Here is a 72,089-nt window from a genome sequence, read left to right on the forward strand (position 1 = left end):
TTTAGTCTTATTGATGTCCCAGCATTTGACCAATACCACAATGTGAAAAGCTTCATCACAAGTACAAATATTGCATTTTATATCGTACTTAATTATGTAAAGGTGAATATTGAGCTATAAAAAGCAAATTTTAAAAGCGATATTGAGCTATAAAAAGCAATTTCTTTAGAGGTCCATACTACTTCCAATAACTACTTCCAATATGCAAGTCACAGCCAAAATCTGGGGTCAGATGTTTAAAAAAAAATTCTCATCTAATGCAGGTGCACTGGATGCTGCTGCTGCATGCATACAGCAATTGGAAGAAACAGTCGAGGAGCTGACGAGAGCTGTCACAGCTGAAAGTGGGTCAAGTGCCTTTTCACAGATTTTGTGTCTCAGACAAGGACATCCTTTTTTACACCAGATTCACATCAAGAGATGTTTTTTGTGACTTCTGGGAGGCTATTCAACCATCTGCCTCCATGTTGGTTTATTGGTCGAAAACTCAGAAAAGAAAAAAACATTTGAACCCATTTCTCCAAGTCCAACGCCTAGACTGCAACTGGTTGATGAGTTTTTTCTCTTCTGCTGCTGGGTTGCAAGAGAAGGTGCTGGCTGACATGTTTCAGGTCAGTGTGTCCACTGTCTCCCGTGTTGTTATAACGTGGACCAACTACCTTTACCTGCTCCTTGGCTCCCTCCCCATCTGGATGAGTAAACAGCAAGTCAAGAACACCATGCCAAGCAAATTTGTGCAGTATAGTCCAGATGTTCGGGTAATCATCAACTGCACCGAGGTGCGATGACAGAATCCATCATCCCTCACCCTCCAATCTAAGGTTTTCTCATCTTACAAGAACAAGACAACCCTTAAGGTGCGAACACACCAAGCGCGTACCTCGCGTACCATGTACGTGCGTAATGCAGCTAAAATGTTGCTTGACCATTTTGTGTCAAAAATGGTCAGATACGCGCGTACGCATACGCGCGTAGATGAGACCGCCCAAAACTCCCCCCCCCCCCCCAGCCTGTGGCTGTGCTGGATTTAGGAGTCCGAGGAAGGAAACCCAAACGCCGCCGTGTTTGGGTGGATGATAGAGCTTGGATCGGGTTAGATTAAATAATCTCGGATATAAATAACAATAATCGGGTTAAATAACTTCACATGGTGTGTCTGGTGTGTTTCCAGCATTCATAGTGTTGATCAGCAGAGAAATAGTCCGCCAAGACGTTGAGGTTGCTTAGCAATCAGAGACTCTGTCCATGCAAGTGAACGGAGCGTTCACTCTTCGTCATAACTATCAAACCAAACATCCTTCACATTCACCGAGCGAACATTATGAGAGTAAAATGCACATTTCTCGCTAGAAATGTTTCCATAAACGCATTTAATGGCGTAACTATGTTACTATTTCCACCCAGAATAAAGAAAGTTGCCGGCCGTGGCTGCCATGGACATGGCTGCGCTGGAGTCCGAGGTAGGAAACCCAAACGCCGCCGTGTTTGGGTGATAGAGTTTAGATCGGGTTAGATTAAATAATCTCGGATATAAATAACAATAATCGGGTTAAATAACTTCACATGGTGTGTCTGGTGTGTTTCCAGCATTCGTAGTGTTGATCAGCAGATATATAGTCCGCCAAGACGTTGAGGTTGCTTAGTAACCAGAGACTCTGTCCATGCAAGTGAACGGAGCGTTCCCTCTTCGTCATAACTATCAAACCAAACATCCTTCACATTCACCGAGCGAACATTATGAAAGTAAAATGCACATTTCTCGCTAAAAATGTTTCCATAAAAGCATTTAATGGCGTAACTATGTTACTATTTCCACACAGAATAAAGAAAGATGTCGGCCGTATGCTTCTGTCCAAGCTCACTACTCTCTGCCAGTGACGTCGGGTCAAGCTCAACGCTGATTGGCTATTGCGGCGCGTATGAGCGTAAAAAGTTCAATTTTTTGAACTCCTCGCGTACATGTACGCGCGTACATGTACGCGCCTTATACGCCCCTACAGCGAGTAAAATGTTGCTTGGTACGCATGATACGCGTGTACGCACCTCATACGCGCGTAAACCAATGCTTCCCTATGGAAAAATTGCCGATTTTATACGCGTGGTACGCAGGTAACGCGTTTGGTGTGGCCGTACCTTTATAGTACAGCGGTTAAGCCCTCAAATCAAGGGGAATTGTGCACTTTTTGAAAGAAACATGAAACTTCTACCATAGTTAGGTTATACCATTAGGTTCATTTTCAGATTTTGGAGGGAAGTCAGATTTGACCTCTGAGGCCCGGTAGAGGTCAAATCAAAAATGGCCGCCATTAATATTCAAAAGTGCCTCACGTTGGAACCAAACACAGTAGAAAAACACTTAAGGTGTCATTTCCCACTAACTTTTGGGTGCCCATTCTGTATCTGATACATTTGAAACCACCAGAATTCAAGAAAATGCATTTATGTAAAGGTCAATGTAAAAAATTCATTTTCATTTTCTATGTACCCCAATTAATTTCTTTTTTGTCTCTGTATTATTCAGTTATTAGTTGTTATTTCATGAGATGTGTGGCTAATTTAATTCCTTCACAGCACAGAATTATCCACAGGTGACCCCCTAGACCATTTTCACAGACCACCTGCAATACCACCGCCTACCACTGGTTGAAAAACCCCTGCTTTAGAGCGTTGTTGCTAGGCAACATGGAAGGCCACAGTACTAGAGAGCACTTCAACCGACATATTCTAACAGGTAAAAAGATTGACTATGAACAAACAATATTATTACATTATAAATTACATAATATTATTCATATTGCAAATGAATTTAACCATAGCCAGGAAGGGTTTTTTCTTGGTAGTTAGCTATCTAGCTAGCTTTTGAGGTAAAAATCATGGACATTGATCAAAATAATTATCCTAGCTTAACTAGAAGATAGTCTGCAACATTTATGTGAGCTGAAGCTAGTTTAATGATTGAACAGAGTATATTGTAGATATGAACAGAGTATATTGTAGATATTGAACAGAGTATATTGTAGATGTCAGCTTGGTAATGTGAAATTTGTTATGGCTGAAATAGGTAATGTTTATAACAGACCAGCCTACATGGTTGCCACAAATAGCCGGTCAACCAGGCTTGAACACATTTGTAGCTAGCATGTTAATATAAGGCTGTGTCTTTAATTATTACTTAATTATTATGTTCTATAAAGTTTCATTGTAATAATCATAGTACTGAAAGAGAATTACTGTGACTGATGGTTTTGATAGATAATGCTGTTATGCAGTGTTGGGATAGTTCACTTTCTACGTGAACTAGTTCAAAGTTCAGTTCACAAATTTTAAAATGAACTAGTTCAGTTCAACGTTCATAATTCAAAGATTTGAACTAAGTTCACAGTTCCAAAAAAGGAACTAGTTCATAGTTCTTTTTTTCAATATGTTGCTGTGAGCTATTCTTTTTTTCCGGTATTTTGAACATCGAGCCCACTTCGTGATTTGTCTAGAATGAAATAGAGTGGTTGAATCAAGCATCGTAGCGAAATACAGTTTCTATCGTGTTTTATTGTACATTTAGCGCATGAGTGGTGGTGCATTCAGCAAGCAAAGGCCAGTGTTCACTTTGACTACTGGCATAAGACCCTGTCATTGCAGCTTCTCGTTCTGCGGTACATCTGGTCCATTCGTGAAGGCAACTTCCAGCTGTACGTTGAATCCCTGACACAGATCATGCCCTGGATGTTCGCCCTAGATCACACACACTACAGCAGATGGCTTTCTGTACACATCCGTGATATGATGACTCTTGCAGACAGACACCCAGCAGTCCTAGCAGAATTCATGTCCGGACATTTCGTGGTGCACAAAACCAGCAACCAGTTCTCTGCCATGGCACTTGACCAGTGCCATGAACAGAACAATGCCATGGTCAAAGGTTCTGGTGGGGCTATCGGACTGACTGGAAATCCAGGAGCATTCAGACGCTGGATGGTGGCAGGACCAGGTGTGATGAAAACAAAACAGAGTTGTTTTCCTTCCTGGCCCGGGAATCCATTAATCTGCCTGTAGCACAGGGCAAGGAACTGTATGCAACAGATGGAACTGGAGTCCTCTGCTCTCCTGCTGACTTATGTGTGGCCCGCCTTGCCCCATGTTCGCAAGAAGAGGCTGACACTCGGCTACTTCTGCATGTGGCAGATGCTGTGCAGAAAGGTTGTAAGAAGGTGACCATACGTACCATTGATACGGATGTGGTGGTGTTGGCAGTGGCTTCTTTTAGCAAAATAGCTCCTGATGAACTATGGATTTCCTTTGGTGTTGGGTCAAGTTTCCGGTTTATCGCTATTCACGAAATGGTTGCCACAATGACTCCTATCAAGTGCCTGACTCTCCCTGTCTTTCATGCTTTCACTGGATGTGACACTGTGTCTGCATTTGCTGGCCGTGGAAAGAAGACTGCCTGGGAGACATGGAAGTCTTTCCCAGAGGTCAGTGATGCTTTCCAGGAACTCCTATGCATGCCAAGTGAGGTCAGTGTAGAGTCCATGTTACTGCTGGAACGATTTGTGGTGCTCATGTATGACCGAACCAGCGAGAGCATGGAAGTGAATGATGCCAGGAAACAGCTTTTCTCCCAGAAGTCCAGTCCAGAGATGCCAGAGGCATCTGACTGGGGCTGGACAAAGGAAACCACTGGTTGGCAGCCACTCTGGACCACTCTCCCTGAAGCAGCAAAGTCTTGCCATGAGCTGATCCGCTGTAACTGCCAGAAAGGGTGCACTGGACGGTGCTCCTGTCTCAAAGCTGCACTTAAATGTACAGATCTCTGTTTTTGTTCTGGAGACTGTTAAGATAAAAAAAAATGAATTATTTAAAAGTTAAATAATAAATCAGTTAATTATAATAATAAATAAATACTATTATTGGCATTATTATTGGCATCATCATTATTGGCATCACAATTACCGTTGTTATTTTGGAAATAAACAACCATTTTGCACCGTTCACCTCCCTATGTCTGCATGATTTGACCTCCATATTGATTTAAATGCATTTTCTTGAATTCTGGTGGTTTCAAATGTATCAGATACAGAATGGGCACCCAAAAGTTAGTGGGAAATTACACCTTAAGTGTTTTTCTACTGTGTTTGGTTCCAACGTGAGGCACTTTTGAATATTATTGGCGGCCATTTTGGATTTGACCTCTACCGGGCCTCAGAGGTCAAATCTGACTTCCCTCCGAATCTGAAAATGAACCTCATGGTATAACCTAACTATGGTAGAAGTTGGTACAATTGGTACAAACTATGGTACAATTTTCATGGTTATCCGCTGTACTATTAAGGCCTTGATTGGGATTGCCCCTTGTAGTGCTGTGACTTTTGTGTCAAGTCTCTTCACCGGCTCCATCTCTGACCGAGAGCTGACTGAACGAAGTGGACTGCTGGATTTACTGGAGCCAGGAGATGGCTGCATGGCAGACAAGGGTTTCACCATCGAGGAGCCACTAGCTGACCGTGGGGCAACACTGATTATACCACCCTTCAAGATGACAGGTAGGCATGAAAGGAATGAACATTTCAAATTAAAACTGTGACCCAAATGTGACCATTAAGATATGTAGACAAATGTTTAAGATGTACTGAAGCACTCACAATAATAATACTAATTAACTTATAACCACTGCGCAGTTCACCGAAGAGGAAGCTCTGAAAACACAAGCAATCGCCCGACTTCGAATCCTCGTGGAAAGAGCAATACGCAGAGTCAAGGAATACCGCATCTGGGAACGCACTGTCCTCTCACCTTGTCTGGGACAGTCAACCAGCTGTGGACCGTCTGCTGTGTGATGACCAACTTCCAGGGACCACTTGATTTAAAAGGCGACATCCCTGTTGAATAGTGTTTCTACTCAAACATATACCTATAAATATTAAACATAATATATAAATACGAGAGACACTGAACATTTGGAGTGGTCCCTTCATTTTTTACGGAGCTGTAATTCTGTATACTGAAAACATTGTATATATTGAATGACATGTATATAATTGAATCAGAAGTCTTTCATCTATAATAAATTTTAAAGTACAGTCAGTCCATCCTGAAAGTATTCAAAATAATGTTAATATGTAATGTAGTAAATGATGTACTCAGAAAAAGGAAATGAATTAAATCCTTTGATTCTTTCAGTTCCTTTATTCATTCAGTTAATTTCACTTTCAGACTGAATGCGCGCTGGCTGGATGCGCTCCAGTTTTTTTTGTGGATAGCCAGCGCCTTGAATATTTTGCTACAGCGTTTCTACAGCTCAATGCGTTTTCGCGATGAGTCCGTCTTTACGGAGATATTTCTGAACAGATTGTGGCGGGGCTCAGTGTAAAAGTCAACATGAACGGGGGGAGGGGGGAAATAACTAAAGAGGGGCCGACAACGCCACCTGGGGAATTACACCCCAGGAAATATAGAACAAAGAAAATTAAACTATGATATTACAGAAATAATAAGGACACAGGTTCGAGAACTAAAGAGACAATAAATATACTGTTAATTTTATTACAATAATAATACTAACTAAACAAAGAAAACTGGAGCAAAACCAAACCAAACAGCAAAACAGGGGTTATGTAACCCAGCAACCCAATGGTCAACCAATGAAATAGAAAATGGGGAAATAACACAAAAGCAAACTGAACAAAAATCAAAATAGCAAAACAGAACCAAAACCAAAACCAAAACAAAACAGCACAGCTAAAACAGATCAACTAAAACCGTACAAAACAGCAGCAGGGGATCCTAAAAAACAAGAGACACTATTTCATAAAAGTTAAAATGGGAACTCAAAACTGTTAAAAAACGGGGACCCTACTCACCACCCTAGGAGGTAACCAACAGAGGCTGAATTCTAGTGTTGGCTCGTTCGTTCGCGAACCGGTTCGAATGAACGAGTCTTTACGACGAAAAAACCGAACCGGTTCGTTTCTCTCGTTCGTCTCGTTCACCATTCGATTCACCGGAAACTCGACTGAACGAACAAACAAGTTTCCGGTAGCACTAACTCCACTGAGTCTGACTGACTCAGCTGAGAACCGTGCAATGGCGTGCATTCCATGATGCGATTCACCGCTACCGGAAACTAGGCTACTCACTTATGTGGGAGGGGGAGAAGGAATGGCTCTAGGCCAGGGGGTAGACTGGTGCTACGATATTACCATACTACTATGTCGAGCCCACTTCAGTACACTGCACACCCTGCCCTCACTGGACACACTGCAAGCCTGTAAAATGATGCACACAGCACACACTGAACACTGCACACAGCCCCCTGAACACACGTGAGGGGGGACCAACCTCAAGAATACGAAAATCAGGGTTATGAACCAACCTAGTCATGCATAAACATCACCACCACACTTGATTTGGGAAAAAACCAGGGGCTCGCTGAACCAATAGGCCTAGTAACACGCAGTGCTTGCCATACTACTACCCCCCCCCCCCCTCCTATATGATAGGAATCCAGTATACACAGACCCTTCAGTACTTTATACACTGTTGAGCTCCAGATGTCTTGAATTTTGTGACGGCCCCTTACGCTGGTGTCTTTGAGGACGACCAGCTGACCTTCTTGCAGTGGGACATCACGAACATGCCTGTCATAGTGTTCCTTCCGCTGGGCAGCTGCAGCTTCCAGATGCCTGGTTGTGCTCTCAAAAGCATGACGTAGCCGTGTCTGGTGTTCCACGATCCAATCATGGGGATGGCCAGGTACAGGTTCCTGTACTCTGCCCAACAGAAAATCAACAGGTAATTGTGGGTCTTGGCCAAACATCAGGAAAAACGGAGACTCACCAGTCGACTGATGTGCTGTTGTATTGTATGCAAAGGTCACTTGGGGCAGGTTGCTGGACCAGTCTCTCTACTTGGTGATGGGCAGAGTGCGAAGAAGGCTGTGTAAGGTGCGGTTGAACCTCTCACATTGGCCATTTCCAGCTGGATGGTAGGGTGTGGTGCGGCTCTTCTCATTGCTGTTCATCTGGCAGAGCTGCTGGATGAGGTTGCTTGCAAAGTTCCTGTCCTGGTCAGAGTGGAGGCGACCAGGCACACCGAACCTGCAGAACCACTCATTAACCAATACTCTGGCCACTGTGGATGCCCGCTGGTCGTGGGTTGGGATGGCTTGTGTATACTTCGAAAAGACATCGGTCATGACCAGGATGTTCTCTGCCCCACTCTTCGAAGGCTCCAGGATGGTGAAATCGATGGCCAGGATCTGGTTTGGACGTGAAGCAAGCAAGTGACCCATGTAAGCACAGGCAGTAGGTTGAGTGTGTTTGGATACCTGGCAGCGTTCACATTCCAGACACCATTGCTTGATGTCGTGGTGCATCCCTGGCCAATAACACCTCAGACGGACCAGCTCTGTTGTTCGCTCAGTACCTTGGTGCCCATGTTCATTGTGCAACTGCTGAAGTACCTGTGTCTTGAGCGATGTAGGGAGCACTAACTGGAGCACTTCATCTCCTCTAGGGATGGTGACACGGCGATAGAGCACCCCTCCTTGCTCCACCAGCCGGTCCCACTGTTTGATCAGCACCAGGACTTCTTTGGAAGCCTGCCGTCGCTCAGCTGCATCCGGGGCCCTCTTTCTGGTCCAAAACGTCAGGAATTCGGATTACTGGATCAGCTTCCTGTAAGCCATGCAAGTCAGGGGGGGGGGGAGTAGCTGGATAATGGTGCCCAGGCCACACCACTGCCTGTAGTCAAAAACTACAGGCATAGTCCAAAAAAAATAAACGTTGTAGTCAACACTAGCTGGGTATGTCCTGATCACTTCAAACAGGCTGTGCGTGCTAGGACATCTACCTTAGGAAAATGTTCTGGGAATTGTTTTGCTGATATCTCAAACATCACGTAGGCCTATCTGTGAATCCGTCAATGTCTCGGCATGTTGAGAAGCCACTGTAAAGCCATAACAAAACCCCATGCCAGTGCGTCTATTGCTCAACCAAAACTCACAACCGGGCCTCCCTAAGGGTCTGGCTAAAGATACAGTACATATGTACGACTATTGTCATGACATTAATCTTCAGCTGATTTGTGAATAATTTTTTTCCTTTTCTGAAATCGCTTATTTGGTCGATAAGGGACCAGGACTGGTATTGTGGATGCTTTAGGCTGAGCGAGTAAAATCGAGTCATCAGTTAGTTACAGACCGACCAGTCTAAATAAAAACTTTGAACACAAGATTGTTACAATTGAAAACACCAAATCAAACCAGCTATCACAGAAACGATCACAGAGCATCTTTAAGCCGATAGACACAGTAAGGAAACATTCACTTAGGGTGCAGGTTGGTTCAGTTGCTCCCCCCCCTCCACACACACACACACACCATAAGGGTACTGTCGGTGGTGGAAACGCAAGCCGTAACTGAGCAGCGCCAAACCGTACCTTTCCTACTCCACCAAGCCGCATCGAACCGACCCGCACCCACTGGTGGAAATGCGCCATTGGCGGCACCTAACGGTACCCTGGGCTGTACGGTGTATAAATCCATCCCAAGGCCCCCATAAAGGCTGTCTTAACAGGGGAGTGACATGGTGCCCCGATGTCCCAGTGGTTCAGTGCGTTTTGGCCCAGATCACAACAGTGCAGCTCATTTGTGTGCGTGTTACGACATGATACGATACAATTTCCCATATCCTTCATAATGCATGTAGCATGTGTTTATATAATCCCTGATACAAGTACCTGGATATTTTTTTCCCAAAACACATCTTACCCCTCAGGTACAAAATAAATTAACTGTTGTTTACAAGGCAGGACTTTTCTGTATTTTATTAGGTCCATAAAAGATAAAGACTCCATCCGGGATTAACTCGGTTTTTTTCCCATCGTTCCATACTTGAACCACAGCTATGCCGACCCACACACTCTAGACTAGCCAGTATCCGGTCCGTATCCAGTTCATCAGTCCTGCTGAAACACGCTGCCACAGGTGAGCTCTGTTTACCCGCCCCTCCTATCCTATCCCACTTTCCAGAACCCAGCTAGAAGCTGTCCTTAACATTCCTGGGCATGCACAGGCAACACACACACACACACACACCCAAACACACACACACACACACACACACACACACACACACACACACACACACACACGCACACACACACACGTACGCATACGCTCGCACACACACACAAAAACACACACACAAACACATACACGTTCCCACACGCACACACAAACACACACGCACACACAGGCACACGCCAACAGGATCTCAGTTAAGTTGAATTTCAAGTAAAAGATTAACAACATATTAGTATATCTTATAGTCAACACAGCATTACTAATGCATTGTGTGTTGCATCACTTCAATGGAAGGGAAGCTAATAAGGCCGCAGCACTGGAAGTTAAAAATACAACATCCTGTAAACTTCCTTTGATGAGCACACACACACACACACACACACACACACACACACACACACACACACACACACACACACACACACACACACACACACACACACACACACACACACACACACACACACACACACACCAGTTCACATGTTTATTTATACTTCACATTGACTCATTGTCATTTTTAAGTCTATGCAAGAGAAAAAGTCAAGTTCAACATGATTTCATCGTGATTAATATCTAAATATATACATATATATTTATACATATATACAGTACATGTATATGTATATATATATATATATATAAATGCAATGAATGATAACAATAGTATTTATTATTTTATACATTTTGTGATGGCAAAGATGTGAATGCAAACCCTTTATGCATGGACTCTGTGACCCTTAGTGCTTGGACTCCGTTACCCTAAGCTCTTGCGATCTGTTAACCTTAGCGCTTAGAAAAAGTTACACTTAGCATTTAAACTCTGTTATCCTTCGCGCTTTGACTCTGTTACGCATAGCGCTTGGATTCTGTTACTCTTAGTGCTAACACGCTGTTACCCTTAGCGCTTGAACTCTCGACTATCCACTGTCAAGTTGTGGAGGGGCCCGTAACTGTTCACACCTTTAGTATCAATGTCTTCAAGTGTCAGGATAAACACGCATGGCGGTTCTTTGTCCACCAGCAGCGATAAGAAGATCTTACTTTCAAACTAAACTTAAGAGACCTGAGAACACTTTCTTTTCAATGCTTTCAGCTCAAGAAATGATTGCATGAAAGTGGTACATTTGTAACTGCGCTACACAAAACCAACCTCTCGTTGTGAGCTCGACATACCGCTAGCGTCAAGTGTCACTAAACCCATAATGTAAAATCAAGGTGATCTTGGCAGGAGCAGGCTAGGACCCGAACGATGTGCCCCAGTTGCCATACAACGGCTGAGCCGGTAACCATCGAGGGGTGATTTATTTTTTGATGTCCGGCTGACTTTGTGCTCAGAGATCATTGATGATTATCTGCAGGTATTAACTGATAATACAAATATAAATAGGGCTTGTTCACATGATGCTGCATACAAGGGCGTCTTATCCTGGTTAGTGCACACGCATACACACACTGCACGAACACACGTAAGCATGAACGCACACACAGACAGAAACACACTCACACCCAAACCTTTTCAAAAGTTCAGAAAGATGTGTTTCATGCTGACCTAGAAACAGGGTGATATCACAACAAAGGTTACAAATACTAGGCGTTTCCTGCTTGTACTGGAAGGGTCTTCTCTGTCCAAAGTGCAACAGTGACTATCTGACTGGTGCACTTGGGGATAGTCTATTTAAATCTCCTTTATCTGGTGTGATTTATCAAGTCTGACTCACTGTTTTTCCATACAAGTTTGAACCGTCCATGACAAGTTGAAAGCGACAGTCTTGCTTTACTTTAGAAAACGGTTCATATATTTTTTCTAATCATGGATACACAGAATTCTCATATTATTAAACAATGACGAATAATACGTTTGGTTTCAAAAGTCTCTTTACTCTAAAGCTCTTTACTTTACTGGTGACTTCTATCAGAAAACATCCATCTCACTTTGCAGGAATGCTGGCTCAATCTTTGGACCTTATCAGCCATCGGCACAAAGCCGGGCGATAAGCTTTGTTCTCTTTAGAAATCTACTGTGACCGCCATCCAACCCTGCATGGCTGCTAGAACCTTGTCATGCTGTAAGCCTGCGGGACTGCTTTGACCCTGCATGACTGCTTAAATCTTGTAAGGCTGTAACCCTGCAAGGCTGCTGTTTCCCTGCATGACTGTTTTAACCCTGCATGGCTGCTGTTTCCCTGCATGGCTGTTTTAACCCAGCATGGCTGCTGTTTCCCTGCATGACTGTTTAACCCTGCATGGCTGCTGTTTCCCTGCATGGCTGTTTTAACCCAGCATGGCTGCTGTTTCCCTGCATGGCTGTTTTAACCCAGCATGGCTGCTGTTTCCCTGCATGGCTGTTTTAACCCAGCATGGCTGCTGTTTCCCTGCATGACTGTTTTAACCCTGCATGACTGTTTTAACCCTGCATGGCTGCTGTTTCCCTGCATGACTGTTTTAACCCTGCATGACTGTTTTAACCCTGCATGGCTGCTGTTTCCCTGCATGGCACACATATCTCAGGGGTAATTCTGATTATATGGACCAAAATAAGGAAGTCTGCAACGCTCGTTCACCAGTATTTTCCAAATGTGTTTGTGTGTGTGTGTGTGTGTGTGTGTGTGTGTGTGTGTGTGTGTGTGTGTGTGTGTGTGTGTGTGTGTGTGTGTGTGTGTGTGTGTGTGTGTGTGTGTGTGTGTGTATGTGTGTGTGTGCGTGTGTTGACAATAGTTATAGTCATTCATTTTCAAGACCATGGCATTATTATGCCGTTATGTTACCATAATGCTTCTATAAAGTTTCATTGAAAGATAAAAATAAAGGTAAGGATCCTAGCGCATAATCAAATACGACTGACATGTCTATGCACATGTCCACATAGTTTCCAACCAACTAAGCAGATAGTTACGTGGGAAAATGCGGCTTCTACCCATGAATCAGTCCATTGAATAATCTCAGATCTTCCTGTGCGTACTTGTTTGTACAAATATAAAGCTGCTTATTAAATCTCAGCCAACGCCTAAATCTACCAAGAATCTACAACGCATCTTAATGGTTGAATGAAAAATTATCTGGAGAGAGATACCACTGCAGGAGGTAACATTATTGGCTAAATGTTTCTAATATTACCCCTCTTATCCTTGTTTCTAGGAAAATAATGAGAAGTAAGCTTGATCCAATCAGGGAGTGTATGTGCCCATTCCTTAGCACATACACCACTGGGTCAGGGCACTAGCCTACACCTAATTGACCGGCCACATGCCTGATTGAAGGACATTCCTAATTTCTAATTCTTTCAGAAATATATATTATAATATATTATATATAATATATTTCCTTTTTTTATTAAAGTGTTAACTTTTAAGTCTTCCAAGAAAACATGAAAGATAGCTGGCCCAAAACAGACTCCAAGAATTCGCATTTCAAAGAATTGACCCATTTTGCGAGTGTTTTCCATCATTACGGTTACGATTATAATTGCTCGATATACACCGGCATATCATTTTATCAAGTACCCAAGAGCTTTTTTCCAAGTGTGGGTAATGTTTAATCACTTTGTTTAAACGGGAAGAAAAAGGCTCTGCATCTCCTGCCCCACCCAGATAGGAATTATGCGTGGCTGTTTCTGCATTGTACACACCTACAGTGTATACACCCACAGTGTGGCATTCTTGTCCATTTCTATTTTAATAAATGACTTGCCAAATCAGCCGCTCTGCACTGTTGGCCTGCGCAAACACTTCTTAAGGTGATGAATACTTGTGTGCCATGTTGCGTAACCTCAACACAGCCCGCTTTGAACACAGAATAATGTGGAAGCAGGATCCTGGGTTAGTAGCCCTCTGCCTCCCTGATGGCTGCAGGTATCAGGTAGCTGTCAGAGCTTGGACCCCTTGGACCTCTGGAGATAACTTAGGGAACACTGGCTAGTAACAAGGCTGAGGTTCAGAGGGTGGAGTTCTGCATCAGCTTGTGTTTCCTTGGTTATCTTAACATCTCTCCAAAAATGGTATTTCAATCATGGGTTCCTGAACTTGATGGCCTAGAAAAGTGGTATTTAAATGGAATGAATAATGCTATTAATAATAATTTAAACATCCGTGATGGCGGAGAGGTGAATATGAAACCTTTGAGCTTCGACTCTTACCCTTAGCGTTGAGAATCTGTTACCCTTAGCGTTAAACTATGTTACCCTTAGCCCTTAGTGTTTTGACTCTGTTACCCTTAGCGCTTAATCTCTGTTACCCTTAGCCCTTAGTGCTTAGACTCTATTACTCTTAGCGCTTAGACTCTTACCCTTAGCGCTTGGACTCTGTTACCCTTAGCTTAGACTCTGTTACCCTTAGCACTTAGACTCTGTTATCCTTAGCACTTAGACTCTGTTACCCTTTGCACTTAGACTCTGTTACCTTAGCTTAGACTCTGTTACCATTAACACTATCTGACTCTGTTATCCTTAGCACTTAGACTCTGTTACCCTTAGACTCTGTTAGTCCTTAGCTTAGACGACTCTGTTACCTTAGCTTATACTCTGTTATCCTTAGCACTTAGACTCTGTTATCCTTAGCTTAGACTCTGTTACCCTTAGCTTAGACTCTGTTACCCTTAGCTTAGACTCTGTTACCTTAGCTTAGACTTTGTTACCCTTAGCTTAGTCTCTGTTATCCTCAGCTTAGACTCTGTTACCCTTAGCTTAGACTCTGTTATCCTTTGCGTTTGGTGATTGCAGTGAGCTGCTCTTCAGGTTCTGGCCCAAGGTTCTGGCTCCGCTGGGCGGAGGTTTGAGTTGTGGGAAGGGCACATAACTGTCCACACAAAGGAGCAGGGACCTTATATCACTGACTAACAAGTGTCAGGATGAACACACAAGGTTGTTCATGGTCCACCAGCAGTGTTAAAAATATGGTCTTATCTTCAAACTCAACTCAAGAGTTGACAGAATATTCTGTTAACAGGTCCCAGAGAGCCCGGTCACAACAAGAGGTTGGGTCTGTGTAGTGTACAGTTACACTACACAAACCCAACCTCTTGTCATGACCTCCATATGCCCCGGCATCATGTGTCGCTAAACACAGAATGTTGCATTGAAGTGATGAAGGGCAGAGCCGAAAACCAATCAGGGGGTGATTTCTTTGTATGGAATGACTTTGTGACTTTTTATTGTGTCATACTGCCGAGAAAAGAAGGAACTGTGACCAAACAGAAACTTCCACTCCTGGCCTCCAAATATCTCTAAACCACAACGCTTACTCATTCAAAACACTAATTCAGTGGTTGTCCTGTGTGTAAGACGGGGAGATTGTTATCTACATTGAATCCAAGTCCAGCCTGTATGGAGCCCAGAGATGTTTCCCTCGATAAGATGATGATATGAACTGATAATATCATGCACACAAGGCTCTTTTCCTGGATATATGTTACACAAACAATGGAGGAAATACACACACACACACACACACACACACACACACACACACACACACACACACACACACACACACACACACACACACACACACACACACACAGACACACACACACACACACACACACACACACACACACACTGACACAAACACACACACACACACACACACACACCCACACACACACACACACACACACACTGACACAAACACACACACACTGACACAAACACACACACACACACACACACACACACACACACAATTTCAAAAGTGGAGGAAGACATGTTTCGTGTTGTCTTAAAAACAGAGTGAATCAAAGCTGAAGGTTATAAATGTGAGGTGTTTCTTGTTTTTACTGGGTCTTAACTGTCCAAGGTGAAACAGGGGAAAAGATATGACTTGTGTTCTAATGGGAACTAAAACTCCCTATTATCACTGTGGTGTGATTTATCACAACGTTTCACACTACCAGACTTTCATTGTATTTTCTAAGAAAGAAAAGCTTTTTCCATGACTAGTTGAAGCGGATTGTCTGGGGGGATGCTGTCCGAACATCTATCATCGTGCTTGTATGGCTGCTGTTATCCTGCATGGCGCCTTTTGGTCTTTCAGTAGAAACGTTGAATCTCGAGTGACCCACGTTGGCATGTTTCTTCATCGTCTCCGGGACGGACTCGGGCAACGTGCTCTTGTGGGGAAAACAGGAAGTTTATGTCTGCTTTGCTTCCGTGGAAAAATCCATTCCAAAGGTTCATTATATACACATTCTGTTGTACAAGATAATCATGACAAATGAATCCCACTTTAAAGCTTTTTTATAGTGTTAATGAATTAATAAAGTTAAAGGAAGACAAATGCTGTTGTTTTTTAAGAAATGTATAGACCTTGTTGATAGCATGACCTTCAGGAGGTGTTGAAACACACCATTCACGGTGAGATAGATAGAGACTTCTGTTCTCTTTTATATGAACCAGGGCGTTAAGGTTTCTATAATAGACACACTATACATCCAGCCTCTTTTATAGGAGAGAGGGCCATCTTTGTGCACCGACTGCTGTCCACACACTTATGCAATCCGATCAGAGTGCCGGCCTGACCACCTGGAGATGTGGTCTAGCTCTTTGGTCGGATCACAATGTGAGAGAGGACCGTCCGGAGGCTTTCCAGGACAGTTAGTGCTTCGGAACAGAATGTGAGGACGCATGATCAGGAAGTTCTCCAGGCTGTGTACAGTGGCACACTTTTTTCCGCCATAGGTGGCGCCAAAGAGAACCAAACTGCACTACCCTTGTGACCGCTTTAAGCTTGTTTGACTCTATGGTCAAATCTAAATCAAAGCATATCTCGTTATTTATGTTTTACAAAAATGTGCTATCATTGGCATAAAAGATTGATGCCAATTGCAAGCCACAAAGCAAATTCTTTTTACCCTTTTACCAGAAAAAATAAGGTATGGTGAATATTTTATAAGAGAAAAACAGCAATTACAAGATCTAAATTACTGGCAGAATTCATTAAAAAATGGACTGAAAAATCACTAAATCACAACACACAGAGAGGTAGACGTTGGCCTAGACTTTCCTTTTCTAAAATAGCAGTACAGTTTAAGAATCAGAATGACAATTGACTTTATTGCCAAATAAGGTTTACACTTACAATCGTGGTGACCAGTGCATAACCATGAGAATAAGGAGAACAATGCACATAGTAATAGGAAACAACAGGTACTGCATGTCAAGAATCATCCATAAAATATAAATATTTTCCATCAGACCCTAATGAAGGAGCTGTGCGTTTCTTATCAAATATGAAATGAATAACCCTCTGCTGGCCCTGCTAGGCCACTGAGACTGATTACAGTATGAGCTCCTGGCTCTCCCGACCTCCCATGTGCTCCATGGGGTTCCACTTCGTCTGTCATGGATTTTTTTTTGGGTCAGAAGGAGTTCTCAGAAACCTCATCCATAGTGGAACAAACAGTGAGGTGATAATGGGGAGCAGAATCAACAGAGGATAGGGGAGGTTGAAGTGCCTTGGCGTTGACTCATTTACAAACTACTGTAGTGGGCAGCTTTATGGATACAAACTGTAACCGTTTCCAAGGACTTCAAAGGTAAACTTTCAAGTACAAACACCCACATATCTGCTGTGAGGCAGGAAGGAAGAAATGTTGCGAAGGGACGTGACAGAGGAGAACCTGGTTGACCAGAAGTGCCATAATATAATTTACATTTAGGGGATTATGCTGAAGCTTTTATCCAAATCGACATTTATTCACACACCGACGGCGGAGTAGGGGGGGACAAAAGGACAAAAGGAGCAGGAAATGTAAAGGGTTGAAAGGTTGAGCATCTACGTCTGCTGGTTCTGTAAGGTGCTGCTAGTGAACGACAGAGTAACTATGCCATAAGGAATGGTCTTCTTCAGCAGAGCTCCTCTGCTGGTTGGACCCCAGGGAACAAGCTGACCCTAGGGGGTACGTGAGTGAGTTCCAGGGGTTAAATCATTCATTTGAGCATCCAATAAGAAATATGATGTATGGATAGGTGTTGGATTGTTCAATATTACATTTTGATTGTTGAGAGCAGAGATAGAAGCCTCTGCATGTTCCATTTGAAACACCATTGTCACTCCAATATATTATTACAATATAATAATAGTATAATTGGAGTGGTTTGGGTTCTCTGTACAAACAGGCCATGGGGGATAGATGTACAGAAGACCAGAAAGGCTGGGAAACATAGTGTGCAACAAACAGTATACAGTAAATGCGGAGCAGATGAAATGTGGTCCCAGCTCTAAGATCTTGTTTGGGCTTCTAACTCTTTCTACTTCCTGGGGGACTGGCCTGGGAAAGTAATCAGTGCTAATGGAGTGGAATAGCTCTCACTCCGGGAGAGAAGGGTTGTAAAGGATCAGTGTTGCTTCTATTCGGAAGGAACACTGGGATAGGTGGAAGGAAGGAGGCCAAGCGACGGCACCCTATTTGTACAGCGGACTACTGACCACTCAGGAGCTCTGCCCGCAAACCAACTGCATCCATAGTCATCCTGCTAGTGGGGGAATTACTGTGTGTGTGTGTGAATCACTGGTTTAATTGGAAACAAGATTGCATTAGTCTGGCTATTGCTGGGCCCAAGCTCAATCGTAGATTGCACGTTGGTCTGGGGAAGTTGCTGTCATTTTCTTCAGCACAAGAGACGTGATCAACGGGCCTAGTTCAACTGACTCTGTAGCGCACCAAGGGGAAAAACCAGCTTGGGGATTGGCTCCCGCAAAAAAAACGCATTGGAAGCAGAAAGACCCTTGTGCAGGGCGAACTCAAATCACTGGCAGAATGGGCGGGGCTACCCAGTCTAAGATTGCATGCTTAATGGGGTTTGATGTGGGTGTGTGTGTGTGTGTGTGTGTGTGTGTGTGTGTGTGTGTGTGTGTGTGTGTGTGTGTGTGTGTGTGTGTGTGTGTGTGTGTGTGTGTGTGTGTGTGTGTGTGTGTGTGTGTGTGTGTGTGTGTGTGTGTGTGTGTTTGCGTACGTTTATTTGTGTGTGTGTATGTGTTTTATGTGTGTGTGTGTTTTATGTGTGTGTGTGTGTGTGTCAACCATTATCAACCACTTTATATACCATTATACCAACAAATATTTGGGTCTAACTTTTACAATGTTTGTAATGAGAGCATTTATATATTCTAATTATTTTATTAGGAATAACCCCTTGAGATGAACCCATCTCATTTTCAAGGGGGTCCTTACAAGTGGAGGTTTTTGAGCAAGGCTCAGACTGGATAAGAGGGACATACTTTAATGAATGAACCGTCCTGTCTACTTGTCTCCTGACCGTGCTAGACGACAGGCCTGAGAACAAAGCTGTAAACATTGGCATGGCTCGGTGCTCCATCCCTCAAAGACCATGGTCCATAGTCATCCTGCTAGTGGGGGAATTACTGTGTGTGTGTGTGAATCACTGGTTTAATTGGAAACAAGATTGCATTAGTCTGGCTATTGCTGGGCCCAAGCTCAATCGTAGATTGCACATTGGTCTGGGGAAGTTGCTGTCATTTTCTTCAGCACAAGAGACGTGATCAACGGGCCTAGTTCAACTGACTCTGTAGCGCACCAAGGGGAAAAACCAGCTTGGGGATTGGCTCCCGCAAAAAAAACGCATTGGAAGCAGAAAGACCCTTGTGCAGGGCGAACTCAAATCACTGGCAGAATGGGCGGGGCTACCCAGTCTAAGATTGCATGCTTAATGGGGTTTGATGTGGGTGTGTGTGTGTGTGTGTGTGTGTGTGTGTGTGTGTGTGTGTGTGTGTGTGTGTGTGTGTGTGTGTGTGTGTGTGTGTGTGTGTGTGTGTGTGTGTGTGTGTTTGCGTACGTTTATTTGTGTGTGTGTATGTGTTTTATGTGTGTGTGTGTTTTATGTGTGTGTGTGTGTGTGTCAACCATTATCAACCACTTTATATACCATTATACCAACAAATATTTGGGTCTAACTTTTACAATGTTTGTAATGAGAGCATTTATATATTCTAATTATTTTATTAGGAATAACCCCTTGAGATGAACCCATCTCATTTTCAAGGGGGTCCTTACAAGTGGAGGTTTTTGAGCAAGGCTCAGACTGGATAAGAGGGACATACTTTAATGAATGAACCGTCCTGTCTACTTGTCTCCTGACCGTGCTAGACGACAGGCCTGAGAACAAAGCTGTAAACATTGGCATGGCTCGGTGCTCCATCCCTCAAAGACCATGGTCAATTGGGCCAAAGAACCAATGAAGGTATTCCCTGTGGTGGAATATATCTCTATTGAAAATTTGTTGTTATTAATTGTTCAAATCAAGTCACGCGTATCCCAATCCAGACTCGACTGCACAACTTTTTCCATTGACGAGAATTTTTTCCTGAAAGCGTCCTGTCTGTCTGTCTGTTTGCCTCCCTTTGTGCGCAGGCTGGGCTAGGGTTCCATGTGCCTGGGATTAGCATTCAGCTTTTCCCATCAGTGGGCTACTTAACATTCAAAGCCAGGGCTGAGCGGGCTACTGTCTGGCGGCACTAGAATACGGCTGAGGGGGCGTGGGGGGGTTAAGGGGGGACCCTGCTGGAACGGGGTCAACGTTGCCGAGCCACTATAGGAAAAAAGACACGTCACTCTCGGTCTGGAGTCGGGAGCCAGCCACACATAATGTTACTGTGGTTACCACGTAAAAAAACATCCCATTATGCCTGGACTTATGCAACGTGTTAACCGTTTACCATTTAAAGTGAAGTTTCTGTATGGAAATCTGTCATGCCTGCTACTATATAACGTTTATTTTAGAAGCTTTTACGGAAGCTTCTTTTAGGCTTATAGGTTGTGAGATCAATGCGACTTCCAGGAGAGAGAAGTGTTCAGTGAAGTCCCTGCATGAGTCAGGCTGCACCGTGGTGAGCTCAGCATATTACATCACCGTGGTGTCCATGTGGTTCAACATACCAGTCTGCTCATTCATACTACTACCGGTCCCCAGCCAAGAGGCTGACACCGCCATAAGTCTCTGTATGGACACTGAACCAAAACCTCTATGTTAGAGTATTAAATATGATAGATGATCTCCATATTTTCAATGAAATTATTCAAAATAAATTGACACATGTTCACAGAAGATATTAAATGATGTTCTGTGTTGAAGCTTGTCATTACTTAGGCCTAGCTAAATAGGAGCTCTCATAGTTCTGTGATGTGTAGTCAACCTAAGCAATATTCCATATTCAGGAGTCTTTCTGAAAAAATATTTTGTTGATTGTTTCCCAGCATATCTTATTCCAAAAATGGCACGGTTTCTGTTGCGTTGTTTATTGGACAGTTTAAATCTGTCGGAGCTTGGCATGCCAGAATCGAGTTATAGAATAGTGAAAACTGTTTAATTATTATCCACTCTGTGACCTTCGTCCTTAAAACGGTCTGGATATGACGTAAGGATGTCCTAAACAGGGACGTGCGCCATATGTGCCCTGCATATATGAACCGTCCGAGGCATTGTCGACAGAATGTGTTCCATCCCCTTCTGACGCCGGAACACCCAGACACTCCTTATATGGTAGGCGCTCTTCGTAATAAGCCTTGCCCACGTCCAAACAAGTCGATACGGGACCGTGGAGAGAGGTATTTAATACGCGCCGAAAGACGTTTCAACTCATTCGCAGAAGCTCAGCGCAGTGGTTCATTTAGTGAGGTGTCAGGTTCATTTAGTCTTTTCCGAGAGATCAACAGACTATTTTATTTTTGTAAAATCGAGGCTGCACCCACCTTGAAGTATATAGACCCACGGAACGGTACTTGGATTTTATCAATTTCCCGGATAATTTTTTTAAAAACAATGTGGAAAATTGGGGCAAAAGAAGCACTTTTGGCGCTTTCTATAGACATTTTAATCTTCACATGCTTGGTGTCAGGTAAGATTTATGATCATGTATTTGGAATATAATGAATTCACATGTGCACCACTGTTAGTGAAGTATACTGTGCGTGTATGTTTATATATATATATATATATATATATGCACACACACACACACACACACACACACACACACACACACACACACACACACACACTTAGCCTCCCCCCACAGATAGACACACAAACACAATATACAATCAATATTATCAATATTATTGTATTATTAAGGCTATATATAATATACATATAAATCTACCGTTTTTGAAGTCATTCATTTCATTAAGCAGGAGAGTTTCCACAAGCACAAAATGTCACCTGGACATCAACTAACTTCAAAACCCTGCTGACATGGGGACCCAAACCATCTGAAAACTATTCCTACACCGTGGAATATTCTGTGTAAGTAGAGTCATAATATACATACAAAGATTACATTTCCTCAGTGTTTTTAATAACTTATCAATATTCAGATCTTATTAAGTCATAACCCATAACAATCCTCCAATAAGACTTAAGCAGACAGAAACCTCCCAGAAGCATTGTATTCAGGAATAGACTGAACAATGACCTTGGGAGACAGCATCGGGGAGATAAGACATAGATCCACTAAAAGGTTTAGAGGAATAATTGATTTAGACCCTGGATCTTCAGATAGTTGCCGCCTCCTTCCTAAATTAAATATGTATTCCACAAAGAGCTGGTTTTAAATGGATTGTTCTTATTTTGACATGTATTCTTATTGTGTAGCCTCTTAGCCTAGCTATCCTTGTTGTAAACAGGGAAGGGGTTAACCGATTGCTAGTGCTTTGCACTTGTTTCTATGAACAGCCTTACTGTACCGACAGAGATATATTGTCGTTTCTCTTTCTCTCTCCGACAAATGTACTTATTGTAAATCACTTTGGATAAAAGTAATCATGATAATAATAAATGCTCTACATGTCAATTTAAAAGTGTCTGCTAAATGCCCTAAATGTGAGTGTTAAATGTGTTCTGTTGTGTTCCAGGGTGGGCGAGAACCGTGAGAGTAACCCGCACTGTATCCGGAGCAGAGAGACCATGTGTGACCTGTCGGCCTCCCTGAGCCGGCTGAGGGAGAGCTACATCGCCGAGGTCCTGTCAGAGCCACTGCGGGGAGTCGCCTCCGACCTGGTCGAGCCCCCCTACACCCGATCCCAGGCCTTCTGCCCCTACCTAGACAGTAGGTGTCCGTCCGTCCGTCCGTCCGTCCGTCCGTCCGTCCGTCCCCACACACACACACACACACACACACACACACACACACACACACACACACACACACACACACACACACACACACACACACACACACACACACACACACACACACACACACACACACACACACAAACTTCTTTAGAGAATCAGAGACAGAGGGGCTCTGGTGTAATTCTCATAAATAGAAAAAGTAGTTGCGAGGTCTGGACTTTAGTACTAGGAATTGTTCTCGCATGTGAGTGTCTGCCTTGGCCTTTACAACTGCATTGAATTGCTGTGTTGCAAATTTCCCAAAGTTCTTAAACCTCTAAAGATGTTGTTCAACTTGGGACTTTGATGCGCATTTGTCTAATCAACTCTAGATCCTGGAGGATTCTAGGTGATATAGAAGGCAGTCAGGCAGGTAGGGGGTTATGCAGGTAGACAGGTTTACAAGCAGCCAGGAAGGAAATAAATTTATCCGAAATTTGAGAATTGAAAAAGGCTCTTACAGGCTGTGTAAATACATTTGACGTAACTTGAAACACATGAGAACGATCCAGTATGAAGGCTTAGTTTGTCCTATCATACATCCTCAATAAGACAATCAGGCTGTGTTGAAGGAGCAGTGATGAGGAAAGAGCTGTCATATCACATAACCCAGTGGACCGGTTGGTTTGCCCGCCCTTGCCAATGCTCAAAACGCAATACTGCAAACCGTCACTCTAACGTTTTCTCCTCTTTCTTCTTCTTTGCTCTCCAGCTGACATCGACAGACCGGACTTTACGATTGTGGTGGGGAAGGACAAGCGGTCGGTCACGCTGAACGTTACGGACCCGCTGACCGCGCTGTTCAAGGGGAACCAGCAGCAGTCCATCAGGGACGTGTTCGCTGATGAGCTCCAGTACAGGGTCACCTACAGGAGACACTCCAGCACCGGCAAGGTACGGCCATGGACCCTGGTGTTTAGCACCAGACAGTTAGGAGCTAACAGCAAGGTAGGGCCATGGACCCTGGTGTTAAGAACACAGACAGTTAGGAGCAAGGTACAGCCCGAGTGTACTGCGCGAGTTGTGTCTGGCGTGTTGGCAGAGACCCCGATCACACGTCCTAGCTCGGTCACATGGCCCACATTAGGCCCTTAACCCTAAGCCCCCATAAGAACTAAGTCAGGACGAGGCAAGAGCCAACAAAAAAAAAGCTTTCTAGATTCTAAAGATTACAGAAAAAATATTAATTAGAATCTGATTAATAATACATTTATTTATAATACATAAAACTGAAAACAGTTAAGCAATAACCTGGGATATTTTCCCCCGGCTTTCCCTACCCCTAGACCTTGATCTTGTGAAAATGTTACTTTCACATACAAGGTGAAAGATCAGTCCCCTCTAGCAGGAACAGGATGTCGGCACAAAGAGAAAGAATACATCCAGACATTTAACCCCCCGACCTGTTGGCTCCTCTCCCCCAGAAAGAATACACCTCGGCGGGCAGTGTGATCGAGCTGAAGAAGCTGGACCGGGGGGAGAGCTACTGCTTCGAGGTGCAGGCCTACATCCCCAGTCGCAAGCCTGGGAAGCAGCTGGGGGCGCAGAGCCAAACCCAGTGCTCCAAAGGGGAGAAGTCCTTCACTGATGGTGAGAGAGAAACTTATCACAGCATGTTGGTACCCTGGATGACTCCTCCACTGTTTAATGAGATTTGACATGATCAAATAACGCCCTTGTCCGTGATATGATTCAATAAGATATGGAATATGAATCAATCCCATAGATTGCGTAGAGTGAGAAGGAATAAGGGTAGAAGAATGTATGCTCTGAATCTTTCCACATTCTTTGCAGACTTGTAATAGAATGGAGTAGAATGGAATAATGCTTTGCTGCATCTTGGCTAACAACAAGTGGATTGATGTGAAGGCGATAGAATAGAATAAGCGCTGAAGGGAATAGATCATTTAATATAAAGGAATATGTACGATGTCTGGAATATCTTCTGATTCTAAAGGCAACGTGGCTCTAAGGTGGATTTAAAAGTTTAGATGAGGGGGTGAAGAGTTTACAGAGGGGTTTCACAGAGGGGAGTAGATTCCTTCACCAGCGGTATGGAGAACTAGGTAAAAAGGAAGGAAGTGCGGGGGGGATGCGGTGCTTCACAATACATACATCCGTGCAATCAGTGGTTGGCGCTATGAATAGTTTTTAGGGTGAAAGTACTACAGAGCCGCCACTTTGATCTCGAAGCATCTAATCTACGAAGCCATCCTAGGGATCTGCATAGCTCTGTCGATATTGATATAGTACTTTAAGTAAGGGAATGAATTGTGTTTGTGTGTTTAGAATAAGACACAGTGCTACTCAGCCATGGCCAACTGCTTGGAGCAGGGAGGTTCATGTGAACACTAGCGATGGATTCAATGAATCTTTTCCTTAATTCAGCTCGCGTCAGTAAGTTCGCATCGGTCAGTTCGCCAAGAAGATTTGTTCAGAATCGTTCGTTCCTTCGTTCGTTCAGTCGAGTTTCCGGTAGCGGTGAATGGAATGATGGAGTGCACGGTTCTCAGCTGAGTCAGTCAGACTCAGCTCCTCCCTCGTTCTCATTCTCAAACGATCGTGGAAGTCGGTCATCAATCAACATTACAACTTTAACCAAATGCAGCGGGATGGGGGGGGTGTAGTTGATTATTGGATGCTTAACATGTCAGCAAGATAATAGACTTGATTTAGCAATGATGGTGGTGGGGGGCCCGGGTTGAGAACGAACCATGAAAGAACGAGATAGATTGACGAGACATTCAAATATTTGATTAATCTGGCGTGACACAGAGAGTACAAAGACAGCATGCATTTACCATTTCACTGATATTGAATCGTATTATCGTAGGCTCGCTCACTAAGCCTCTCCCTCTTCGACACTCAGTCAGCGAACGAACAGTGAGTCAGCGACTAGAGTGTCTGGGAGGAATCGAATCTGAGAACGAACAAGACGAACGAGAGAGAAGAATCAGTTCGGTCCGTTCTTGTTAAAGATTTGTTCATTCGAACTGATTCGGTCGCAAACGACCCAACACTAGTGAACACCGATGCTCTCGACCGGGCTGCTCTGGAATGATATCAACATCAACCACTAGGATTTCAAATCCCAAGTGTATAAGCTATAAAGATTCAACATTTTCTATAAATGCCCTACGACATGTTTCTGTCATTGCAAGTAACTTTTTGTATGCATGCTTTAAAATGACAGTTGCATTATGTCATGGCTATGACAAGGAGGAAAATAAAGTATATTTAAAGGCCACTGCTGGTGATTAAACCACTGCACCAGTCGCCCCTGGCCTCACTAAAATAGTTGGTAAATTAGAGTAGAGCATTAAGCTTGAGCATGCTCATGCCACCAATGTAAACTAAAGTGATGCAACAATCTGTCTTTTGGAATCACAGTGCGTCTGGTCAGCACGGAGTTGGTGGAAGTGTGTGGACAAATAAACTGAATGGCCATATGAGTTCTTACAAAATGTCGTATCACAAATTCTTTGTAACAAGACATTAGTAATTTACAGAATGTTTTATCACAAAGAACAAAGAATAGCACTTTGTTCTTTGTTACAGGACATTAGTACTTTACACAATGTTTAATGTCCAAGACCACATTGCTATTGTTTGTGACGTGCTGTAGCGTGCTGACGATAAATGCTGTTGTTAAAATCAATCAGCATCATTTTGACAAAATATAATGGTGACGGATGTTTTAGTGAAGTCAAGAGAGACACTAGTTCGATTGGCCAGACTGATTTTGTCCTGTATGCACTGTAATGTACAGAGCACATAGTAACCACCCCCCCCCCCCCCCTCCTCCCACAGTGTACTCGGTGCCAGTGATCGCGGGGGGCATCCTCCTCATCCTGGTCATTGTGACCGTGGGCATCGTGGTGGCGGTGGTCTGCCTCAAGCGCCGGAGAAAAGCCCAGGAGACCGCAAAAGAGCGCGAACTTCTGTGATCAGCTTAACACCGTGTGTGTGTGTACGTGTGTGTACGTGTGTGTGTGTGTCTGTCTGTGTGTGTGTGCGGGGGGGCGGGGCTGATGGGCATGGTACAGCTGCTGGGTGGGATCCAACAGTCCTCTTCAAAAGGCGGGGAGAAACACAGAGGGGCCACAGCAAGGTCAACATTCCACTGTGGGACGCTGGAATTGTACTCTCAACCCTGGTTTCTGTGAAACCACCTTTTCTCATCCTCTAGCTCTAGCTCTACAGTTCTACACCGACCTGAGTGAGAAAACGTGAGCAAAACTCACTCTAAGCTTCTGTGAATAGTATATATTTTTATACAAATCCTTAGGTAGACTAATGGGAGGTCCCTGGTAAGCTCATTGTATATCCTTGGTGAATAGTACTGCTGATTTTAACTCTCTCTGGTTACGGTACCATTGGCTTTTATTTATTTATCGTTCTTACGGCTAACTTTAAATTAACTATGGGAGATAAGGGTTTGATCTTGAAAGACTACACAATAATGGAAAATCAAAAACTAGTATGTTATATTTTTGTATTTATAATTTATTATTTAAAAAAAGCAATGAATTTGCTCTTTATGTATGATGGTGGGTTTTTATATTGTTCAAAAATGTTCACGCAAATTTGTTCGATTTGTATTGTTAAAAAAACGAAAACAATTAAATTATGTCATGGAAAGAATTCCCAAAATATAAATTAGAAAAAATATGTTTTTATTTGAAAAGGTTTACATTGATTTGAACACTGATTGGCTGTTATGAAATGAATTAGTATCATTTGTACTTGGAAACAACTAATACTGATTCAACAATACATCCCAATAAAACAAAAAAAGAATGTTTTTCCTTGTGTTACCTTGTGTTTATGATTTGCAAATGACCCCCCGAAAGCGATAGCTTTCACTCATTTATCCTTCAACGCATACAATGACAGTAGTGGTAGTTGTAATGGTGGTAGTAGTAGTGTCAGTAGTAGTGTGTTATTCCCTGCTAGACACAGGATTGATACCGCTGATCGAGTCTTAGTCCCCCGCGTCAAATCGCTGCAATTCAGAGGGTTGAATATCCTTCCTTCAATCTTAGAAAAAAAACTAAAAACAATATCCTCTCTTCCGTCAGCCACTACCAAAAGCTAGAATCTAATTATGTGAGAAACACTAATGTGTAGAGTAACGTTATGAAGTTACAACTGCGGACAACAGGACTGGGCTACCCAACATGACATTATCTACGGCAGTTTGGCTTGTCCACTAATATAACTGACATTACAAGTTTACCTGATGGAATTTGTGGCAATTTTCATCAGAATAAAAAAGAAAAAAATGTAAGGTGAATATAAATTGAATCCATTAACTCTATACATGTTCCTCTGCCAATGTTAAGGAATGTATATCTAATGAAGAGCTTAAGTTATCAAACTGTGAATATGGTTAATAAATTGCTGATTCTAAGCATCAAATTCGACATTTGTACAACGAACCCAACCCCTCAAGTGTTGCGAGGTCCCAGTTCTGCGCGGTACACACATTTCCCATCCGTCTGTAGAAAGCTGATGGACATTGCTTTCTCTGTGACCTCAAAGTAAGACATTCCTCCAGATGTGTGATTGACAGGGCTGGAGTAGAGTTGCCAGGACAACGGTACGCTGTCCCTGTGCTCGGAGGAGTAGTCGCTGACGACCCCGCTGCCACTGATGACGTAGGAGCTCCCATCATCCTCTCTGATGAACTGACGGGAAGATGATTGTAAAGGTGCAATCATAACAAACTAAATACATCGTCAGTTGATGTCCTTACTACTATTTCACTGGAATATTCTGTAAGCCTGAAGAGTTATGATTATATAAAATATGGCCAACGGGAAAATGTCACTAAGGCTGAGGAGAAACAACACTCCACAGTCATGCTAAACTGATAGTTAAGTCCTATCACACTACCTGGTTATACTAAACTAAAGTCATACAAAACTACAATCATACCAAACTCCACACTCATACCCAACTCTGGTCATATTAATCTACAAGGTCATACAAAACTACAGTCATCGAAACCCCACTGTCTACACCAATATGATACTAAAGCATTTAACTACAGTCTATAGTAACTAGTCATACCAAACTACATTCATATAAAACTACAGTCATGCTAAACCCTACTGTCTCAGTTGCACACAGACATCTAAATTCCACAGTCATACTAAACTCCAGTAATACTAAACTCCACAGTCAAGCTAAACTCCACAGTCATACTAAACTCCACAGTCAAGCTAAACTCCACAGTCATGCTAAACTCCACAGTCATGCTAAACTCCAGTAATACTAAACTCCACAGTCATGCTAAACTCCACAGTCATGCTAAACTCCACAGTCATGCTAAACTCCAGTAATACTAAACTCCAAAGCCATACTAAACTCCACAGTCATACTAAACTCCACAGGTAAACTAAATTACAGTCCTACTAAACTCCCCAGTCCCACTGAAGTGCCCCTCACCTGCAGATCATGGTCGTGGCCACACAGGTACACAGTGACCTGGTACTTCTTCAGTAAAGGACGCAGCCTCTCCAGCAGGCAGGGGGTGGGCCCGTGATGGCCGATGGACCACACGGGGTAGTGACCAGCCACAACAAGGTAGTCCGACCTGCGGAACGTAGCCACCATAGTCCTGGTTGTTAGTAATGGCCATACGAGCTAAATCCAAAGTGACAAAGACAGAATATTTCACTGAGGTTCATTATTTCACTGAGGACAGCAGAAACAAAAAGAGAGAAAGTGAAAAGAGTCGGTGTTGACCTAGATGACACACACGACACCTGATGTGAATGTGAGAAACTAGGCTGTTGTTTATGGGGTCAGAACAGTCTCCTTAATAATGAATGCACAGAGAAGGATTCACAAATGTATATTGTGATTTATATATAAATTACTCTCTTCTCACAAAATCATTTCCATGCACACACAAATGGATATCGGTATGTATAAATGTGAAATAAATCCATAAACAAAAATAAGTTTCACAAACACATTTCTGATCCACACACAAATGTTTCTTGTTTTAAATAAATGTAATATAAATCCATAAATATATTAATTAAAAAGATATTTGCAATTTTCATTAAAGATGTATTTGGATGTTGTTACATTTATATGCAAACTGTTAAACTTGAATTAACAAGACGCTTTTCATTTGTGAACTTGCATTTGTGTGTGAATGAACTGGTCTGTATTTATATGTGGATTTTTGAGACTCTCCTGACGTGACTGGATCTTTTATGTCCATGGACTGGATTCACAAATGCATTTTTTTCAACAAGGAACTCCCTATAGCCAATCAGATGCCTCCCTCGTTTTCAGCCAATCACATGACTGCAGTCCCGAGTCGAGTCGACCTCTATCCAGCCTCCGAGGGCTCCCGGTTCCCTCGGTCAAATGTCTATGGGAAATAACAGAGTTTTTGAATGACCCATAACAATCTCTACGTGGTGAAGAAGTAAAAGCTGCGTCACGTTTTGAACTACAGTTTTTCCATCTAGTTTCGACTGGGTTTGAGATTGTCGGTGCCGTTAAAGTAGTAAACGGCACCGACAAATCTAAAAACCCAGTCACTGCAGTCATGTGATTGGCTGTAGAGTCTCAAAAATCCACATAAAAATACAGACCAGTTCACACATAAATGACAACAAGTTCACAAATGAAAAGCGACTTGTAAATTCAAGTTTAACAGTTTGTATATAAATGTAACAACATCCAAATACATTTTGATGAAAATTGCAAATATTTTTTTAATTCATATATTTATGGTTTTATATTACATTTATTTCAAACAAGACACATTTGTGTGTGGATCAGAAATGTGTTCGTGAAACTTATTTTTGTTTATGGATTTATTTTACATTTATACATACCGATATCCATGCGTGTGTGCATTGAAATGTATTTGTGAGAAGAGAGTAATTTATGTATAAATCACAAAATACATTTGTGAATCCTTCTCTGTGCATTCATTATTAATGAGACTGTTCTGACCCCATAGTTGTTTACCCTGCTGTGAAACCTCTTGAACAAGCGGTCCATTATGGCTCATCCTAAAATTTTAGGGTTAGAGTTAGGATACGAGTGCTACATGAAAAGCAAATGGGTTCTTTACAGTACTTTTTAAGATCAGTTTAACCCAGTAAGGGAAACCTAACACTCAAGGAGCAAAACATCAACCTAGTTCTACAAAACTTTAAGCACACTCTCAGCCTCACACTTAACACACAGTGTTTTGCAAAACAACACAACAGATTTACTTAAAGCCCGTGTGCGACTTACTAAAGCTTGTGTGCAAGTTACCAATCACATGCAATTTTTATGAAAAAAATGTCTTCCCATGTTACCTCCTGAGCTCTGTACAAATGAGTATGAGGGATGCCAGAAAAAAACTAAATCAGTCTGAATCTCAACGAATCTACAAACCGTTTACTCGGTTTGTGGCTGGTTTGTTTGGTGTGAAGAAAGTCTGCGATAGTTGACACATTGTACACATATGATTGGGTCGGTTTAATCTGTATAGCATACAGTCCATGTGCGCTACACCCTCACTAGAGCTAGAGCAGATCTTTACCTGCTCTTTACTGTTGCATAGCTCGCGGGATACACTGATAAAAAGTGATTTAAAACCATTGGGAACGTTTGGAAAAAGTAATACGTTTCTTTTTAAATTGATTTGGCAATTATTTAGGGAAAAACACTTTATAATTTGCCTATTGTGTATGAATTAGAACCAAATAATGGCTCAATAGAGAAAATAGCTGAGCCGGTACACACTGTTACACACCAGCAACACACAAGCTACACACCAGGTATACACCGCTACACACAGGACTCATTGCGATGATACAGGCTTTGCTTCCAGCTTCAAGTCGCCGTTATTCAGAGCGTGAATGTCCAATGTCTTTCTGAAAGCATTGTCACCCCTCTGTCAGCTACCACCATAATTAGTCAATCAAATGAGATTTAGTGGGCAACACTGTAATGTGTACGTTACCTGTATAAAGTTACAACTTTCATGCTGATACATTTGATTCATTTCATCATTATTTTGAATATGATTGCTCTGACCACAGATAACAGCACTGGGCTTCCTCAACTAACATTATCCTCAGTTATTCTTATGCTACTTGGAATTAAATGACACGCTACTTGATAATGTCATCAAATCACGTATTTCGTTATTGTTGTGATGAGAGCACTTTGGACAGAAATGACCTAACCTTTAAATAATCATTAACAACCGCAAGATGAAATCGAGATACAGAGTATCTGCTATAAAATTATACTATAATTGAGTGTACAAAAAAAAGTACACAAACGATTAGTGGATTGATTGATTGACTGACTAAAGTCTTCTCACCAAATCTATAATTTACAAAGATAGAAAGCTGAACAACTGCAATTAGTCCTCAAACTGGAATCCATTTATAGACTAACACCTGGGCAAGGTAGCTTAGGTTGACCTCATTCTCCTGACCAAGTGACCACCAACACAGAATCATTTCAGAAGACGTGATCTCAAATCTCAACCTGACCATAACATATAATGAGTCTTTCATTCACAGGAAAGTTATGTGGGAGGGCAAAGTGAGAAGAACTGTTCCTTCTAACCAGTGAACAAGTATTTATCTTATACTGAATAGAAAAGTTTTACTGCTGCAGGGATTCTTAATCGTTGATGCCAGACAGCCTAAACATCACTGCTGAAATAATGTCTTTAAGCCTTGTTTAGAAAACATGCAGCATGCACCGTATTCATTGTTCCCTGTTACAGCAAAGTGAACCCAACTCCCCTTGAATACTCTATCTGGTCCATTTCTATAACAATTATGTAACACTGTACATATGGAGGATATTGCAGTGTATTCAAAAGGGGAAGCACATCAGCGGTTATTCAGAAGTGCTCTTGTTCAGCACACATGGCGACCACCAAGAAGTGTGCAATTCGTCGTCTAGAAATTTTGATTCTTGCGAAACCACATCTATGCTTGCTCACACGAGTGCGCCCTTACGTGCACGTCCAGCAGGGTTAGAAATGAACGACGACAGTGGCGTTACATTCTTAACCAGTGACTGAATCACCCTGCCCGGATTCCTCCTCCTCAGCCACGGCGGAGGAATGCCATTATCATCGCTTAGAAGGCAATATATTAGCTATTTTATTTTACTGCATTAGAGGAATACAAAAACACATTCTACAGGATCAATCTCCCAGCGATGACAGCTAGTGAAGTCCGTCAGTAGGGACATGGTCCACTATTGAAGAGCTTCTACTGACTTAGAAATATGAGCACATGTGCAGCTCTGCTGCCATATAGAGGCTGAACATGAATACACAGCAGAGTATTATCTGCTGTCTAGAAGGGCACTGAGCACCGGGTACATCACATCGATTACAGATCTCTTACCTAAATATCTATATTTGTATAACCTTAGTATAGTGTGTTTTTCAAATGTAGATGTAGAGTAGGGTGCAGCAGTTTTTGTATCTCACATCACTAATTTATTAACTCTTATTTATTAGAATGTGCTGACAAACGTCAATAAGGGGTTGAATATATTAGATTAAATCCTGGATAAAATGTAAACCGGTTCATTGCGGGATGTGAACAAACAGAAACACTGTTCAGTTGTAGAGCGAGTGAACCGAAAAGAGCATAACAGAGCCAAATTTACGACCCAAAAAGGCAAGAGGGATCCTTGAACCAATGAGGGAAGAGATGATTGGCCAGAAAGACCCAGAAGTGGTCTGCTATCTAAACGGTCTCATAGAGGCATAAGTAGTCAACCAGAACAGATATTCTCCGAGCACTTGACTTACTGACAGCGGACGGATGGCTGGAGGATTTAACAGCTATCATTTGTTGCCGTAGCCATCAAATGACAGCTGTTAAACCCTCCCCACATCACCTTAGAAACGAGGGCCGTGTTGCTTACTTGCTGTTGGCGAGTCTAGAGAGGATCCACGCCCACTGGATCTCTGCCGCCACTGAGTCCTCCGGCCCACTCGGCTGCTCCTGGTCGTACGTGTTCCCACATAACACCACGGTGTCGATCATCAGCACCGTCACCGACACGTTGGTGTGAGGAACCGGGAACAGGAGCTCGTAGTAAAGGGACGGGTAGTTCCTTCCCAGGTCAAATGTGACGGGAAACACAGAGAGTTAGAAAGACCTTCTCCTTGTCTCTTTTACAATGGAGAACCCTCAATTGTAATAATGTGTAAATTGTATTGATTATGAACTTAATATTTCTAGTTTCATCACTAAAATTATTTTAAAAAAACGTTGGTTCTGTGAGTCCATATCACTGGCCCTAAAAAATAGAAAAATAAATAGCATTTGACCAATTTACTTAAGTTAACTTCCCAGGTGTGGAATCAATACTGAATGTTGTTTTTCAGTTAACAAGAAGGTACGTTATTGCCAACATGTGGTTAGTGGGTCTGCCTGGCGATTTGAGCCCTACCATCTGTGGGAGATGTTGGAGTAGGCAATTTGGGCCGAGATGCTCCCGCGATGGTCATGGTTCCCTCCCACCAGGTACCATGGAACTGCCAGCAAGGACTTGTGAAAAAATACCTTCTCAAATGTGTACTGTGTCGGAACAACGAAAAACCCAGATAAGTTATTGGCAGACAATAAAAAAGAGAGCTGTTATATTATCCAACATGAAAACGTTAAACATTACCATTGTTGTATTGAATAATTTCTTAAATACAACACCCTGAATCAATTCTAGAATTAATTAAACTAGAGGCTTTTTAGAGGGAAACCTAACGATTTCCAAACACAAGGAGGCGACCTTTCCCCATTCTACAGTACACAGCGTCGTCAAATGGCACCATAGGAATGGCACGCTCTGTGTGAAAGTACAATGGTGTGTTCCTGAATCCTCGGCCGCCAGCCTTCCGAGTTGCACGTTTGACGTCACTTCCGGTCACGGAGTATTCAAAGCGTTCCTGTTCGTCTTTGTGGCATGAAATTGGCTAGTCGTTGTTTATTGTTAGCTGCATTAACGTCTTTAGCAAACCAGCCCGAAAACAATCAACACAACTTTACATTGTATTGCACGCACAGCAAGACCATAATGTATAAATTGGTGACCGGAATAAAGTAGCAATGTAATCAAGTGTGTAAGAGCATTTAAAATCGACATTAAAATGACCTACGTGGTACAAATACAAAAAATATATACCTCTTCAAGGGCGCAGGCATTTTGTTGAGGGCGTCATCACTGATCTCGGTCTACTCTCAGATTTTCGAAATACAAAGACAAGGGGGCGTGCCTTCGAGAAATGCCGCAAGAAAGCTGGGAGATCTTCGACTTTCGACTCGGATCTGGCGTTCGAGGATTCAGGAACACACCATAACCGACTGCATGTTCAGGATGCATAATTGTAAACCCTGCAGACTCCGTAACAGATTAGGCCTACATCGTTCTGTGTTAACAAACTTCCACTGAGGCTGAAACAAGTAACACATGAGTCAAATGTAACTGTTATGAAAATACCTCACATATGCTAGAGACTACGAAAATAAGTGTCGCATTGTAAGTCAGGTTTCACCATTTATCCCTGCTTTGGAAAATGTACATTTAATATCAATGGGATCCCTGGTTAAATATAAGTAAATAAATCAACGGGGTTAGGATGGACAGGTGCGTGGACTGGCCTTGAAGCGGGGGTCTGCCACATCATTCACTCCGTTGAAGTAGAAGTGGTCCCCGAGGCTTAGGACGAAGTCCAGACCCGCGGTCCGGGCGAGCCAATCAGCTTCGTCTGCGATGGCCTTCTGGTGATGAGTGAAGTACGGAGGCACTGGAACCCCACCCCAGTCCCCCAACGCAGCGAATCGCAGGGGCACTGGGACACACACACACACACACACACACACACACACACACACACACACACACACACACACACACACACACACACACACACACACACACACACACACACACACACACACACACACACACACACACACACACACACACGCGATGATAGGTTTGGTGTAGTAGACTACTTTATGACACTGCCGAATGCATGGCAGTAAAGGTAAATAAAGGGAAACACTTGAGTAGGCCTAATGTAAATCCAACACAAACAAGATGAGTGGTGTTTGCTCTTCCGAGTGTTGTTTGTCTTTGTGCAGACCCCTACCTTGTCCCAGAGGTTGGCCAGGAGGCCAGCAGGCCGACAGACTGCAAATCAGTAGAGCAATGTTCGAGCCACCCATGACTGTCCGTATAGAGAAAACCATCAAAGTTAGCTTTGCGTGAATTTAAACGTCAAGCCATAATCTACATTCGTTTGTGAGAAAGCAGCAAAACAAGGAAGCTTCGCTGTGGTACTTGACTTCCTGTGTTGGGTGAACACGGAGAAACCTGATCGGCGAGGCGTCTGAGCCATCTAACGCACCTTTGGACTTTGTGTTTCTCTACTCCTGATTAATACAGAGGCCTCGTTTCTCTACAAGTGCATTGACCACATTTTTTTGTACAAAAAAATTTACCCGTTGGCGTTCCAACGTTACAATTAAATTAATTAGCTGTAATATAAATTAAAAATAATTTATTACAGGCACCTAATCTATTTTAGATAAATTCTGAAAATGTCTTATAACGAAAATATATTTACAGGTATTGCATGCATGTCCACACACCATGTAATCCACCATAGATGTGGATTAGTGTGTTGCCTTATCACCCAGTGGAAGGTTGCTCAGACAGATGGGAACATGTGATCAAAGGTCTCTAGGCAGTGAGTCAAAAAGTTACTCAATTCAACACTACAAAAAAACTGCACTTTTGTCACAAAGGAGTCTCATATTGTAAACATACATTTAAAAAATCTACCTTTTCATTGGAAGCAATACTTCAGATAAATCTAAGAAGTTCTTCAAAAGAGCCATATAATGACAGTCTTTACGGGGTCTAATGTTCATCATTAGATAGTCCTGACCCTTTCCCCACAAAGATGTCTGGATATCAAGTGTCCGGAGATCTGCTTCCCGAACACGTGGATCATTTGCCACCACACCTAGCGAACACATCGCCAATGATCTACCGGCCGCATGACCACAGAAGAAGGTCATGATTGTTGTCATTTGTCAATAATTTTATTTCAGGACCCTGCGCCTGGTTTTAATACAGTTAATGTCCATATACAATTTATACAGAGACTTCCTTGCATTAAAAAAGGACCAATAATAGTGTTACCTTACAGTGACAAATGGAGGTACATTAAGGAAGGGTGGGGGGTAAAAGTCGTATGGCATCATCTGCATATCATCATAGGCCTCCTCCTCTAAAACCCACCAGGACCTTCAAACATCTCTGCATCTACACACAACCCAGATTCCCATTTAACATTTCATTGATCCTGGATTAAAGAATACACAAAATACACCCATTAGGAGTTCCTCAGCTCTGAGGGACTTTGATTAGAGCAGCATTACCATTCATAAAAAAAGTCACTTTTATATCACATTCCTCTGTGAGGCGGTTCTCTCAGAGACAACTACCGTCGATTACCCTGACCAGGGGACTGTACTGGCCCTGCGCTCACTGCCTCCCACATCTCCTGTACCAGCCCCGCACCGCTCAACCAGTTACCAGGCACATTATTTTAACTTCATCTCTACAAAATGTGACCCTTGTCAAAGGGCCTTAAATTACTCAACAGATTTTTCAATTTTAAATAACTCGGAAAAAACAAAAACAAAACAAATGAGTTAGGTTTGATTAAAAAGAAGATTGTGTCTAAGTTTTAGTGGACAACGTTCTATCTTCAGATTCAGTTAGTGGACCGGGCTCTGTTCCCGGGGTGGTCCTGGTCCCTGGGCCAGCGGCCCCGTCTGGGGACAGGACTAGGAGCCGAACTCCACCGTCTCCTCTGTGATGGGCTTGAACTCGTAGTTCCCTCTGCCGTCCATATGCAGGTAGAACTGAAGACAAAACAAAACAAGGTTCCATCAGGCTCTTCTCAACACGCCAGCTACACCAGAATATACTAGTCTTAAGACCTATTCCACCTTACGGGTTAAAGCTCATTAATACATTCCTCCTGATGATGAAGCAGGCTTACCTTGTGGTGCTTCCAGAGGGACTTTCTGTGTGACACGGTGAATAGGGTGATGCCAACCTGTCGGTCCAAAACGAATGAATGAATAAACATCTTAAAAAGGATAAACCTTCACACGTTAACACATGCCAAACAACTTTCAGTTTAAATAGTCAAGTCAATACTCAAATCTAAATAACTCCTAACTGAAAACAGTTGTTTTTACATTATTTTGTTAGGGCCTCCCATCAGAGGTTCTTACCGTCCGGCAGTGGCTATAGATGAAGTCCTCCACGTCCACGCTCACGGCACTCGTGCACTCATCCAGAATGGCAAACTGGGGCTTGTGGTAGAACAATCGAGCCATCTGGGAAATAAACATTAACGGTCTCACTTAGGTGTGACCACCAAAGTTAGAAGGCTATATTCCATTTATTCTAGGAGGTTTATTGTTTAGAGATGTGTAAAGCGGCACATCTCCCCCCCCCCCCCCCCCCCCCCAAGTCTATGGGTGCTTACAGCCATCCTCTGCTTCTCCCCTCCGCTCAGCACGTCCATCCAGTCCTGCACCATGTCCCAGCTCCCCTCCCGCTCCAGGATGTGGCCCAGCTGCACGTTGTCCAGGTACTCCTTCAGCACCTGGGGGGAGCCAGCGAGTAGGGATTCAGTCAAACATACCAGTAGGGTCTCCCAGTCCAACCCATGAGGAGGGTCTCCCAGTCCAACCCGTGATCATGTGACCACATTGTGTGAGTCCTACCTGGTCAGAGATGCCTTTACGGTTTTGTTCTTCGAACGTGTCCGGGTAGATGACCTGGTCCCTTAGAGAGCCAAGCGTCATGTAAGGCCTCTGCGCAACACACACACACACACACACACACACACACAGATTAGGTTTCTTTTGTCAGCTTAAGAATGCCCACAGAGGAGAAAAGGGGAAGGATGGTTTTACCTGGGGAACATAGAAGAGCTTCCCTCTCTCTGGTTTGGTCAGCTCTCCCCCAAACAGAGGCCAAAGCTGAAGCACACACAAGCAGACATACCACTCATTGCATTACTCTACATGGGTAATATGAGGAAGGGGACCGTTTCTCTGGTTGCATCGAGCAATAGTACAGCCCCAGGCTTGGGGCAGTGAATCTCACCCCTCCCAGGACTCTGAATAAGGAGCTCTTGCCACAGCCGTTGGGACCACACACCAACACGTTGGCGCCAGACATCACCTTCAAAATGAAGAATTACAAACAAAACCATGGGAATGAGAAATGGGAGATGGAGACATGGGAACCTTAGGGCAATAATGAAGGAACTAAGAAGCTCAAACACCATCTAAACAGATTTACAGACCGTTTGAGTTCTTTGACTGATGACTGCAACAACAACAAAGAGTCGGTTTAACGGTTATTTGGCATGCTTGCAATTGTGCGCAGTTCTGCTCCTCAAACGATTTAAGAAAGGATGAAATGCTCTGCCCTAAAACAAAAAAATACAAAGACATGGAAGCTGCCACTCTCGTATGACGAGCCCAGCGGAGAGGACTTACCTCAAACGACAGGTCCTTGATCAGGATCTCTCCATTGGGCGTTGCCAGCGGTGTGTGGTCAAACCTAAAGAGGAAGGCATCCTGGGTCATGGCATTAGAGCTTGGTTTTGTTTTTGTAAGGAATGCTTGTTTTGGGCAGGTCTTACTTGATGATGTGGTCTGCGTTGATAACCCGACCACTTCCGGGAACCAGGGCTAGTTTCTCCGACACAGACCCGGGATCTGACGAGGAATGGACAAAAGCAAAAGACTAATCCGTTCAGTTTCATGCAGGACCGTGATAGATAGCCCAGATATTAATGATAACAATTAATGGTGATATTACAGCAAATTTGGTATGATAATCGATGTACATCCTGATATGCCTCTTGATAAAATAAATCAAGCAATACAACCGAAAAATTAAGAATATCATCAGGTTATGATATTCAAAACGTCTTTCAACGAACATAAGCTGTCATTTATATGATAAATTGTTGTGGTATCCGATATACATGGAGACATACCTTTCTCCTGCTGGGTGACCATTGTGCGTTCGTATTTGCCCGCGTTGAGCTCCTTCAAAACTTTCATCAGCTCAGCGATGCGAGACGTGAACCTGGAAGAACAGTTAAATTGACTATTAGCCAGGCCTCATTCTCCACTGACACCTGGAGAACACTTACACTGACTGTTAGTCAGGCCTCATTCTCCACTGAGACGTGTTCATTCTGACCTTAATCCTAAAGGATCTTTCCATCAAATACAATAGACTGCTTCTGAATTCTAATAGCAGAAAATTGGCAACACCACCAAAATCTAAGCAAAAGATTGGTGAAAATACTGTGAGAGTATCTACAGACGTTTGAAAGTGGTCACTACCCGAAGTTAGCCTGAACCAATATTAAACTTTGTAATGAAACAGCTTTAAGTGAATGGCAGAAATTAACCAACCATAACCTACTCTTAAAAGTTGATGCACAGCTATATTCAGTTTTAGAAAACGTTTCAAACTTTCGTACTTGTGGAAAATAGGTCACATTGGGTGTGGTGTGAGGGCTGTTGTGTAGGAACGTCACTTGCTCGAGCAAGGGGGCACAGCCAATCAAAACTCTGGAAACCCTAGTGGCCCTAGTATTTTACAGATTATTTCCCCATTTTAACAACTTTAAACATGAAATAAAGATTAACAGAAAAATGGTCACCATCACTTGGTGAGCAAAAAATAAAACATAACTAAAAAACATAACTGTTCTAACTGAGCAAGAACCAAGCACAGGTGGAAGGTTTTATTTTTAGTCTGAAATAACTTTCATTATTTAGACTAAAGTGAATCACACCTACTGTATTATCAGTTGGTCGCCCTAAGGGTCTTAATATAAGATATTATGAGTACCTGGGTCAATATATGATGCCAATAAAGTATTAAGTAAAGTAATGAAGTACAGCAAAGATAGAGGATTTAGTAGAGGTAGGTTTAGGCGAAATCTCCAAATTTAAACATAAATCCAATGCAAATTTGACAATATAAACTTGATGAGACATAAACCCGTAGATATCTTGGGGACTAGTTGTACAATTTTGACATTTGATTATTTAAAGATCCGGGCAAATATATATGACACCAAGCCAAATAATCGCTATTGCACCATACGTCCACCAGATGGCGATGTAGGACATGTGTTCTGATTGAGGGCAATATATCCATTTCCAATGATACCCTCTCTTAACTTGTATTGTATACATTTTTTGCTAATATGTTTAGTTGCAAAATGGTGCCCGGACATTAGATTACCTGTGTATGGTTGTTTTATGCGACATTATTAATCATAACAATTGTAAGAAAGATATCTTTAGCTTAAAAAAAGGAAATTATAATTTTGTTCTTGCTTGTTTTTTGCCTCTTGTTCAGCGAGTTTTAGTCACAGATTGGTATGGTTTAAACTGTTGGAATAAGTAGAATCTTAGGTTTCATATAATATTGTGCAGTACAAGGGTTAGATAAAAGATCGCTATTAATGTGCATGTGTGCATAAGTATGATAGTTATGAAATAGGCCTACATTACTCTTATCGTTGCATGAATTTTATTTTGTTTGGGGTTGGTATTGTCAGTTAGCCAACAATGGTTATGATAGACTAAAAGTTGACACAAATCTTTCTAGTGGTGCGTCACATGACTACTTTCTCATGCGTTACTTAAAATCCATTACGACATCTTTGAAATCGGCGGGAGGGGCGGCTAAGCCCCTCTTAGGACGAGGGGCTTAAGAATGTTATAGTGATTTGGCAGTTTACTTACTAAAAAACATGTTAAATAATTGGACATATATTCCTCACAAAACCCAGTGTTTCCCTATATGCACCTAGCAGTGTAAGGTGCTGAAATATGACCGCCGCTGCTGAATTTTTTTTTTAACAAGAGGAGAGAAGAGCTTCATCTTATCTTATTCTGCACTAAGCAAAATAATATAACATTCCGTGCGCTACGGACGCTGGATATGCGCTTCATATCCAAGTCAATTCACACACTTGTGAGTAAAGCATATAAAAAGGAGAGGAGAGGAGAGCTCCGTCTTATCTCTTTAAAAATCGAATGTTATATTATTTTGCGCGACCGACGCTTCATATCCAGGTCAATTCAAACAGCTGCGAGTAAAGCATAGCTATAAAGGGAGAGGAACTCCGTAAATTCCGTCAAGTTGGAAAGAAATGGGCAGATTCGGAGTTTGCGGTTCAATAGGTCATCAGTGAAACATTGTTGCGACACAAATGACACCTCGAGCTAAATGTAGCAACATAGAGAACCAGCTACAACATCGTTTTTATCCAAACGAGCAGTCTTTAGCGAACGGTGAAATGCATTGGCTTCTATGAGCTGTCGGCTTTAAGCCGGGAGTTTAGGGACCGTCTGCAAAGTGCAAAACTGAAAACGACCACAATGGTAAAATTTCAATCGCGTCGCCATTATTGACTCTAGAGCCCCACAACGTGTTCCATAGAGGCATGGCCTCTTTATGGTCCTACTACAACCTTAGTGTTGGGGAGAAGGGAGGGAGTGGGAAGATGCATTGGTTGGAGGCACAGACCTTTTCGATTGTTGTAGTATTTGTGTTATGTGAAGTTTGTTAAATAAATGTAAATAATTGTTTTAAAGATTATACTTGTATCATGTTCAATCTCTCCATATTTCCCCCGCTCATTAATGTCAACAAATGTACTGTATGTACACCCTCCTGGTAAACCCCCCTGCAGGATGCGCTTTGCGAGCAGAAAAAGAAACAGTTCACCTCCACCACTGCAACTCCATCCTAGGGGAAACACTGCTAAACCTTTAAGATGTTTGTTCCAAGGGTTAGGAATGTTTGTTCAATTTGCATAGAACAAACATGGGTAGTTATCTGTGTTTGCCCATCCATACATGTTGCTTCTACTGGAGAACAGGTTGCAGGAGGGAGGTGGTGGTGGGGGTGCTCACCCAGAAAGACGCGTCATGTCTCGGCCGGCTAGGACGATCCTGCCTAGGGCCTGGGACAACCTCAGAAGCATCCTCCCACTTTGGTAGTAGTCCTACGGCACACAACACAGGACTCAGTACATGCAATTGGAAAGTTTGAAAACCAATACTGAAATAAGACCAAAGACGCTCATGCCTCCATCAGTTCAGATTGGCTGGTGTGCAGGTGCCTGGGGTGCGACAGGTCCAGGAAGGGTCTGCTGACCACCAGGTAGCCCACCCCTGTGGCTATATCTGCAACGAGACAGCGAAGAGGAGGACACATCATTGCGTTGTTCCCCACCAGCAGCAATATAAAAGTCCCTGGCCAGGGGGAATGGCTCCAATTCACTTACATTTAGCGATGACGCTGTCCACAAAGCCCATGGAGAAGCGGAAGAAGATGAACTTATGGAGATGGTCCACCTAGAGACATTTACTGTCTTTTAATATCAATTCAACCTGGAGGAAAACCTAAAGAGTGCAGGGCATATTACGACTATAATACAAAGATGAACCCACCAGTTTCTGGAACGTGGAGTGAATGGTCTGCTTTTCCCTCAGGTTCCCATTATAGAAGGCAATCTCCTCACTGAGGAATACAAAGCCACACCAAGTGGTTGTAATGAGTGTGTGAGGGTGTGTATGTTTGTGTGAGGGTGTGTATGTGTGTGTGAGGGTGTGTATAATAATGATAATAATTGATTGAATTTATATAGCGCTTTTCTGGACACTCAAAGATGCTTTACAGTGAAGGGGGGACCTCACTAACCGCCCCCACTGGGGTGATGCACGGCAGCCCAGCGGTGCCAGAGCGCTCAACACACACCAGCTTGAGGTGGAGAGTGAGGGAATTAATGATTCAACCCATTATACAGGTGGATGTTTAGGGGCCAGATTGAATGAGCCTGGTGGGGCAGTTTTAGCCAGAACACCAGGGAATCCCCTACTCAGGACCTCGGCTTTACGTCTCCTTAAAGGACGGTATGTGCGTGTGTATGTGCGTGTGAACGCGGGCAGTTTGTGGACCTGTTGGTGATGAGGCGGGAGTTGACGTAGCGGTACTCCCCCTCGTAGCGCTGCTCTGAGACGGTCATCTTGGCGATGGGCCTCCGCAGCCTGGTCAGGAACAGACCCGAGATGATCAGGTAGGCCATCATGATGGTGGGACCCTGGTGACCACAGGCACAGAGACATAAAGTCAGGCCCGCTTGGACACGAGGGCATGGCTCGTAGAACACAAACAGAGGACGCCGTGGGGCTTTACCTGGGCACCTATGGCACTGGTCAGCTTGAAGATGTACAATCCGATGTCCAGGAGGGGCTGCAAAGTGAGGCAAAGTCCAGATTTACATTTACATTTAGGGCATTTAGCAGACGCTTTTATCCAAAGCGACTTACAATAAGTACATTTGTCATAAGAAGTGCAACAATATATCGCTGTTGGTACAGAAAGGATGTTCATAGAACCAAGTGCAAGTAAAACAATCGCTAGGCTAACCAATTCCCCGTGTTACAGCAATGATAGCAGCTACTCCAGTTGCTACACAGTTAAGTACTATTATACAATACAATACAACACAACACAGTGTACAATGGTGGCCACATATTACAAACACGTGATAAATTATTTGAAAGGACAACACCCACAATTTCTTCAATCTATTGAGGAATTCTGTGGTAAATATTTGTTTGCGTTGTGGCTTTGTGTGCTTAAGTTCCCTTGACTAAACAAACAGAAGAATAATTACTGCAGAAACTTCGACGAAAGATATGAATGTGAACGATGATGTGCACTGATACAGAGTTATGCTTTATTTTTGTTAGCATCTCTATTGTTCAATCACTTGAGAGAAATGCCAGCTAAATATAATATAGTTCTTTATTGTAAGGGTGTTATAAACTTATATTATTTTGACTGCGCTCATGTTATTTAGTTGTGCGGCTTCTTTTGTAGACTGTGATATTAATTATTATTATTTTTATTTATTTTTAAACGTTAAATTAAGAGCAAACTGCTCAAAGCCAGAAATGTGGTGCCGGTCATCATGTGACCTGAAAGGTTTAATTTTAACGTATATATTTTTTTATCTTCTTTCGATATTTGGCATCTATAAAGCTTGCCGCCGCTGAGGACTCTCGATACAGTCAAATGTATCGAGAGTGTCTCTGCTGCTTGCAATGCGCATAAGCCTGGTAACTCTTCCTTCCCCAAGGCGGCTTCGCTGAGCAGTCTTTATTAGAGCTTAGATCGGGCCTAGAAAATCAAGCCCAACCCGGCCCGAGCCCGTGCACGTTCTGTCCGAGCTCGGCCCGGCCCGGCCCCGATTACAACCCGACATTTCTTTTAATACATGTGTAACTTTGTACACATTTGTTACTTAGGCCTACTCTGCTAAATATATATGTAAGGGATAATGTATACAACGCCGGACATTATCGGGAAAATAAGCCCTGACAGGCTGAACAGGACACCGACGCGCTTATTTTCGATAATGACCGGCGACGTTCTATACATTATCCCGCTTATTAGACGGCTACTTGCCAAAACGAAAAAATAACTTCACATGGTGTGTCATTTTACAATTTAATCGTTAGCAGCATTCGTAGTTTTGATCAGCAGTGAAATAGTCCGCCAAAGACGTTGACGTCGCTTAGCAACCGAAGACGCTGGGTTTGACAAGTTACCGGACTACTACCCATGCAAGTGAACGGAGCGTTCCACGGCATTGAGAAGACCCGTGTAATAATTAAGCAATAGATCACGCCAGGCTGTGGTATGTGCTCATTATACCACTGTTAAGGGTTGTCCGGCCCCGACGCACAGCGGAGGGCCGGCGACCCCCTTCACAGTGGTATAATGAGCACATGCCACTGACTGAAGTGATCTATTGCTTTTATACAACGGTTACTGTTATGGCGAAACGAAAGTCATAGACACACTACATTTAAAAAGAAACCAAGAAAGTCAAAGTAGCCGTTTTATTAAAGACTACCAAAAAGTAGTCCCTCCTGGCTGCCTTCAAAATGCACGACGGTCGCTATGCAACACACTTTAGCGTCCCTCCGAGAGAACGGTTGTAACGGTTTCCACTTCAAGGCGCGGAGTGATACTTTCACAAAATGATCGGGCGTCATAGCAGTTATGTATACGCTCATTATACAACAGTTAGGAACCAATCAGATCGCTGGATTTAGGCCCCCCGTTGTATAAAGACCTATAATATTTCTGTTTATGGCATAGATTTCTCCTCAGATTAGGCCAATAAAGCAATGATTAAAAAAAATAAATAAAAAAAACACAAAGGCCCGACCTTCATTGTTTTACATGAATTGGCTAAACAAAGGACCACTGTAGCATATTTAAACACAATTCAAATTGTGCAGATAGAATTATTTCCATTGTTCATTCTGACCGGAGAAATTTCGAATTTTCGGTCCTACTAATTATTTTCCGGTCAATGACCGGTAATTACCGGAAAACCAAAACTATGCTGCATAGGCTACCTTGCTGAGGTTGGAGTAGAGGTCCACCACGCTGTTGCAGAACTTCTCCACGTCCTGCGTCAGTAGCTGGTCCGGGTTTGAGATCCTGTTGTCCAGGTTGCCCATCTTGTAGTACGTGTAGCCCCTGTAGAAGCACCGGTGTTAAGTATAGACCCCACAGAGAACAGAAGAGCAGGAGCCGGGGGCCTCTCTGTGACTTTGGCCAATCACAGAGAGGCCAAAGAACCTAGAATCCTGGGTTGGAACCCAGGCAGCTTTGAGCACCAAAGACTGACGTCAGTGGTCCAAGAAAGTGTGATGAGCGTAACTCACTGGAGGTACTGGTCGTAGAGATACTGGGTGAGCCTCTCACGGAACCGCAGCTTGAGTTCGTTTATGCCCAGCTTCAGTAGGTTGTTCACCAAGGCAATCTGGGAAACATGAAATTTACATTTAAAAACACACAATATGACACAAACACTTAGACATGCACACTATTTTTTACATCTACCAATGTAAGCATAATCATGCAGGGTAGAATTTCAAGTCAACTATAATTATACCACTCAGACAAACACATAACAATGCAAAAATCATTGGCTCATTAATTGTAATGAAATAATGCTGAAACGTTATTATGGCAGTATAGTTTAGGGATTATATTACATATATAATATATATATTTCTTACAAATTAGGTGTCCTCTGTTAATTCTTGGTGTAAATAAATGGTCTAATTGTTTTTATTGTTTTTAACAGCCAGTGGGACAACAGGAGGCCACCATGGGGTAAACAAAGAGGGGAAATAAACTTACAGCTGGAATGAATTTCAAGAAGCCCATCAAGTAGGTCTTGAAATCTTTAGCTGAGCGACCGATAATTGCACTGTGAACCACAACACGCACAATGGATCAGCACAACACACGTAAAGCAAGTCTGAAAACCATGGAGCTACACAAGCATATCATCAATGCTGCTGTAGCTTAGGTAAATCCCTGTAGACCTGGACCTGTCCTTGTACTGGGATCATACACAGCACCAGAGAAGCCCTGACAGGTTCTGGATCAGGGAATCCCACTCCATGTATACAACATGTGAATCTCATTGTGTTTCAGGACGTCCTCTAGATATGGATATCAGAAACTCTTCAAGTGAAATGGGGTGGCTTGTTAGTGTGATGTGGCGGTGTTACCAAGCCCACTTGATCTGTGGCATCCATAGGATGTTAATGTGTCTAAGGTTTCTTTATAGAGTGCTCTGGCTGCGTCAGTTACTGTCAACCATCCAGTCCCCCATTGTTTGCATAGTAACAGTTCACTTTGTTTGTCACTTACTTTGCAAATGTGTAATGCGTCTACCTTTAGGCAAATTTCCTCTGTCAGCATGACCGGTACATTCAAACAGCAACCGAACAAATGGATATTGGAGTGTGTGGAAAATGTAGATTGAGTAGGATTCCCTCATTGCACCACCTTGTGTACAATACCCTTGCCTGGGGCCAACACAGCCCAGAGTTGCTGTTAAAGGGAGTATAGACAAAGCAGAAAACAAACAAGCGTTTGATGTGGATGCACCCCCACCCCCACACAAACACGTCTTCTACCAAAGAGCAGGGTAAAGAGCCGTTACCACAGGAATGACAGCAATGTAGGGATAATAGTGCTGCTTGAACAGTCGGCTATCTCTGTTAATGATACCGCTGTGGAGAATCACAACACAAGAACAAGAGCTAGAGATACTGTTTGGCCCTCACGGTCTCGTTGAACGCACGCGCCCACACACACAAAGACAGACATACACACAAAAGAGATGCTTCAAATTACACAGGTTCAGACTATTGAAAACGATATTTAGGTCAATGGCTTGCTCCTTGGATCAAATCATATTAGACCCAAACAAAAAAAAACTCCACTAGTCACATGCTGTCACCGCAGCAGTGCTACTAACCTCTCAATCATGGTCCCATTCTGAATCATCCACACGTCACAGTAGGTTCTGGTCACCAACATGACCGCGATGAGGACCATGTAGCCCGTCTGCCAGGGAGGAATCACATTTAGTTGGTCAATGGGCATTCTTTCAATTTTTTTTATTGGGATTAAAATATAAAGATGTTTTATTTGATCATATTAAATCATAAAAAAACAATGATCAAATAAAACAACAATGATGCCATCTTTGTGAACATCATTACTCCTGGTTTTAGCTTCTTTTGTGACCGGTCAGGTGCACTCGTTTTTGCATACAGAATCCCCTGAGCGGTGTTCTGTACTGGTATGTACGTCATCAAGCTCCAAGATGGCTTGCTGTATAGTGCTTGAACACATGGCACTGACTCAGGGTACTGCACCGAGTCAGTGGTCGATCCCAAACTATAGATTCAAAATTCAAAATTCAGGGCATCGCGGCAGATTTTATCGTGATTGTTATTAATATTGATTTATCGCCCCTAGGTTAGGAACTGATATTGGTTTATTCTTATTCAGACTTGGTAGGGGGAAAAGTGGCATTACTAGGGTGGCAAAATTCCAGGAATTTTGTTGGAAACTTTCCATGGGAATTAACGGGAATTTATGGGAATAAACAGATATTTACAAAATTGAAGGTTGGCTCTTAACAGGGGACATAAATATAGTTGGGAAAAAATATATATTAGCATTATCTTGACTAACACAACCAGATTTCATGCAAGTAAACTTGAATATCTATGCTATTCCTCAATCACGCTAGCACACTGCTTACTACAGGGCTATTGAGACCACACCCCCTATATGCACTGTGCATTTCTCCATCACATGTGCACTGAGTACTTCTAGAACCCTGAACCACAATTTTGAGCCCAGAGCATATTTAAAGGTCCCATGACATGCCACCAGGTGTGGGCTGATTAGCCGTTACAAGCCGTTTTGGAAATCAGTCCCTTATGACATCACAGGTGGGCGTGTCCGCCTAGATGTGTGCTGGATAGAGAATTCTACCCATATACATTTTATAGCATAGACGCAGCATTGGCTGCTGGGACGCGATAAATACGGCCGCCATCTTGGAGTGGTGAACCGGGAGCAGCAACAGGTGCGTCTACAGCAGAAACAGAATGCTGGGCTGTTCAGCGTATTCCTGCTCAAATCAGCGGACCATCCACAATAGGAATCGGGGGATTACTTTTCACAAGTAACATTTAACATTACCGTACTAATGGTTGTTTTTTGTGAAAGGAATATTACCAGTATTTTCCACCTTCTGCCCCTGAAAAACAACGGCGGCCTAGTGATTCCATCACTAGGCACAGTGAACGCGCAGGATTGTTCGTAGGAATGTACCTGTCCACTGACATGGTGCTGAAACGGGCTATGACGCAGGGGGAGACACAGGAATGTCGCAGAAAAATGGGGTTAAAAAGGGTTAAAATATCTCCCCATCGAGGCCAACCGCGGAGTAGCCTACGAAAAGAATAGATTGTAATAATATGAATGCTAAAGATATTAAAACACAATTGAATAGGCCTAGGCCAACATATATATCAGTCCTAATCCTGAACGCACTGAGCATACATTTATTCACGGAATTTCCCCCCCTGAAATAATTCCATGTTACAAAAATCCAAAATAGCTTGTGTGACAACTACATTTACCTTAATGTGCTGATTTTTTAAACATATATTTTGCGCAGCAAGAGAGCCGACTTTATCTGATTCCCCATAAGGTTGCATTGATTGGCTCTCTAGTATAGAATATTTGTAGACATTAAAAATGCAACGTTCCATTCATTCATTATCATTCAAACACGGCTATTGCTGACCCGATTAGGAGAGCTTGGTCTAGATCCTGCCCATATTGTTGGGCAGGATGAAGTAGGCTATAGGCAGGGTTCGAGTTATGATTCCATCTCTGTGGGGGTCTCTAAAAGTGGTTGACTGTGGGGGGGACCGTACCGACCTTGCACTGAATTTTGACGGGGGGGATATAGGACGTAAATATGGGCTATTATGACACGGTTCTTCTCAATGCCGTGGAACGCTCCGTTCACTTGCATGGGCCCCTCACAACAACGCCAGCCTTTGGCTAACTATTTCTCTGCTGATCAACACTACGTATGGTAAGTTGGTAACAAATAAATGGTAAAAAAACACCTTGTGAAGTTATTTTTTCGTTTGGCAAGTAGCCGCTCATTAAGCAAGCACCTCCGTTTCGCGTCGGTGTCCGGTTCGCCCTGTCTGGGCTTATTTTCCCGATAATCACCGGCGTTCTATTATCCCACTTAACGTCAATATAACTCTGCATGTGGAAGGGAAAATAGCTTTATTTGTAATTACAATATTATGCTGCTGTATTTTCAGAGACCCCCACAGATATGAGTTTGCTGCTTTCATGGGAGCCAGACCTCTCTCAATGGGAGCTCAGCTCCTACTGGCTCCCACCTAACTCGAACCCTGGCTATAGGTCTTTCTACACTGCCGAGCCGGTTCGGTCGCAGCTTGGCACGCCCGGCAATTTCACCTTCTTATCTCCAGTTTCCTGTGTAAAACCGAGCGGGTCAAATCCCCCTTTCGTCACGGCACAGGGTTTCTTGGTTCACTGGGGAAGGCCGGGCTGTGCACGGAGTCTCTGACCTCTTTAGAATAATTTGTATTATTGCATACTCCTGCATGTTTTCATTTTTTATGAATGAAGACACCCGCATGCAATAATGAGTTCACTCACTCTATACTAGGCTAACGATGCTCATAGCGTCCTAAGAGTACCCTGGAGCACTCGTTAGCTACGAGCGTTTTTACAACGTTCGTTACCAAGGATGCTTTCGGGAAACGGTGTGAAAACTGTACGATGCTCGTACGACGCACTTCACGATCCACTTAGGCTAACGAAGCTTTCGGGAAACTGGTCTGATCATTTTCCTGTATATTTATATTTATCTATATTAGTTCCTGTAAATAAACATTCCATCAGCAGATATGTATTATGATGCATTCTCATTTTAGGCAAAGTATAAGACAAAACAGTACAATTGTAACCATGAATAAGTCATTCAAGTGACAATATTTAAATACTAACATTGTTGGGTAAGACAGAAATGTGGTTTTATTCTGAATCCTGTGAAACAGATTGGTGGTTTTAACTTTCAGGTGTTTATATATGTTTTATGTTAAAATTTTTGGCAGACACTTTTTTCTAAAGCGTCTCTCTTCTTACTGTCCTTCTCAACACTCTATGATCTCACTAAAAGGCTAGCAGCACGAAATCAAGGGATATTTAGAACAGAAAAAAAATGTCACTATGACATTAATGCGATTAATCACATTATTTATTTATGCTTGGGTATGATACAGTTCAATTAAATTACCCTAAATTCCTAGTTAATTCCCATTTTAATACGCTTGTGAAGATTTTTAATATTTCCAACATGCCCAAGCTTTTATATTTCCAACATGCCCAAGGAAATGTTCCACCCCTTTGCAACACTTACCTTATGGCAATGGCCAATTTACTCCCCGACTAATTTGCCACTAGGGGAATTGTTTTATTATTAAAATGTATTGGGAAGAGGAACAGGTCTAGATGGGTTACCAAAATCGTGAAACAATGGTATTGCACATACATAAGACATTAATCACCTCTCCATTCAGCTTTACCGAATGGTCGCTTTACTACACAACCCTGGTTGACTCTCTACGTTGCCTGTTACAGCATTCTGTCTTGCATTACCAGCTTCTGGATATTTAACAAGGGAAGGCAGTACAAAGGCCATCTTGATTTGCCTGGTTTGGTGCTTGGTCAAGGTCAAGGTCACTCCCTGCACGCGAAGATTACGATGCTTTGACCCTGTTAGTCCTGTAAGATAAGTCTGCATATACGTGTCATTAATACACATCAAGCAGATATAATTTGGGGAATAAGCCGTTCTTCTGTTTGACCATAGGTTGAACTACAAGTGAAGTGAGAGGAAGAGCCAGGAGATGAAAATGGGAAATCATTCCTACCTCCATGCATAAAAAGCGAGGGGTCATGATCCGAAGGATGCGGTAGATTCTGAGGAAGAACAGCTTGTCCACCGCCGCCCGTTCTTTTTTGCCCTCTTTCTGTAGAAACGGAACCAATATTTAGGTTAAACTTTCTTCTGTTGAAGTTGTTTTGGAGTAGTCCTGTAGACTCAGTAAGTGTTATAAATGAATTATATGCACACATTAAGCTTACGTCATTTTTCTGGACCAATGCTGAGCCCTTTTTGCTGTGGGAATACAATTTGAACATTTTATTCAGACATTTTTATCATAATAGAATAGCCCAAGCAGATCAGCTGCGTTGCCTATGTATACCAACTGTTAATAAACATGGTCTTAGAAAGCCAACGCGTGTCAATACAAACTGCTGCATCAAGAAAAGAAAAGCCCATGTACTAACTTGCACATAAATAAAACCACTTTACTTTGGCAACACTAGCAACAAGTCAAGGTAACTTGTACTCCTGCTGGCAGCTTGTTAACAAAGACTGTCATTCATTGGTGACAAATGTGAGCGGAGATATAAGAAGAACCCTATCATGCCATAAGTCTTCGGTTGTGCCTTTTGATACTTAATACTTAACATTGACCATAACTTCACAGGACTCAGTGTCCTGTGGTTCAGTCGAACACACACCTGACCCAGTCACAACAGCTTTATGCTAGTGGTGCTAGCATCGCTCATCATATACGGCGACCCTTAGCACACATACACGTCTGGGTTTGACAAACTTGCCATTCGAACAGAGGCTACGGAGCTACATACCAGTTGAGCTGGCTCGCCCGTCTTCTTTGTTTTAAGATGTATAAGAGGAGCAGAACGCCGCCTGCTATGGAGGAGTTCTTCGCTGTCAGGTACTTGCTTATGGCCGCCATGGTGTCGACAGGCCGACGGGTCTCTCTGCTGCCCTGAATGGCTCTGGAAGGGGGCGGGACAGGCTGAGTGGGCGGGGCCAAGATATGTTGGGAGGCGACAGGTTCTCTGTGATTGGTTCCTGAAAAACGTCAGACGTCTGTGACTTGTCCTCCGACCAATAGGCTAGGCTCATACAATTAAAAACATGAAACCAATCGGCTGTGAGATGAGAAGGGAACCACCAGAGACCAAGGTTGATTCTTCTGGGTCAAAGAGCAGAGGCTGTTTTAAAAGAATCAAACGTAAATGTTGGCAGGAGTTTCATCGGTTGTCCTCAAATGCTTTTAAGTTTATCTTTTCATACGTCCTCCAGAAAGGAGAAGGGTTTTAAGACTTCATTTTTGCATCTCAGAATGATAGTTCTGCTAGATGACGGACATTATTAGCGAACCAATCACAGATAACCTGATGTACCGCCCATTTCCTTGCACCTTCCACCTCCAGACGCAGTTCCAATGCAACGGTCCAGTCCGTTATCAACGAACTGCATAATGGAGTTGGGAAGGAAGAAAAGATAGCTCAGCTACCCCGCCTGGTGGCAGAGGTAATGCACACGTTATCGTTATGACATTGTCAAGAAAAACCTCTACTTATAAATACTTCACTGTGCTGTGTGCCTTCACTGCCCTTTAATATACATTAAAAGTAAGGTCAACAACATATTTTACTTGGATTGGCTAATTTAATGAGACGAAACTTTTCAAACGTTTGTTATTTTTCCTGCCAATAGGGTTAAAATGTAGTGTCTAGTATCGAGAACCTCATCATGTAGAGAGATGGGATCCATACTCATACAGGGGGCTCATAGACCACAAAGGACTTGTAAAGCTATGATTGGAGGATATTATTACTTTTTTGAACAAGTCCCCCTATAAGTGCACTGTGAAGCCCAAAGTTTAACAATGGGCTTCCAAGCTTGATTTAAAAAATGTTTGCAGGTCTTTGATTAATCAGAACCAAATATATGGAAGTTGTCAAAATGTTGACCCTTCCAAGCACCCAATTTTTTCAAATGAAAAAGAGATGGGACCTGTATCTGAGGTTAAAGATTTACAATATTTACGTGAAAAAATGGAGAGACTTTCTAGGTTTCAATGAAATACACCTTGCTGTATCAGTCAAATGGCTTGTGATAAATGATAATAAATAGTCTATGATCCTTGCCAGTACTGAATGGTAATATGCCAGAATTTGGACTGGTCAAAAACATCTTTCTTGTTGATTCTAGGCTTTATTGTTTTGAATATCAACCATTTCAAACTATAGACTTTGATAGAAATGCAATGGCTTATCAAGTTCAGTGTCCACACCTTGTACAGGCCAATGATTTAGTTGATGCTGAAAAGCTGGTCGATTGTACTTTTTATTACACAATTAGCATCAAGAGCCAAACGTATGTAGAAATAAAATACCAATAACATTGAGGATGTTATGGCAATGCACAACAGTTCAAACGACTCATAGTGTGTTCCCCAGATACAAAGCTTTTAAAGCGATCTTGGAATTTGAGCATGTTCATAGGATATTTTAGTAGCAGATGAAAATGTTAGATGTTTGGATTCCAGATGTGTTTTGCATTGGTTTTTGTACTGTGTACCTAAATACTGAAAATCAACCCTTTCTTTGATAATAATGGCTTTCTTTGAGATTGTTTCAAATGTTTATTAGACCACGTGTTAAAAGCCATTTAGGTGTCAAGAATGATCACAATGCTGTTCCTGTTGTGTTTATAACTAAATGGTCTTGGCCAGGGCCGGATTAACAATTCATAGGCCCCTGGGCACAAATGTCTGAAGCCCCCCCCCCGCCCCCCCCCGAAAAAAATCAGAAAAAAAAATTCTATATATTTTTTTTATTATTATTATTTTAACACACAGACATAATGACACAGAGTATTTCCAACTCAAACGGGAAAGCACTGCTCATTGCAACAAATACCTATAACTTCACTAAGAACTTTAATACAACTTTAATACATGACATGTTATTCAATGGAAAAATAAAACAATCAGAGCTGTTTTTTAAATGAAAATAATGTAATATAAGCTCTCCTCTCCTGTCTGCCCCCACCCCATCATCTTAGAAAGGCTTTTTACGGGCCCTCCTGTTCGCAAACTCAGTCACAATCTCATCAAAGTCCAAGTCCCTGACAAGCTCAGACTCGATGGCCATGAGGGACAATGCGCAGAGGCGTCCCTGTGTCTGTGTTGTGCGGAGTTCATTTTTAATTTGTGCCAACTGCGAAAACGACCTCTCTCCTTCACAATTTGTCACGGGCAGCGTCAAAAAAATACGGAGAGCTACGAAAACGTTGGGGAAAGTGGACTGAAGACTACATTTCAACAGTACTTGCAAAAGATTTTGAGGAGACTTATCTTGCTCACTCGGCATGAAGCATCTGAACTGAATCATTTCGTCAGTGAAGTTCTCATCTAAATCTGACTGGTATGAAGTGCGAAGTTCATCCGCCTGTTCACGAACACTGCTCAAATCTTCGGTTCCTAAGTTCAATAAAATGACATTGAATGTCGATACCTTAAATCGCTCCCGTCCTTTAAGTGTAATTTCGTGCTCTGTGCATTCGTCTGAAAATGCGCTGCGCTTCTTACTACGCTGCAGCTCATCTTGGTATGACTGACACACCGGGGATACTCTTAGCAAAAAATTTGCGAGTACAACTTCAAAATATCATCGTGACGCAAGCTAATGGTTACGTTCATTATATTTAGGTATAGTGCTGCAGGGCAGTCAAGGCAACATACTGTAGTAGAGAAATATTGTCGGGTTGTTACTTTATTTGTTAACCAATAAATCACATAATTTCGTTGAAATGTAAAATAAATACATTTTTATTTATTTTTTTAACGATCTGCAAGGCCCAGAAAACCCATTGGCTAATCCGGCCCTGGTCTTGGCCTGATGAATGTTATAATGAGATGAGATGTAGGTGATCACTCACTTTTAAGTTGGATAACTCAATCACTTTAAGGATAATACAGGCTGGACAGAAAGTTTGTTCTTAAAGCAATGGTTTGAAGTAGTGTCATTGGTCTGTACTATATTCAATCTCTGGACATTTGTAATTGCTGTGTTTTAAGATTGACAATTAAACAATGAATTCCATTTGATTTTTATGTTTTTAATATGTCAAGAGATAAGATGCTTGAAATAAGAAATGCAGATTTTGATAAAGCAGTTACTTGTCAGTATTGGTGTAACACCTTTAGAATAATGGTAATTCTTATTTTAAGCATTAACATACTCAGAACCAGTAATACAATCTAAATAACAGGTTATAATGCCTTATTAAGATAATTCAGGACTTAAATCAAGTGAAATGCTCCGAAGCAAAAACTGCCTGGTGAGAAGAAATATCTTGACAGACAAAAAACAAGAATATTTTGCCTTGACTTAAGATATTTCATCTTTGCTAGATTTCAGTTTTTGCAGTGTGCTGCTCTTCCCACTCAAATCACAACAACAACTACAGCTAACTTACACACGGTTGGAGGGAAACAGCTGGTGCACATTTTACCACGCCCTGTTCCACCCAAAATGAAGTCCTCCCAGCAGGGGATCCAGGCTTCACCTGCCAGGACCGCTCAGTCTGCCGCCCCACAGACCATCACTGTGAATGGCCAGGTGTTTGCTTTGCAGCCCATGAATACAGCAGATAAAGCCGGCATGCAGGGCAGCAAAAGCTCCCTGCAGCTGGTCCAGCCCACCACCGCAGAAGAATCTACCACCAATGTGGCCCTCAATAGTGTAGGGGCGCTGAGCAGCCTCAACAAGAGCATCTCCCAAGGCCTGCCGCTGACTCTCACCTGTCAAACCTGCTGCTCCTCCTCCGGTTGACCACAGCTTCCCTCTTCTGTCGCCCCTGCTGTACAAGAATTAGGACTCCCACACAGCGACCCGGAGCCTGACGGCCGCCCCCTCCCCCGGCCGCGCTCCGGCCCCGAGACCCACCAACCCCTTCGAGCCGGAGGAGGACCACCTGCCGCTGGCCCCTGGGGGCGGGGGAGACGTGTGGCGCAGCAGCATGTCAGTCGGATTAAAACCAAAAAATGTAACAGGATTTTATTGAAAGCTAGAGTCGACTTTCTCTTTATATTTATTTAAATTAATATTGATATAATAATTAAAAAATATATATATTTATTTTTTTATATTATTATATCAATATTAATTTAAACAAAAATAAATAAATACACAGAGAAAAGTCGACTCTCTAGCTTTCAATTAAATCCTGATACATTTGTTAGTTTTAATCCGACTGTACATTACTTTGAAAGGATGAACCTCAGTTTCGTGATTTAGACCTCACTTGACCTCACTCCCAGAGGTCCACGGTGCAATGTCACCACTGGGATGCTGACGGCGTTTCCCGCCGGATTTATTTTCCCTTGGCGGCCCTCAGTCAAATTTTGGGTTCCTAAATTGGCCCTCAGCTGTCAAAACTTTGAGAACCCCTGGTTCAAAGAGACAATGTTTAGACTCGAAACGCATACACATATGTCTGATCATTGGATGTATCTGTGATGGCAAATGTATCATATAATGCTTTTTAGGCAAAAAGCTCCTTCCAATGCTTCATATGATTTTCAATTAGTGACTTCAACCTAGAAACAGTTGCAATGCTAATAACAGGTGCAAACACTATTTGCACAATCACTATTAACTCAGTTATAAATTGGACACATGCATTGACTTCCAAACTCTCCAAAACAAATGGCAATATCTTTAGACCATAGAGACCATAGCACCAAATATAATTTTCTCTCCATTAACAGTTTGGATTTTAACACCGCTGTACAATGCATCCACATCTTCCTTGATTCTATTCAATATGACGTCTACACCAGATTGACGGAGGTCTGCTGATCTAGCCATCGCAAGTAGACTAAATGCAAGCCCACACCGGATCGAAAATCGGCGTCGGTGACATGAGTCTATTTGGTGTGGTTGCTCAAATCGGCCACGTCTGCGTTCACTTCAGCCGATTCAACATGTGTAATCGGCCATTCGAGTCGGTCATTCTTTTACCATTCTGATTGGTGGAGTGGAGGGCTAGCAGCTTGACTAGCGAATCAGTGAAGCCCTTAAGTAAGGATGGTAAACATACCAGATAAACAGTGCAATCGAAGAAGATGTCGACACTCTCTCAACGTATTGTTTGGCATAGTTTTGATTGTTGACCTTGGATTGAATAATGTGGATCGAAGAGCTGTATTGGCCCACAATACAGATTAGCGCCGCCTGTTGTTTTGGAGACATTACATCTCGCGCAAGCGCGGAACGTACGCCGTCGGCTGTCATGTATACGCCTCATTCGGTGTACCACCCATGTCGGTGTTCGAATCGGCCAGATCAAATAGCCTGACTTAATTTACCGACGCGAATCGGGCAGTTGGTCCGGTGTGTGATTGCCTTAATAGATGCCAACTTAGACCTGTATTTTGGATTTATATTTCCAAGGGTGTACTACACTATTAACAACTATTTTTTTTATGCAAATGATCCAAGTGGATTATAGATTTGTATTTCATCCGTGTATAATACAATCTGCAGTGCATTTGGTTTCTCTGAAAATAAGGGATGTGATTTTAAAAGAGCACCATCAACAATGTCATAAAAAAAAACCTTCCCTGCACCTCTGGGGTCCCTTTTCAATCATAGTCAAACCCTTGGATGTGATAATAACTGCTCTAGACTTTTAGCTAATGATACATAATAAAATTCTTTGTCTTTGATGAGACATTCTCTGGATCCTCCACGCTGTTCTGTCGACATGTTGTTGCATCATTAGCGAAGGGGCCAATGAAAATGTCAAATATATCCATTGCATCATTTTCAAGTTGACTTGTTGTGCCTTCTGAATGCTTTTTTACCATGTCCTTCATCTGCTTCCGGAGATTGTCCAATAGTGATGATTGATACTGCTGTACCCCAGCAACAATGTCATTCATGTCTTTCTGAAAATGAGATATAGAAAAATAGAAAGAGAGAGAGAGGTGATGTCATTAATGTCAGAGGTTGGAACACATCATCATGATCACCACTGCTACTTTTGATATACAGGTTTGCTGATAAAATAGTAATTCACATAAGGTATCACCACTGTGAACTGCTTTGCTTAAAAAGGAATTCTTTCACCCATACAGAACCGGCGTTTTATCATTATAAAATCGCTATTATAATATGATGAATTCGATTTTTCTTCCCTTGGCCCAATCATAGTCAAACCCTTGGATGTGATAATAACTGCTCTAGACTTTTAGCTAATGATACATAATAAAATTCTTTGTCTTTGATGAGACATTCTCTGGATCCTCCACGCTGTTCTGTCGACATGTTGTTGCATCATTAGCGAAGGGGCCAATGAAAATGTCAAATATATCCATTGCATCATTTTCAAGTTGACTTGTTGTGCCTTCTGAATGCTTTTTTACCATGTCCTTCATCTGCTTCCGGAGATTGTCCAATAGTGATGATTGATACTGCTGTACCCCAGCAACAATGTCATTCATGTCTTTCTGAAAATGAGATATAGAAAAATAGAAAGAGAGAGAGAGGTGATGTCATTAATGTCAGAGGTTGGAACACATCATCATGATCACCACTGCTACTTTTGATATACAGGTTTGCTGATAAAATAGTAATTCACATAAGGTATCACCACTGTGAACTGCTTTGCTTAAAAAGGAATTCTTTCACCCATACAGAACCGGCGTTTTATCATTATAAAATCGCTATTATAATATGATGAATTCGATTTTTCTTCCCTTGGCCCAGCTGTCCTATTAATCCTAACCCTACATTTTACCATGTGTGACATTACATATGGTAAAATGTAGGATTAGACAGTAGCCGCGTTTACATGGACACATCTATGCCGCATAGATTTCTATGCGGCATAGAAAATGGTCATGCAGGGGCGTTGCGAGGTAGTGTGGGGGCCCCAAGCAAGAATTCTTAGGGGGCCGATTGTTGACGGGGGGGGGGGGTTCGGAGCGATTGTTGAGGAGGCCTTTTGGGGGCCCTAGTAGTGGCCCGGGGCCCCAAGCAATTGCCTGGTATGCCTAATGGGACGCGGCGCCTCTGTGGTCATGTATACGCCTCATTCGGAATACAATTATCTGTTCGGCATAGATTCTATGCCGAATAGAAGAGGTGGTGTAGTCCGTTTTAAATCGCCATGTATACACTTATTCCGCATAGATTGGGGTTTAACTTAGTGCAGCCGCAGAAGTTCGCAATTGGTCCACTGAGCTCCGTCGGCACTTTTAAGCACACCGAACTTCACCGCTGTCAAGGAAAGTGGATTTATTGCCTGATTCACGTCTTTGTTATCACTCCGTAAAAGTAGTCCGGTAAGCGTGGCCGGTTGCTAAGCGACGGGACACATGGGTGTTTATTAATGACGTCCCGAGATAACTGTAAATGAGTAGGCTACTACTAGTACTTTTGCAGGCTGAACGTTAAAATACTTCTTAACTTAGAGAGATGGCAGCTGCAGTAGTTCGCAATTGGACCTTCGAGGATTCCTGGTCACTAAATTCCCGTAAGACCACTCTCTCCCACCAGTCTTGGCTGTGGACTCGCATCCAAATTCCTCTTGTTTGCGGCGGAGCTTAGGGTAAATATAAAGATCTGACGAGAAATTGACGTTGCTGCGCTGTCGTCCTCCTTCTTAATTGAAGGAGCAGGCAGAGAAAAGCTCTCTCCTGCTGTGCTTTCATTAAAATCAAATTTAAAATCCCCGATAGTGATAAGACATCCATTATGTCGCCGCCGGTCCAGAGATGTGTCAGGTGTGCGCGAGAGACAGAACGGACACTTTTGTTACTGCCATGTATACAGTACATTCGGAACACATTTTAGGAACAGATCTATGCCGCATAGAAATCTATGCGGATCAGATGTGCCATGTAAACGCGGCTAGTGAGACCATAAAACACTCTTTCTGCCTTTTTTCAGGTTAGTATGTTGTAAAATGTTTGCACATTTATACTAAATAGGATCTCAGAGTTCTATACACCTTCATATTTCCACTGGTGAAGTTGGTCTTTAAAGGGGAATTTCACCGGTGGAAACATGAATATGTATTGACATTGGGTCCTATATGTAGTCGAATAATTTCTAATTTGTTGCCGTCTTGACCGAGAAAAAGCAGGAAGTGACTTTTTGGAGCTGGTGGATTGAAGACAACAACTCCCACCATGCACCACGATGCACAGCTTCGTATGCCACTTCCGCTGATCTAGATTTCCGCCTATCAGAGACCCCGCGGTTCCATGCTGATACCGCAAGACAGCTTGAAAATCAATTCACCCATTTCCTAGTGAAGAGTATTAGTTGGTGAACTCATAAGTAAATTACTCCTCGTTTGCATTTCTTTCGAAATGGTTAACTTTTGCATGGTAGTATGTTTTTTTTCATCTCCTATCTAGAGACATGTCTGCAAGGCATCTACACAACAAAGAAGTCAGTCGATTGGCCTGGCCTCAGTATCAGACTTAATGGCTCCAGTGGGAATGCAAATGTGAACTATCTTAGCCTCTCTCAGTTAGAGAGGAAGCGATGTATCTTAAGATAAAGGGAGAATGTATACAATTCCTTTTAATGTGAATAGTAATGATATAAACAAGGTTAACATAATTTCTATATTTTAGTTAGGCTAGATATTTCCACGACACTAATGAACATGTTTTAATTAGTCCTATCCATTCTCTCTTTTTAATTGCACACAGGGCCATTGGAGATCTTTCATAGTGCTCTCCTGAAATACCTCCCCAAACGCCAGGCCTTCTCATATGATGGAATGAGGGACAGGTGCTGAATCGCTATCCTAGAGCACAATGAAAACATTGTGAAAAGGAAACAAAGCCACCACAGTGACAGGTGTGTTACTATGTGCTCTTTAATTAGTATAATAACCAAAATTAGAAAGTTCACAGCTAACTCAATAGGCATACGTGGCTGAAAGGTTTAATCTATTCCTGGGGATAGAAGTCTACTAGACAAACCTTCATTCAGATTTTCTGTGTAATCATATTCCATTTCATTTACAGGAGAACCACGGTTCAAACAGGTGGACTTCAAGAAGTCCAAGCAATGGATATTGTATTGAAAACAATCTTCACGCCACACACCCACCAGTTTATCGGACATCTAATCAAGAGGGTCAAGGACAGAAGACATGACCCTAACATTAAGTTCAAAGTCCCAACCTCCTCACTCACCCTGCCACAACCTGCTTTGCCCCCCAACATTTCCGCTGTACCTAAACCACCAATGGAGGCTGCCACAACTTTGTTCCAAAGCCGCTTCCGAGACCTCTTCCCATAGCCAACTCCATCTCTCTCTACTCTGCTCTTCTGGGACACCTCCAGCAGTGACTTTTAGATTCTCCCTGTACTGTATATATATTATAATTTATTTAGTTTTACCCTGTTTATTTTAATTTGTTGTCTACCCATGACACAATTCTTTCATTTGTGAATAAAAAATATAATGCAACTCCTGCTCTGTCTGTCTGCACCAAAGTTCAACATTATAAACTTGGAAGGAGGTAACTGATACGCAACTAACTTATGGTGCAAAGCTTTATAAAATGATGTATGCTATTCTGCTATTGTTTTCATCTAAGGCAGCAGTAGCTTAGTAGCTCCACTTGTGAAATGTTGGTCTTCCAATAATATTATTTCTCGAATATACACTTGGAGCAACACTACTAAGGATTACAACAACGTGAATTTGAACCATTTATTTCAAGAAATATAAACAATGATATATGTAAACAATGAAACTTATAGTTCTTCCTGAGCGTCGTCAACTTCTTGGTGCCAGCAGTACTGGCCGTCTGGAGCTGGATATTTTAGTCGGATGGTCTGTACGACACAAGTAGGTAAAACGACACGACAGCCTCTGCCCAATCTCACGCCTTGCAGGACCCATTCCAGAAAGTGCGGGAGGTTATTAGGCGATATTGTCTAGAAAAAACATTGAGCACAAAGTTAGCAATAGTTCGTCTTTATGCAGTTAACATGCCACGATAGTAACAGAAAGAAAATAAAAACACTCACTTAACAGTCAGACGTCCATTCGTCCCTGCAGGCTTTGGCTGAGGTTTCCAGTTGACATTTGGGATTCTGAAATAGGTCTCCAGGACGCCGCTGTCCATATGCGGTGCAAAACTAGGAAGCTCCACAACACACACGTCCGTGCCCTTGTCTGATTCAGAGATTTTTTTTCGTCCAGAAGAAATCGACATCTTAGAAATTCTTTGCAGCAGACGGACTATACCCCTGTGTCCATAGGCGCACAGTGAGAGCACAGGCACCACCAATCCGCCCCAGCTCGAGCCATTCCGGGCTCCTCGTCCACGACAGGCAGGAACTGCCTCGGCTGTAGCAGCCGCCTCCTGTTCCTCTAACAGCTTCAGCTGCTCTTCGCTATATTGCGGCTCGTAAAGGTAGCCACGAACATCAGATTCTAGCATCAGATCTTCGAAATCCCCATCTTCTATATCAGATCCAGTACCTTCCGCCATTGTCGTTAATTCAGTTTTCTCCACAGCGTCTCTTAGCTTAACTTCAGTGGCTGTGGATGTTAGTTTCTGCTGGTGAAGTCGCACCCACTGGCACTGATCTAATAGGTCTTTAGCGTCAGTCAGTCCCACCGATTGACATATTAAAGTCCCACCCCCTATACTGGGTGGGACTAGTGCTTGCAGTCTTACGAGAATCCTCCCCTCTTCCACTTCCTGTTTTAAATGATGCAAAAATCGTCATATTGCGTCATTTAAAGCAGGAAGTGTTAGAGATCGATACGTATCTCTCCGGTCTCAGGGGGAAATAAGGGAATGATGCAAATATGAGTGGGTTTCTAACGACACAAAGCTTAAAGGTCCCATGACATGCTATTTTATGTATTCTTTAATATTGGTATTAGTGGGCAACTAACACAGTATTCAAAGACGTTCCCTAAATTCAGCCGTGGTGCAGAGTTACAGCCACTCCGAGCCAGTCGCACATTGAGCTTCCCCCAAATGCGCTGTTTCGGTGGGCGTGTCAAGGAGGAGGGTGGGGGTGTGGCCCTGAGCAGCTTGCAGCCACCATGCGCTCTGTTTACAGTGGATGTATCGCAATGGCGAGCCGCACACAGCCTTTAGCCGTGTTCTGTAAATATTCTAGAACACACGGGAGTCCTGGAGCTCTATATCTAAATATTATCATATAGCCTACACAGATATCTATATCATATAATATATATTATCACGGCCAAAAGCTGTGTGAGCCGATATTATGAATCTCAAACGACCGCGTTGGGTTCTCCGACGTTCCTGGTTCTTCAACGTCCACATCAATGTGAATACACACACTGTAACGCAAGTGTTTCTTGTCGGTTCTTTGACGTGTCTTGTATTTCCACAACGAGACTGTCGTGGGGGTTATCTGAGCCATGGTTGAGAAGGAATTGGGGGAAAGGAACTTTGATTTGACTCGCTGAAGTACATGAACTGCGACATGCCGCCGGTTGCCGCGAGGCACCATCGCCCGGCAGCGGGCAGCCGGCAGCAGGCAGCGCGTGGGTTCAGTCGACTTCAGGTTGATGTGAAAGTGGAAGAACCAGAGACGTCGCAGAACCCGACAAAGTCGTTTGTGATTCATAATATCGTCTGGAGGCGCACACAATATGTTATATGATATAGATATCTATGTATATGATATTATTTAGATATAGAGCTCCAGGACTGTAACGCAAGTGTTGTACACTTCCTTGTTCTTTGGATAACCGTTCTGCTGTTGGTGTGACGTCGGACTCTCGTATCTGGTATTTCTACAACGAGACTCGTATTGGGGGTTATCTCAGCCAAGGTTGAGAATGAATTGGGGGAAGGAACTTTGGCTTTGACTCCCTCAAGAACATGAACCACGACAAGGAGGAGAAAGGGATCTTTGCCGGGCAGCGCTTATGCACCTCCGCCTCCGGCGGTGGTCCCTCAGCGGGGCTCAAGCGGGAGACATTCGCCGCCAACAATCCCTTTCTCCTCCATGTCGTGGTTCATGTTCTTGAGGGAGTCAAAGCCAAAGTTCCTTCCCCCCCAATTCATTCTCAACCTTGGCTGAGATAACCCCCAATACGAGTCTCGTTGTAGAAATACCAGATACGAGAGTCTGTTATGCGCCATCACACCAACAGCAGAACGGTTATCCAAACAACAAGGAAGTGTACAACACTTGCGTTACAGTCCTGGAGCTCTATAACTAAATAATATCATATAATACATAGATATCTATATCATATAACATATTGTGTGCGCCTCCAGACGATATTATGAATCACAAACGACTTTGTCGGGTTCTGCGACGTCTCTGGTTCTTCCACATCAACCTGAAGTCGACTGAACCGCGCGCTGCCTGCGGCCGGCTGCCCGCTTCCGGGCGATGGTGCCTCGCGGCAACCGGCGGCATGTCGCAGTTCATGTACTTCAGCGAGTCAAACCAACTTTCCCCCAATTCCTTCTCAACCATGGCTTAGATAACCCCCACGACAGTCTCGTTGTGGAAATACAAGACACGTCAAAGAACCGACAAGAAACACTTGCGTTACAGTGTGTGTATTCACACACACACACACACACACACACACACACACACACACGTGGCGCTCGCACGGTCGAGTCTCATTGGCGGGCCAACGTCTCTGGGCGGGCCAGGCAGAGTAAGGGGAGGAGCTGAGATTCCTCATGACGTCATGAGCACAGATTTCCAAATCAGCGCGCTTGAGCCTCCGTTTTTTCAAAGGCGAGCAGAACAGCTAGTGCTCGTTTTACACCAAACGCAAGTTTTAGCCACTGGGGGACCATAGGCAGGCTAGGGGAACTCATATTTATGTTAGAAAACCTCATAAATTGAGATTTTCATGTCATGGGACCTTTAATGGAAATGGGTGAAGTTTCCCTTTAACTGTGTAAATAACCAAATGTTGTGTTCTGTTCGAACACATTTTTAGGGAAGCATCTTACCTGTGAAAGACGATGCTTGGCTTGGGCATTTATCACAAAGGCATGTGTTGTCAGATCCTAAAAAAAAAATATATATATAGATATTAATGTAGTAATTAGAGGTTCATATGGATTTACAATGCTTTTTTTCAGCCAATAATTGATTGCTAATTCCACTTTTTTATGGTACTTTGATGGTAAAAAGAGTCAGATGTTGTGATTTAATATTCAATAACTCAGTATTACAACTAAGACAAAGAATAGGTCTGACTCTTCAAATGTTAATTTCGTTTTTTTAGTACAGCAAATCAAAAAAACAACAACATATATTTAAGGTTTTAGAGATCATTTTTTACTTAGAATTCAAATGAAATACTTTGACATAACCTGTCAAATCTGCTACTTATCAGCCTGATATTTATTTAGCATCCCTTAACGGTCCATTTCAATAGCTAGTCACCAAGCGAGAAACATACTTGTTGCATTGTTACAGCTCCATCTTGGTCGATTCCCGTTTGCTATTCATCTGAGCCAGGTGTATGGAGGTGCTGATACGCGATGCTGGAGATGCAAAGAAACAGATTCATTGAAATCGTATTAAGTTTCGAGTTATTTAAGGGTTTCATCAAATAAAATAAGAAACTCCTCTATGAAGGTATTATTGTAGCAAAAGTCTATAGCACCTGTAACTGCAGAATTTGAATGCGTACACTAAAGTCACAGTAAACTTGAAGTCGTATAAATTTATTTTGCATGTGTACTCTAAAGTCACAAATGTGTAACAGTACATTTGTAGTCGTAAATATTTTTTATACCATTGTAAACACAAAATAGGGTCTACGAGTACGCACATCTGTGTTACAGGTGCACAAATCCTTTTGCTACAATTATTGCAGCGCAGTTGGTGCAAAACACATTCGCACACCCGTGTTTCATAATCTGAGAACATGCCCAAAAGGTGTGCATTCGTAAACCCAAATTTGAACTAATGTATCAAAAGTTGCACATCTGTGAAAAATTTCCTCACAAATAAAATGATAAAGAACGCTATGTTAATTCAGCATTTTAATGAGCGAGCACAAATCCATTTTACAACTGCTCGAATCTGCTCCTGCAAGTCTCAGCTGTGGGTTTTTTTGCAGGTAGTTTTGCAACAAGTCTAGGTGGTAAATGTGTAGCAATACTTTGGGGGGAATTCACTTGAACTAAGTCATTTCATTTAACATAATGTAGGATACCTGCGAGAGTATGCTGCGATCTTTATAGCTCCATGGCTGGCACGCGGTAGCCCGGGGGCACTGGGTAGCCCGCCGGGAAGAAGATGGGGTGCGAAAGCACTCGCCCTGCATATCATCAGATACGGGGACGAGAGGCGGGGCCGGCATGGGAATCCCCTTGATGGCCGCCGCCTCACCCATGATCTCCCCGAAGAGATCGGCCATCCGGCGCGGTTTCTCACGTTGGACGACGGTGGCGGTTGTAACCCAGGAGCGGGAAAAACCGGACGCCGAGTCACCGAAGACGTCGTCCAGGGAGGCGACGTCGTCGACGTCGATGATGCCGCCGCCGTCGTCCAGGTCAGGGCCCTGAACAGGTCGATGGCGTCAGCCAGGTCCACCGCAGGGGAAAAGAAGAGATGCCTGGAGAGGATCCCCTCTTCAGGCAGCTCCCGGCAGGCGACACAGGAGACGGGGGACGCCATAGCAGCCGCGGCGTGGTCGGCGCCAAGGCACCGAAAGCACGGCAAGTGCCCGTCACCCGGTGCCAGGGAGGCGTGACAGGAGGCGCATAGGGGCCCTGAAAAGGGCCTAGCTCTAGGAGCGCTCTCAGGTGGCCCTGAAAAGGGCAGTTTGTCCATGGCCTCGCCGAGCCGCTGCCACCGGCTTGGGAGATCCGTTTTGTCGAAGTCATCTTAATGTATTCTCGATTTTCCGCTGATAAGCACAAGTGCTGAAAGAAAAGGGAGGATGAGCGACGGTATACACCGCCTTATATAGACATGATACCGTGGGAAATGTGGGCGGTGCCCATAGTTGAAATTTTCAGAACAACAATTAGGCGAAGCCTAGACGGCTACGCCTACAATCATAGGACTAGAATTATAATAACATAACTATCGATTTCACCAGGCATATGGGGGCGCGGCAGGAGTGCCTCTACGTAGATGATTTCCTGGATATGTGAACAAGTGAATCGCAAACGTTGTCCGAGTGTTTAGCGCTCTGCACAGCCACCCCAGACTGTCAGCAAGCAATACGTCGAAATGCATGTACGTACGTCATTATTTGACACTTTAGTATGGTTAAACATGACTATCAAAGAAGGAAGAAATAGTAATTCTGACCAGTTTTTGTTTTGTAGTTCAGCAGATGAAATAAAATGATTTAATGACATGGATTAGAGCCATAGATTAGATATATATATTTTTTTTAGCACTTTAGATCAACTAAATAATAATTGCATAATTGCTATCACTTTAGTATGTTCACAGATTTCGACTGCTTTTATAGTTTGATTAGCTGGGCTGATGGTTTAATTATAACTGATTGTCAAATCTATTGTAGCCCTAATTTCAACATAAAATTTCCACATGCATTCCTCATAAAATGAACGTGTCACGAGTCATGACACTGTAAAAATAGTAGCTAGCCACTTACTTGTTGCAGCGGTACTTGACTTTCCTCCAGTTGCTCAGTGACCCTCGTCTGATCTGGTGCCTTCAAGAAGGTGGCTAGAGTGTTTTCCCTTTACATGATGATAAAATGAGTTGCATTCTAAATTCCTCACTGCATCCGTCAATACCCCAAAGAAACCTGAAATCGGGTCTGCGACTGTGCAGTCGATTGACATGGCTCAATAAATGTTTCAGTGAAAAAGTAATAAAAACGCAGCAGATAACGCCCCGCCAAAGCATCTTGAACTTCAACCCAAACAAAATTGAAACACTAGTAATGCAGACCATGAAAAGGGTGGAAAAAGGATCGTAAAATGACGGCAACAACTATTTAGTGCGGACGTTTATCACATTATCTAGCAATATAAGGGAGGCCAGTGAGTCAAATGTTTTCTATATATAGATATATTCGCCATAATAATGGCTGTGAATAACCTGTGGAATGAGTGTATATTCAAATATATTGAGGTAATTTCACCCATGACTGCATCAGTTAATCATATTCTCTATATTAACAATATTTCAAATGTCTCGCAACCCCACTTTATGTAATGGTATCATCCATGGGAAAGCGCGGGAATGAGGTCAGGTGCACGTAGCTAGCTTTAGCACATTGGTGGCTGGCTGGCTTTCTTTGCGGCAGACTCCAGAACTGAAGCAGAAGCCGTTCATGCTGCACGACCGCGAGTCGTTAGTTTTAACTACGCCACGATGGAAGAGATGCCATACATCCGGGCATGGATCATATAACAACCGCAGTATTGAAAGGTATTGTATACTTGCATGTTAATTGTATATTTGTTTATACCTGTACCTCTCCTTAGCCAGATAACATGTATTTGAATTGGAAAGTTATCTAGAAGGTTATTAAGGGTGTGCACATTTACAAACGGTTACACACGGACATTTTAACCATTTAAAAAATGCACTATGGGGGAGAGGGGCAACACGTGGCGTACCCCTAGTTAGCATGCTAAACTAGCTAGCTAGAGTTTGGCGATGAAGGAAACAAATTTTGTTTCATAGCCGTTTTTCCTCCTTCCTCTTGCTGTTCAGTTCCAGCTGCTCTGAGTGTAGTCTCCACGGAACGATTTCGCATTTCAAATATATATATATGTATATGTATATGTATATGTATGTATATATATATATATATATATATATATATATATATATATATATATATATATATATATATATATATATATATATATATATATATATACAGGGTGCGATTTGTGAAAAAACCAGAGGGGGGGGATAATTTTGAGAAACATTTTATTCAGGAAAAATAACCACACAACAATGTGAAAACTTATGAAAACAGTTGATTTTGTGACCTTGTGTATCTTAACCTTACACTTAGGCTTCATAATAACGTAATAACGCGCTCAATGTTGTCAGCCTGGGAGACGAAAAATCGATCGCGAAACACCTCTGCCTTGCGACGGCCCCCATCACCTGGCTGAGACACACTGACCCCCTTGAATGTGGAAGATTTTTCAAATTCCTCCCTCATGCATTTTGTGTTCACACCGTCGGCTTTCCTCATTGATCTCAGTGCGCTCAGTGCCACGCCCACCTCAGTGTTGGCACGGACAGCTGTTGCGTCTCTCCTCTGAAGGAAAAGTGACAGGGCCTGTAGAATCTCCAGCGCATCTTTAATCAGTGCCATCTCCACCAAAAAAAGCCACTCTGTCATTTTAGTGTGTATACCCTGACATCTTGCCCTCTCCTTGGTGGATCGGGATGGGTTTTTGGCCAGTTGGTTTTCAAAATAAAACTGCTTTCTGCGAGCGCGACGCCTCTGACTCGCTCCCGGTAGATCAAAATCACATCACAATCAAAATGAAGACGGACCCTGTGTATTTTGGTTGTTAATTATTACGATGTAATGGTGAAAATACTTTGGGTGGGGGGGATAATTTTTATCCCCACCGAGGATAAAAATAATTCAGCAGAGGGTAGGACGTGTAAACCAGAGGGGGGGATAATCCCCACCATCCCCACCGGCAAATCGCACCCTGTATATATATATATATATATATATTAGTGGTGGGCCGTTATCGGCGTTAACGCTTGCGTTAACGCGAGACTCTTTATCGGCGATAAAAAAAAATATCGCCGTTAATCTATTCTCAAAGTTGGGTGAAAAACTTGGCGAATTGCACTAGGGGGCGAGAATGAGTCAGACTTCGAACCTGTGTATGCCTACTGTGAAATCACCACATCAAACGTGACGTGCTGACGACATGGAAGCCGCCGTGTTTGCTAAACGGAAAATTTATTTTTAAGAAGCTTCCCAATGGAAACCTTGACAAAACCAAGGTTGTTTGCACCTTGTGCAATGCGGAATTCGTTTACTGTAGGAGTTCTTCCAGTCTGAAGTACCATCTGAACGCAAAGCATCCCTTAGCTAATGCGGAACATGCCGGGCCAAGCACTGCTGTAGCGCCGGCGAAGAGTAGTGCTCGTCAAACTACTATGTTTGAGTACAACCGAGGCAAGCCCGTCAGCACAGCTCTATCAGAAAAGCTAACTAAGCTCCTCGCTCAGTGGATTGCCACCAGCTGCCGGCCCATCAGCGTGGTTGAAGATGATGGGCTCGAGCTTGTTCTCCAGGCGGCCACAGGTGACCCATCATACAAACTACCTGCGAGGCGAACTATCATGAGAAGAATACATGACCAGCACGCCGCATAGAAAGCCGCAAAAGATG

The 72,089-nt window shown here is 42.8% G+C and overlaps 3 protein-coding genes and 2 long non-coding RNA genes across 7 annotated transcripts; 3 read left to right on the forward strand and 2 right to left on the reverse strand.

Moving 5' to 3' along the window:
* The first annotated feature begins 5,329 nt into the window (after positions 1-5,329).
* On the forward strand, positions 5,330-5,953 carry LOC132452558 (uncharacterized). The gene is made up of 2 exons (XR_009524401.1): positions 5,330-5,537; positions 5,673-5,953. It is a non-coding gene; the product is annotated as an uncharacterized LOC132452558 (long non-coding RNA).
* Positions 5,954-21,673: 15,720 nt separating this feature from the next.
* Positions 21,674-28,009, forward strand: f3a (coagulation factor IIIa). 2 transcript variants are annotated; one of them, XM_060044567.1, is made up of 6 exons: positions 21,674-21,927; positions 22,220-22,334; positions 22,943-23,136; positions 23,917-24,098; positions 24,629-24,794; positions 27,015-28,009. In XM_060044567.1, the coding sequence occupies exons 1-6, from the start codon at positions 21,852-21,854 to the stop codon at positions 27,149-27,151; spliced, it is 870 nt and encodes a 289-aa protein (XP_059900550.1). In that variant the 5' UTR covers positions 21,674-21,851; the 3' UTR covers positions 27,152-28,009. The 2 variants fall into 2 exon arrangements, with proteins under 2 accessions (XP_059900550.1, XP_059900551.1); XM_060044568.1 differs by having other exon boundaries at positions 21,675-21,927; positions 22,223-22,334.
* Positions 27,868-36,898, reverse strand: acp5b (acid phosphatase 5b, tartrate resistant). The gene is made up of 8 exons (XM_060044570.1): positions 36,844-36,898; positions 36,367-36,444; positions 35,873-36,063; positions 34,668-34,795; positions 34,137-34,328; positions 29,658-29,805; positions 28,647-28,894; positions 27,868-28,244 (listed from the first exon to the last, which is right to left on the reverse strand). Exons 1-7 carry the CDS (start codon positions 36,881-36,883, stop codon positions 28,655-28,657), a joined length of 1,017 nt encoding a protein of 338 aa, XP_059900553.1. The 5' UTR covers positions 36,884-36,898; the 3' UTR covers positions 27,868-28,244; positions 28,647-28,654.
* A 404-nt stretch (positions 36,899-37,302) lies between these two features.
* abcd3a (ATP-binding cassette, sub-family D (ALD), member 3a) lies at positions 37,303-53,691 on the reverse strand. Of its 2 annotated transcripts, none has more exons than XM_060044565.1 (23): positions 53,535-53,691; positions 52,962-52,995; positions 52,748-52,846; positions 48,718-48,806; positions 47,586-47,655; positions 47,105-47,202; positions 46,793-46,916; positions 44,553-44,609; positions 44,315-44,457; positions 43,808-43,877; positions 43,642-43,711; positions 43,443-43,540; positions 43,268-43,359; positions 40,318-40,409; positions 39,958-40,033; positions 39,812-39,875; positions 39,414-39,491; positions 39,221-39,286; positions 39,029-39,118; positions 38,788-38,907; positions 38,531-38,635; positions 38,293-38,349; positions 37,303-38,152 (listed from the first exon to the last, which is right to left on the reverse strand). In XM_060044565.1, exons 1-23 carry the CDS (start codon positions 53,642-53,644, stop codon positions 38,075-38,077), a joined length of 1,980 nt encoding a protein of 659 aa, XP_059900548.1. In that variant the 5' UTR covers positions 53,645-53,691; the 3' UTR covers positions 37,303-38,074. The 2 variants fall into 2 exon arrangements, with proteins under 2 accessions (XP_059900548.1, XP_059900549.1); XM_060044566.1 differs by lacking the exon at positions 47,586-47,655 and adding an exon at positions 48,400-48,469.
* A 137-nt stretch (positions 53,692-53,828) lies between these two features.
* LOC132452153 (uncharacterized) lies at positions 53,829-58,441 on the forward strand. The gene is made up of 3 exons (XR_009524248.1): positions 53,829-53,926; positions 54,129-54,228; positions 57,577-58,441. It is a non-coding gene; the product is annotated as an uncharacterized LOC132452153 (long non-coding RNA).
* Positions 58,442-72,089: the final 13,648 nt, after the last annotated feature.

Source organism: Gadus macrocephalus, chromosome 23 (assembly GCF_031168955.1).
Source record: "Gadus macrocephalus chromosome 23, ASM3116895v1".
NCBI classification, from domain to species: Eukaryota; Metazoa; Chordata; class Actinopteri; order Gadiformes; family Gadidae; genus Gadus; species Gadus macrocephalus.

Coding starts and splice junctions, on each gene's coding strand:
- f3a (XM_060044567.1), top strand. CDS start 21,852: ATGTGGAAAATTGGGGCAAAAGAAGCACTTTTGGCGCTTTCTATAGAC. Junction 21,928..22,219: donor CTTCACATGCTTGGTGTCAG/GTAAGATTTATG, acceptor CATTTCATTAAG/CAGGAGAGTTTCCACAAGCA. Junction 24,795..27,014: donor GGAGAAGTCCTTCACTGATG/GTGAGAGAGAAA, acceptor CTCCTCCCACAG/TGTACTCGGTGCCAGTGATC.
- acp5b (XM_060044570.1), bottom strand. CDS start 36,883: ATGGTGGATTACATGGTGTGTGGACATGCATGCAATACCT. Junction 36,064..36,366: donor TGGCCAACCTCTGGGACAAG/GTAGGGGTCTGC, acceptor TGTGTGTCCCAG/TGCCCCTGCGATTCGCTGCG. Junction 28,895..29,657: donor GCCACGACCATGATCTGCAG/GTGAGGGGCACT, acceptor TCTTCCCGTCAG/TTCATCAGAGAGGATGATGG.
- abcd3a (XM_060044565.1), bottom strand. CDS start 53,644: ATGGCGGCCATAAGCAAGTACCTGACAGCGAAGAACTCCTCCATAGCA. Junction 44,458..44,552: donor CCAGTGCCATAGGTGCCCAG/GTAAAGCCCCAC, acceptor TGTGGTCACCAG/GGTCCCACCATCATGATGGC. Junction 40,410..43,267: donor GACATGACGCGTCTTTCTGG/GTGAGCACCCCC, acceptor CTGTTCTTCCAG/GTTCACGTCTCGCATCGCTG.